The sequence below is a fragment of the Ambystoma mexicanum genome, chromosome 1q (assembly GCF_040938575.1).
Source record: "Ambystoma mexicanum isolate Mex_15411 chromosome 1q, UKY_AmexF1_1, whole genome shotgun sequence".
NCBI classification, from domain to species: Eukaryota; Metazoa; Chordata; class Amphibia; order Caudata; family Ambystomatidae; genus Ambystoma; species Ambystoma mexicanum.
Window position 1 is genome coordinate 1135574106 of NC_090922.1, and position 72089 is coordinate 1135646194.

Here is a 72089-nt window from a genome sequence, read left to right on the forward strand (position 1 = left end):
AGATGTACATGGAATGACACTACCCATGTGTGACCAAGGCACAACAAGACTGAATAGTTTAGAAAAAAATAATCTCAAACACAGCAGGCTTGGAAAAGAAATTAAAATTATCCTTAAATTGCAGAGTAATGCTGAAACGTAACCTTGACGTGGACCAAGGGCTAGTTAATTGAGCACTGGGTACAGTTGTTGGCTTTCAAACATACCCACGTGACAACAAAATTCAGTTTGTCAATATTCTCTTTGATAAACTTTCAGAAGTAAAAAGAATAGGACGCTCAACAGCTCAATTCCTTCTCTTCAATGACATGTATGTACGCAGAGAACAATTTTCTCTAACTCTTGCATACGCAGTCACCATTCATAAATCACAAGGCCTTACCCTAGACAAAGCAATGATAGACATTGGTAACACAGTCTTTAAAGAAGGCATGAGCTACATAGCACTATCACGCTTACGTACACTTGAGGGTCTATTTCTAATCAACTTTGATGCAAGTGAAATAAATGCTGATATTCCTTCCATTTTAGAATACAATAGACTTCGTTCACTATTCACTCCCCATCTAAACACATATTCTGTTCCACGAAAAGTAAAACATTATAAAAGAAAAATAAATCAAACAGAAAAGCAACAGGATGTCACTGCAAATCCTCCAAAGAGAGTAAAAGAAAGTAATACTTTATCAAGTGCCACAAGCAAAAAAGAATCAATTAGGGAAAGTAAACCAGGTACTTTTTCAAAGAAGGAAGACAAACTAAAAAAAAAACAGTCAGATACAGAACTTCCTGGTCCATTTAAACTCTCAAATATAGTTGGGGTAAGTTGTTACGCAAATGTAGCAATGAATATTCTATTTCAATTACCACCAATTGTTGACAACATGTACTTACACAGTACAGATCCATTGTGTTTGCAAATGTTAGTACTTCACAGAAATGCAGCAAACAATCCTGACAACACGTATAGTGTTTATGGAATAAGACAACAATTGGACTACTCTGCTGGAATGGTGAAATTCACTATAAACTCACAGGAAGATCCACAAGAATTTCTAATGTACTTACTACAATTTTTTTGCCTTACATTTTGGTCATTTAAAAAAAAAACTACTGCACGGATTTACACCAAATTTTCAAAAGCACACTTTTGGGACCAAGCCCCCACTCCTGCTGCAAATTTGGTGTAAATCCGTCCAGTGGTTTGGGCTGTAGGCGTGCGCAAAGTTTTTTCCCATTATGTCTATGGGAAAAAACAAATGTTTTGGGACCCCCCCTATAACTTTGCCCCCCATGGACCAAACCTCTCCAAACTTTGCAAAAAAATTCAGAGTGGGCCATATACTTGTTTTGTGAGGATTCGTCCAGGGGGAGCAAAGTTATAAGCCATATATATACATACATATATATATATATGTGGGCAGCAATGACCAATGTGGTGACAAAACAATTCAGAAATTAAGTAAAGCAATTGAATTCACTTATAGCCATACAGAATAGAAAACACAGGAAAAAGAACAGTTTTGGTTGGTGAAAAAATAGTGTTTAAGTTAGGATTCCCCCGCAAAGTTTTCAATTCACAAATGAGCAAATCTACACAGATGTAAGTAACCAGCAGGTATTTAGGAGTAAAGAACAGTGTATAGGGTTTGAATGCAATCTTCCCTCCCCCAACAAGAGAGAAAAGCGTTTTTGGGAAATTTTACACTTTTAAAATGACAGTTGAAAATTGCTTGTGAAACAATGAAAAGTGTGCAAAAATGCTTAAATTGATAGAAATTCCTATGGGAGCAACACTAAACAGGTTCTAACAAACATAAGCTACCAGATGAGCAACAGAACACACTTTAAATTGGAATGGGAGTGTGGAAATACTTTGAATGAGAAAAAGACATGTGTGGAACTTTTGCAAAAATGCAAAATCGCTCTTAATTTTCACTATGCGATTATTAAGAAAAACGGGTCAAATATACTGTTCCACAATGTTTTAGTTGTTGATGTAGCTACATGTCTTAGGTGTAAGTGATAGTTGATATTAGGTCTCCAGCTTTAAAATTGAATAAGTTATGCAAGTTTGAATAAGAGGCGTTTTTCAAAATCAAGACATCAAAATTAATAAAAGAAATCAGTTCTTACAATGACAATTATGCTCTAACCTAGGGTATTCAGGCTGGTTACCAGTTTGAAACACAGTAACACCCAGAGTGGTACGTGGAAACCAGCCCCAGCACCTCTGTGTCCACCTTGGAGGACTCAGTCGGATTACCCGTGGGATAATTTTAAGGGTTTGGGATTTTCACTTGACAAAAGGATTACCAAGAAATTATCACTAGCACAAGAAATCAAAACAAGGTTTCAGACTGATGTGACACTATTATAAGTTCTTAAGTTAAAGAGAGGATGGGTTGAGCTTGGGATAGGACAAGGCAATTATACTATGGGTTACTATGATTCCTGTTGATACTTACAGTCCACTGTAAATTAAGATCGGACCGTCAGGGTTCTAGTCATCACGGGTCGGGTCTACCGGCAGCAGGGCATCTCTGGCAGGATGGTCAGCTGGGTGGCTTCGGTCAATCGGACTGCACCTCAGATTGGATTGGATTGGATTGGATTGACCCTTCTGGTAACTGGACACTGTAGATTAGCGGGATTGAGTTCAGTAGGCAAGCTTGAATGGTAGCAAGCCAGACTGGATCAGAATTATTCTTTCCTGAAGTTTAGGATGGTTTAGCATTAGGGCCTAGCAGAAGAAGAGTTCAGCTGGGCCTTGGTTTTGCAAAGTAGCCTGGATCAGGACAAGATGAAAAGTTCTGGAACAGGACAAGATGTAGAATTCTGGAACAGGGTGTCACGTGGAAATCAGGATGGAGTCAAGAATCAGTCTGTGTATGTGGTGAAGTTCCTATACTTATCATGCCAAGTGACATCACAACGTTTATGGTAGGGGCAGAATTTCAAACCACACCCCCACGGCTGTGATAGGTCAAAGGCACTTGACTTTTTATGGTTGGAAGTCAGAAAGAGCTGTCATTTTTTTGTGATGTGATTTGGGAACTCCCACATTGATTTTAACCACAATTTAACTTTCCCACAAATGCACATTTCTATAAGTATGCCCTCAATAAAATTGGACACATACATTACATATTTTGTGGTTTATCCTGACATCTAAATCCCATCTCAGTGAGAGCTGTCTTTGTCATTCTGTAGAATTTTGTCAATTTTAATCATACAGATGTGGCCTAACAATTCCTAATTCAGTACATATCTGGGCACTTGAACACGGGTATACAATATTATATTTGCAGCATCAATAGTTTTGCCACAATTATTCTTTTCTGTGTAGCTTTGGTTCCTTATGTAGTACAGGGTTGACTCACGTCTTCACAGAAATAGCATAAAATTCGATCTACAACTACTAATTTTTAGATGTGTCCTCCTTCATGGGCAAAGTTAAAGGTTTTCAAAGCTTAATTACAAATAGGCATTTAAACACCAATAGTTCTTGGCAGTTTTTTTTTTTAACTTTCATTCAACTGGCACAGCTGTCGAATTCCTTTGATTAGGGTGGGGTCCTCTGCCCTGGAGAGGGAGGAAGTTTCCAGCCCCTCCTCTGTGGGAATCATTATGCATCCTGCCATTGTCCTTGGCTGGGCTACAGATGAAAGCCTGATGAGTTCTTTGTTGTAAATATGCAAGAACCTGCAGCATCAATTAAGCCTTAGAGTGTCAAGCTGAAATGTCATATTTCCCAGGCTGAGAACTGTCAGGCAGAATTGTAATTACTCAAGACTGTGTTTTAGCTTGAAGTTACCTACATCTTCATTAAAAGAAAGAAAATGAACACAGTTTATAAGGGATTTTGACATTTAAAGAATTAATCCTTTCCACAAAACATACTTTTAAACAGGTGATTTTGCACTTTCTCCAGGGAAAATGCACACTTAAACTGAGTCTTTTACATCAGCTTTTCCTTCAGTGCTGGGATTTGTTTTTCAGTTTGGAGATATGTATCCAGCCTTTTGTTTGTAATTTCTGCCTGCACAGTTGAAATTGTTACATGTTGCCATTTTTAGCCGCATTTCTCCCGTGGAAATGGAACCAAATGTTATTGAGCTGGTTTTTCATAAGACACATTTCTTAGTTGCTGACAGTCCATGAGGCCAGGCTCCTCTGGCCACACTGGATGAACTGCAACCCTTTTACTCTCAAGGATTCACTGGAAAATAAATGGGTCCAGTGCCAAAAACAGCACTTTGAAGGTTGCAAAGCTACCTTTTTAAAAGGCATTTTCGATTTTCAGGACAATTCTGCTGCCTTGCTCCATGTTAAACGTAACATCACCCACTGGCATTCTCCTCCAGTGAGTTCTGGTTTCCCCCCACTTTGACTGTGTGTGGCAGGGGTGTGCAGCCTTTTGTAATTGTGACTCTTGTGCAGTTTTGCAGATGTTTGCGGTCACAGGGGTTAGCACATCCTTTTTGGCTGTTTCTTTCCCCATTTGTAAATTGAGGCAGTGGGCACATTTGGATGGGATAAAATATCCCACAGTCTGCATGAATGATTCCTTTAGCTGGTCCATTCCAATGTCCTCTGAGGCACAGTGTTAGGTGGAGCTGGTGAGGGAATCACAGAAGAACAGCTCTGCCAGCAGGTGAGGTTGTGCACTGTCAATCATGCTCATGGTTGGTGATGTTTGCACCCCAATAGTCGCATGCAGTGGCACACGTGCATGGATGATGTGATTTGGCGATGGTGAAAATTACTAAAAATTATAGTTGTGTCACATGTCTGTGTGTGTGCTTGTCCCCTTGATCATCCATGCATGTGCTTTGGGTATCTGGTTGCAGTTCCACAAAGGACATCAGACTTAGAAGGCTGTGCTGTACTTATCCTCCTTGACCCATCGGCAGCCTGTTGGACTCCCAAGTGTGGATGCTGAAAAGGACATGGGTCATCTGGCCATGTGGGCAGAAAGGCTGACGCTGCCTCCCGACAAACTCTCCTGCACCAGCAGTTTCTGGCCAACATCTAGATGGATGAATTTTGTCTGTGACTCTTGTTGGGGGGCCAATCCGCTCATGTATCAATGAAGAATGCAGCTAGCTGCAATTTGAATGTGTGATTTGTAGGACACATTGGTCATCGTCACTTCAATCTCAACTCACAGCTCAGGGTTCCTCATGAGACTTTGCCAGACTGGGTCACTTTAACATCAGTTGCCCCAGGGCCCTGCCCAGGGTGCAACTGGGGCTATTGTTGGGTCCCCATTTTGTTTGTCCTCATAAACTCTGACACCAATCAACACTGTCAATGCATTCATGGATCTGGTGCAGTTACTTGTTTCTAGGACCTCATGGCCTCCCAGTTTCACACCTCGCGTGTTCAATTGCGGCACACCCACAACATGCGCCTAAAGGTGGTGGTGGGCTGCACCCCTCAACACACATTCCCCTACCTAAGGGCAGCTGGCTGTGCCTAATGTGACTGTCTGTGGTGTTCCACAGCTGACAGCATGCAACGGGATGGGGTGCATGCCTGGCAACCACGCCCATCAGGCAAGCACTCCCCAGATGGTGTTTGTTGCAGATCAGGAAAGCACACACCTGAGAAGGCAAGAGGTACCATTGTGGAGCAACACCTCAACAGGGCTCAAGTACAGCAACCAGAGTTTCTGCTCACCCAGTGTGGCCTCAGAACAGGGATGGGGAGATGCTGAATGTCACCATCTCACTAAGTGGTGATGAAGAAACTGACCAGGATTCCCTCAGTAACAACACACAGAGAGGGAAAGCGCAGCATTGCATACACGTCCAGCAGAGGATGCCGGAAATGTGGTGTGGAGAACATGATTCCCCAGCATCAATCAGGTGCCCGAGTCCTTCTTTTCTGGGCACACCACATGGATGGTGCTCTGCTGGTAGTGTCCACCGGCATGGTGGGATCAAGTTAACTGTGTCAGGTACTTGGGAATGCAACACAAAGAGGGGTATTATTGTGAGACCAATATCCAAGAAGTACTGTGACAGATTAAATGTACGTTGAAGAGTAAGTTGAAGAGGGCATCATCCCATCTTGAGATCAACATTTGGTCACTTGACAGAGCGCATCTCATTGCAGGACCACCAACCGAGTATATCCAGCCAACACAGAGCACATTAAGGCCCAGGGGGCAGGTGGCCAGCCACTCTGATGTAGGGTTTTATTGACCCTTGATTCAAGTTTTGACATGTCCACATGGCCAAGGGTGATTTACCACCAGCACACACTCCCATGACAACCCTCCCAGCATCTTTCACGGGTCACCAGGGCAGAGACAGAGAACGAGGAACCAGCTCCCAGTGCGATTGTCAACTGGGATTGACTGTCCTCGGTGTACCCCAATCACATAGCACCGCCAGGCGGCGAGGCCAACCATGGGTGCCACAGTTCTACAGTGATGTTGATTACCCAGCCTACTAATCTTGTGACAGAGACCAATGTGTACAAGTTGGTGAGCCAAACCAAAGCCTGTGGCACTCTGTAGGTGACGGCTACCATACACTAGCTGAAGTGTGATCCCATTGCACTGTGCATGCCACCTGTATCTCTCATCCACTCTCTTGTGGAGGTGTTGTATAAGCATGCGTGACAGGACCCGAGACATTGTGCGCTATGCTTTGCCAGGGTGATGGCAGAGGGTACTGTGGGGGTAGCCTGACATGCTAATCCTTTATCCAACATGGATATGGGGCCACATGAATATTCAGACCATTTTGTGTCTGGTTCCCTCTGATGTTTTACTCAGGATTGGCCTGATACACCTGTTTAAACTGGTGAGGCAAATGATTACAGTTGTTGCATGGCAGTTAGGGGGTCACACAGTGGTGCTGTTGTCGGTGGAGATGCTGGGTGGGGATGCTCTCATTGTATGGGGTGTTTTTCAGTGCGTTGGCCTGAGGTGAGCAGGACCAGCTGCATGGGTTCCGCAGGACACATAGGGATGCAAGGCTGATGATTCTCTAGTTGCAGTTGTTCCATGGCACTCAGGGGGCACAGAGTACAGTTTAATTGGGTGCAGGGATGTGTTACCTGCTCTGATCTTGTGTTTTCACTTCTTCTGAGGCATTCTGCTAGGCAAGATGGTTGTTGCTATGCAAGGACACAGGGCTATGGAATGCCTGCATGCCACAGCTTGGCAGTCTAGGCTGGTTTCCGGACCCACAGAGAAGTGCATTGCTACATGACTGAGGACAGCTGAAGCAGACTCTCAAGGGAAAAGCTGAGGTGAGATGGATATCTGTCTTGAACTGAACTTTCACTTTTTTCAGTCTGTATGACTATTTATATGGAGATGTGTTTTATGAGCTGTATTTTTGGCTGGGAATGGAATAGTCACATGTATATTAGGGTAAGACAATACGTGTTGTTTCCAGCTTACATTATATGCTGTGCTTTTTTACTTGGGTTCGTCAGTGTGTCCTTGGTGCCTCACTGCACAATTGTTGATGGTGAGCATGTGAAAGTGATAAGAGATGTCATTGGGTTGTGTGCTTTGGTGTGAGGATATTACTGTTTCCATTTGCTATGACTGTGTCAGTGGTTTGTGCACTTAATTTGATGGCTATGGACACACACACACAGTTTGCCTCTCTCAGACACACATTCTCAGTGTGTTGTTATGGGCAAGGTGGATTAGCCCCTGATTCATCATTGACGGGCACTAGGGATGTTGTTTCACTGTGTGTGCTCCACAGGGGCTGCTATTCAGGTGAAGTAGGTTTGCATGACCTGATGTTGTGCATCCTGTCTCTGTGCCCTTTGGGCTGCCAAGGGGATGGGTAGTGCCTGTGACTGAGGGAGATGTTCCTCCTGCAGCTCTACTGGTATGCCACGCCATGTAGTAGCATTGTGCAGGAAAAGAGATGCCACAATGATTTTGCATACTACTGGTGGGGCATATAGCAATATGCTGCCAGAGTGGTCAAGGGAGCAGAAGTATGGCTTGAGCACCGCAAATATGTGATCCAATATGCCTTAGTGGCTATATGTGTTGTATTATAAGTTACCTCACCTGGGGTCAGATGATTCCTGAATGGTGTGAGCAGGAATGGAGGGAACAGGAATGCACTGTCCCCTGCAAATGTGGAAATGTTTGTTGTTGGCATTGATTGTCATGGGCTGTTATTTTATTTTGTGAGTCATGTGACTGCTTGCATGTGTATGATAGTTGATACTCACTGATGAGTCCGGTGTTGTCAAAGGCTCCCGATGCCAGGGCATCTTATAGTGGAGAATGGCATTAAATGAAGTTATCATGTGTGCTTCGGGGAAAATGTGCATTCACATGCATGATAACTCTCTTAGCATTGCAGAGGACCTATGTATTTATTGAATGCCTATGCTTCCGGTGCGGTACATGTGCTCGTTCGCTGAGGGCTGTAGCGCAACATGCGTGAAAACTCCTAGCACACTCTCTGCATTGCCTTTAGTGTGCATGGTATATGTATGTACCTACACACACGTGATGTTATTCAGCACAATTCCCGGTGTAAGCATCGGGATTGAGTGCCCTATGATATGCCCCCAACAGTGGCAGAAGTGTGCTGGCATGAGTCCATAGCCAAAGAATGTAGGGTTGTCAGCACCTTCTCCAGTGGTGCCTGGGAGCAGATCGTGGATGATTAAAAGTCTTCCTCCCAGTCCATGACCAGTTCTAGAATAACATGAATAGTGAATCTGTACATTGCATACACATTGTCATCCGGCAAGCCCCAAAAGTGTTGTGCGAGGATGGAAAATCCTGTCCCTCACCAACCGTCTCCTCCTCCTTCTTCGATGAACATGTACGATCACTGTCACTACACTGGGATTCATCCTGGAACTCCAATCTAATAACACTATGCATTGCATGCTTATATATGTGGCTCTCGTTCTTTGTACATTGGGTCGCATGTTATGTGTCAGTGAGAGTACAGGGTTCGCATTTGTCTTTTCACTCCGCAAAGTTGCAGTTAGGAATCCATTCATTAGATTACATTTGCGCTTGACTGGGTGTGCATGTGTTTTACATGGCACATTCCTCAACACATCCACGTTATTCCTCGTTCTTCCTCATTTTGCGAAATTAATGGGGAATATGCATGTTCCACCCCTATTTGTTTCTTTTGGCAGGCTCTTCCCACACTTTTCACCTGCCAAAGTGAGTGCTAACCCACGCAATGTCTGATACATGAATTGGCAACATGAGTTTTGCTCGGTGCAAAGTGCAGATTTTCTGTGCAAAGTGCCTTGTTTCGTGCAAAACTTTCTACGAATAGGGCCCCATGACTCACCTAGAGTCCAAGTGCAGAAGAAAGCACAAGTATAGGTGGGATTTGAATGGTACGAATATTGAAGAAGTCAATGAGTATAAATATCTGGTGGTCATTTGTTACACGAAGTTAAACTGAACTGTTCACACAAGTCAGTTGAAAGAGAATTGCATCAACAACTGGGTGCACTTAACAACTTTGCGCAACAAAACTGTGGCTTCATGCTGCAGCAATAAGAACTGTTTATCACATGAAAATGTTGCCGAAACTGGTGTATGGAAAAGCATGGGGTTGGCAAAAGTAGAAAACCATTAAGAGGTTGTGGAGTCGCTGTATTAGATCATTACTCCACCTTCCTCATCCTACCCCCATTGCATTCTGCTGCATCGAGCTTAACATCGATTCCGCCTGTATTATACTGATAAATCAACAGGCAAATTTCTATAAATAGCTATCATCAGTACAAAATGACATACGGAGATAGGCTTTGATGACAGTAAAATGCTAGCTGCTAAACAAACTCTATGTGCATGTGCGAAAATGCAGGAGACGGGGTCAGTTGGAAAGACCACTGACCACTGACCACATGACCCTCTCAATGCCCAACTTTAAATGACTGTTGAAAAAGCAGGTGACAATAGTGGAAAGAGAACAGAATGGTGGATTTAGCAGCGAAAAAGCAGTCGTGTCGACTAGATCAATGTTCAACTTATTTGCCCCACCCTATCGGAATCTATGTGCTGGAGTTTCCCAATCTGAAAATATATTCGCAAGAACGAGAATCTCAAAAAAGAACCGTAATATGGAATGAAGGCAAAGGGCCCAGATGGCAGAAATTACTGAGGGCCCCAGGTGGGCGGGACATGGAGGCAGAGCCTAGAGTGGGCAGTGTTGTACAATGATAAACTTTAGGGACAAATGCTTCATTTTTAAAGTTTTTTACCGTTTTCTATGTATTGGGGTATGACTCTAGCTAGAAACAGCTCAGCCTCCTCACCAGGTTCTGCTGTCAATGGTGGTAATATTGAATGATCAAGCATAACGCTAATGTTGGAAGGTGGAAATGATAAGGTTCAAGGCAATAGTCAATGGGGAGGGACATTACAGGAGGTGATATCACAGGATAATTTTGTGCACGTGCCGTGTTTTCTCCTTCCCCACACACGTATACCAAGTTGGCAGCTAAACAAGCCATGGATCTATATATATATATATATATATATATATATATATATATATATATATATAAATAGAAAGGATCTATTTCCGATCTATGAGGTCTCGTCGCAACAGGTCCACCACTGTTCCTCCAAAACTATCAAGGACCACATCGACTCCCTAGCTCCTGCCCTGGCTGACTTCTGCAACCACACCTTCGCCTCTGGAGTCTTCCCATCCCCCCTTAATCACTCCCTTGTGCACCTTCTTCTTAAGAAACCCTCTTCCGACCCCTCCTGCCCGGCTAAATATCGCCCAATATCCATAACTCCCTTCCTGGGCAAGCTCCTGGAGAAACTGCCCATCTCCCAGCTTAATCTCCATGCTGAATCTGTTGGTAGTCTTCGTGACCATCAGTCTGGCTTCAGAACTGCTAGAAGCACGGAAACTGCTCTCCTGAACATACGTGAGGACCTCCTCTCGAACCTTGACTCTAACACTCTGTGTGTTCTCATTCTGCTCAATCTCTCTTCTGCCTTTGTTACTGTCAACCATGCCATCCTGCTCAACTGTCTCTGTGATAACCTGGGTATCACTGGTCAGGTTCTGGCGTGGTTGACCTCTTTCCTCTCCAATCGACCCTCCCAGGTCCAACTGGGGTCTTTCCTCTCTGACATCTTTTATTCTACCTGTGGTGTCCCCCAGGGATCTAACCTTTCTCCCTGGCTGTTCAACCAGTATCTGGCACTCCTTGCCCACCGCATCGCCGCTCTCTGCCCCAACTTTCAGTGCTATGCGGATGATACCCAGCTCATTTTCAGTCTTCCTCGTTCACACTTATCGTGTGTCAGTTAAAACGCAGAGAAGTATGTTGCCTTTCCCCATGCTTCCCCAGCATGCCCTGGTTCAGCCTTGTGTCAACTGCATTTTAATCAAATGATTAGAGGTTGATGACCCAGACACAGGGTTTCCCCCTTAGAAGGTGCAATTGGTGGGTGATAATACATGGGAGCGGAGTATAACGCTGCATGCTGTGTAAAATAATGGCTCAAGCATATTACCTTATAGTGAATTTTCTTTCAATTTGAATAGCTTTTTTAAAAACCAAATGACATTGGTTTTATGTCCACATTTCTTTGCAGGCTGCTACTGCAATTGTGCATTCAGAGTGGTGAAAATAGAGATATACATGCGTTGTGACTTTATTGTTCTGTGTATGTGTTCAGGAGTCTCAAGGAAGGGTGAGGGCTCAGCAGTCCCTATTTTTATGACTACATGGGACCTTTTTTCTTACTTCCATGGCATTTAATGTGAACGTTGTCTTGTGTGCATGTCCCAGGCTGTCCTTTGCTGGCTGATGTCACCTTAACTGAAGACTTTAAAAGTGCACATTTTGCAGGATGCTTACAGACTCTTTGCCTTTGACTGTGTTTTCATGGGAGTTAACACCTTGCTGGCAGAGCAATTACGAAGCTTTTCAGCGCAGTGTAGTGTTTCAGCTCCCCTCTGGGTGCCTGCCCCAGTGAGATTAAACAGCATTTGATCCATTCTTATTTAAGCAACCCAAGGACTGTATAAACTCCCCTAACTGTAGGCAAAGAGGAGGGGAGAGGGGTAATCGTATTGAAATGGACCCCCACCTTTAAGCGAGTGCTTAAACGGCACTTTGTTATTCCTCTATGCCTGACTGTCAGCAAGGAATGAGGGGCGTGTGTATTGTGGATGGTATGATGAGATTGGGAAGGTTTCAGACCAGGACATGACAGATACAACTTGTGATGTGTCCGTGATCGGAGTGCTAAATCTGCCTACTGTATGTGCTTTTCTGTCGGATTGGTACCATTGAGTCAACTAAACACCTACTCTGCTGCACAACCTTTTAGTTATACAGACAATGGGCACTGAGGGCAGTGGGCAGACACCTACAGGTCAATGAAGAAGTGCTAATGCTGCATCTACTAGAAGGCAATGGCATCCCCCTGATATATCATCTGATTTCCTGTGGAGAACAATTAAAGTGATCTTAGAATAATGGAATGGGAAGGCTAGTGATATCTACAAATGGAATCTGGGATTGTGACCTGCACTATTTTAAAATAGGACTGTAAGAAGCAGGGACGTCATTTGGTGGTTGCCAGGCATCACAAATGTGACCCCTAAGGTCTCCCTTGCTACCCCTAAAAATAAATGTTAAAAAAACAATGTTTTTAATTGAAGCTCCAGGGTTGTGGCCAACACCATGTGGCTCTATTTTTCTGGTGTGGCTGGACCAGGGGTTTCAAAAGTACAACACTTTGGGCAATGACCCTAAATAGAATGAATAGGAATAACAAATGATTTGTCTTTTTTGAATTCTATACAATAATTGCTAGACTCAAAGGTTTATTTCAGGCACTCTTCGGGAGGTGAGTCACTGATTTAGTCTGTTCTTAAACACCTCAAATTCACAATGCATACAAAAACTTCCAAAAAGCATTTACAGTAGAATAAGCTTCCAGTTCGGACTATGCATTTTGCTTTTCGAAAATTGCAGTTATAGCATGTTCTTTTTTTCTTTCTACCATTATCTCTGTTGTGACCATCACAAGATATTCCATCTCAGTGTCCTTGGACACTTGACAAACTCCTTGTGCATAAAAGCTTGTGCACAGTGTAGAAATGTTTGACCATAGCACCTAAAATGGCGCTCGATTTCATTGTGCAACCTTGAATGCTTTATTGTAATGTGTTGCCTATCTCCATAGCATGCAGTTCAGGATGTTTGTCTCCATGTATGATGTAACAAGTGCCCAGAGTATGGGATGCCGTGTGAGTGTGCTGCTTTCCCTGCGCTACTCTAAGGGGTCGATTCATGGAGCAAACGTGCGCCGAAAATCCCAGCGCAAGCAGGCGCAAGGTGGCGCAAGCGTGAGAAACCAAGCGCACGCGCATGTGTGCGATTCAAGGAAGACGCTGCGCGTGTTTCCCACTGTCCGTGCGCCAAATCCTTGCATGGCGCACGCGGGCACACCACCAAACGGCGTGTGCTACGCGCACAGCAAAAGTGCACATAGTGCGGCACACACAACCAAAGTGGGCGGAACAGTGGGCGTAACACGCGGAATGGGGAATAACACGTGAAAAAGAAGGCGTAGCTGGGGAAGTACTGCAGGGAACTACACGGAACGCCCACACGCACGCGAACAACCCGTATTCATGGATTCGAATACGGGAAACCCGCACACGGCAAAAGACGCACACAGGCGTCAATGCATCCGCCACACGAAGGCAGGTGGAAGCGTCCCCGCACACAGTATAAAAGTGCGCGCAAACAACAAACACATATATACAGCTACGATGAATGCCCCATTTGTCGCAGCACTGATCGTGGGACGCCGCAGGAGGAGGAGAATAGCCAGGGCATGCATTTTCGCACCACGGACAAGCCTTTTTGGGATGCCTGATGACCAGGTCTGCGGCAGGTATAGGTTTCCACCCCATATCATCCTAGACCTGGTCAGGGAGTAGGAAGATGACCTTACATCCCCCATCCTTTGCTCCCAAGCATTGAGCCCCTTGGAGAAGGTGCTCAATGTCCTGCATTTCTTGGCCACTGGGTCATTTCAGCAGACTACTGCCATAGTGGGGGGGGTCTCACATGCCACGCAGTCACGCTGCCTACACCAGGTACTGGCAATCATGACAGCGTGCCCCTCAGTCCGCAGGCACATATACATGCCCAGAACACCCGCAGAAAGGCAGGCCGTTGTCCTGGATTTTTACAGGGTGGCACACTTCCCCAAAGTGCTTGGTGCCATAGATTGCACCCATGTAGCCCTACGTCCACCTAGGGCCACTGAGCACATCTACCGAAACCGCAAGCACTGGCATTCCATCAATGTACAGGTGGTATGCGATGCAAAGGGAACCATCACCTCTGTCTATGCAAACTACCCTGGCTCCACCCATGACAGTTTCATATACAGAATGTCCACCCTGAGCCGGGCCCTGGAAGCTGGGCAGCATGGCAACACATGGCTCCTAGGTGAGTACAAATGCCCTTGCACATGCATGCATGTCTCACACACACACACACAAATACACAAACCCCAATAATCACAACCATTTACACCTCCCCAGGGGACAGTGCCTACCCTCTGAGCAACCACATGATGACGCCATTCCGGAACCCCACCACACCACCCCAGGTAAGATACAACGCCGCCAAATTTTGCAACCAGGGCCATAGTCGAGCGCACATTCAGAGTGCTCAAGTCATGTTTCCGCTCCCTTCACCACTCTGGCGGGCAGCTACTCTATGCACCCCCAGTAGTGTGCAGGATCATTGTGGCAGCATGTGTCCTGGATAATGTTGTAACACGGCAGGGCGTACCGGTGGACATGGTGGTACCCCCACATCCCCAACCACAGGCACAGGCGCTGCCCATGGGAGGGGACAGGGCACGTGGCGAGGAAGCCCGGACCCAGCTTGTGGCCACATTTTTTCACCTAAACTCCCACCCCTGCAGAGTGCACACAGGCCTGGCACATACCAGGTGACAATCGATGATGACAAAGAGACAGTCAACTGTCACAACCTTACCACCCTGAGATTGTTGCCATGGAAGTGCCACATTGTCTGCATCCCTAGCTACTTAAACACAAGCTATCCTGTGTGACCAAAAGGCACACATATGACATATGACATGACATGATATGGCATTTGTAACGTGCCTATACACAAGTGTTTCAAGGTGCAACGAGGCTGGGAGGGGGGAACAAGGGAAGACAGACAACGATCCTACTAGGCCAGGTGTCATTTAGATTGCGCAAGTGCAGGGGTAGGGGGAAGGGAAAAGTGTGAGGGGAAGGGAGGGGGGGAGTGCAGTACAGGGTAAGTAGAATAAAAAACAAATAAATAGGCCAGCTGGTGGCAACTGCAAAGGTAAGTGCAGACAATGCTGGGAAGGGGGGGCTGTAGGGATAGAAAGACAGTCCCTCAGTGCAGGGGTTGCCAGGGAGGCAGTGCAAGTGGAGAGTGGCTGAGCCAGGGACCGAGGTTGGTGAGAATGGCCCAGTTGAAGATTCAGTGAAGAATTTAGCAAGGGAGAGGGAGAGAGAAAGCAGAAGCAAAGAGGACGGTTTTGAGGTGCTTCCGGAACCGGAGATGGTTCTCCTCAAGTTCCAGGGAGGCAGGAAGGCTGTTCCAGAGGGAGGCCCCTGCCGCGGAGAGAGATCTACCCCCAGCTTGTTGCTTTGAGAAGTGGCTGACCCTGACATGCAAGGTGTGAATCACACACACCTGCAAAACAGGCCATGACCATCACTGTTATGTCACTCAAACCCTCCCAAACCACAACATGACATGGCAAGCAATAGCCATGCACCAACACAGTACCAATAAGGTACACAGTGCCATGTTAAAAATGTACATTGTCATCAGACAATGATGCCTGACACGGAATCAGATGAAATGACTGACCAACAACCTCCCACCCAAAATAAGTAATTCCCAAATGCATTACAAAAGTTGTAGCCGTAACATAACAATGAATGCCTGTCTACATGCACATTGTGCATTGGAAAATCAACACTGCAGCTTCTGTGTGCTGTGTCCAACTCCTGCAACACACTGCTCAGCGCACAGCACAGTGAACAGCTATTGTGTGTGATGCACACCCTGAGCATCACATCTAAGCGTCAAACCACATCAAAAAGCAAATTAGGCATGTACAGGATCCATAATTGGTCACAGAACATGTGCTGCATGGACACAGTGGGCACCAGAAGGCAAACAGAGTGTACACGTGGATATACAAGGGTGGTTGTACATGTAGTGCATCATAGTGCGAGTGTGTGGGTCAGTAAAGACATGCATTCAACATATGCATGTGCAATCAAGTGACCGTCAGTGTCCTCTACACATCACATGTGAACATTCACCATGTGTACACCCCAGCATTCAAACCACAACTATCCCCTCACACCTGAAAGTTAAACACAATACATGAACAGGCATTGATCAGCAGAACACAACATGTACATAGGATACCACAATTACAATGTCAGTGTTCCCATCACACTGCAGGGCAAGGCAACTATCAACAACAAAACACCCCGCCTCCCTCACAAATCATCATGACCCACTGAACAACTGCACCTGGGTCATGGAGCCTTCAACCCTCAATTTCACCTGGCCACAGGATCACCCTTCCTCTTCGTCACCATCTCCCACCTTGTGTGTAAAAAGGGGCCTGCACCCTCAGAGTCCACCTTCATTTGCAAAAACACAAAATCCAAGGCAGAAAAACGAACCAGAACAGCCTCCAGTAGATGACTTGAAGTAGCAGTACCTCACAAAGGCCAAGTCCTACCATAATGATGTAACAACCAAGGTAGCACAGTAAAACAATGTCACAACAGGATGTGAACCATGTGTGGTATATAACATAGAATGATGCACCACGAGCGGATGTGTACTGTCACAGCTCCCGTGTACAGGCGCAGGAGTGGCACGAACCAACCACCCCCACCGTGGCCCGGGTGCCTGCAAGGTCAAACTCACACAGGCCTCTGAGACCCTGGTGGGGAAGGAGGGTCAGGGATATGCAGTCGGGACAGGCGTTGGCACACTGGATAACTGGAATGAGTGGCAGGATAGGGGAGGAGGAATGACACGTGAAAGTAGGGAATGCACGAAAATGTACTACTTGCATGAACACATACACAATCCGAACAAACTTGTACATCAATTTCAGGGCCTTCCGGAGTCCAGGCTTAGGAGTGGCACGAACCAACCACCCCCTCTAGGGTTTCGGCGCCTGCAAGCTTGGGGCTTACACAGGCATCCGCAACCCCAGCGGGGAAAGAAGGTTAGGGAACGTTGGTTGGATAGGTACGGGAAGCAGGAACACCGGGTAGAGGGTACAGGGTTTAGAATTGGATAGGGCTCCGGGTGATTAGGGGAAAAAAACATACCAAATTGAATTACACATTCATCCATGCATTAGTGCACCCCCCAGCAAGCCTATGCAGAGCAGTTTGAAAGAAAAACAACAAGACACTTAGCTCTGGTTTTGAGTGCTGGCCTCCTGCCTGCATACTCTCAGGTCCGGTTACAGGAGCACTTCAATGCTGCAAAGAGAGCCACAGTTAATAATCTGTGCGTGCCCATAACACAAAAACACACCATCAAATATGCCCCATAGCAACAAACTACTCTACAAACAGACAATCTGGTGTGGATGCTTCGTACCCATATGTAACATTACCCCTGTGATGGGTCATACACAGTCAATGCAGTAAATCAGCTGCCGGTGGGTGCGTGGCAAATGGAACACCAATGTGTCACAATTCACACAACATGCAATGTTCCCTGGGTAAGCAGACAGACCCATATAGCAAGGCATGACTTCAGAACAAGTCGTGTTCCACCATGACCGAAACAAAGTAGGCAGGGCATGTTTCAAAATGTACATGGAAATGAAATGCACTGCACCCGAGTATGTCCCTTGCTGTATGTCCCTGTGAGCTGCTCCTTTCCATGTCTCAGAAGGCTACATGGGTGATACAAGTGCCTCAATGGACCTTGGTGTACCAGAGGGTATGTGCTACTGCCCCTGCAGGTGCCCCAGACAACCTTACAATCAACTAGCCATCAGTCCACCAACACATCTGAACTGTATTGTGTGCTTCAACACCAATATTCGTCCAAGCTCACCCTCAGTGCTGCTAATAAGCCTGCATGTGCACCTGGCCTGGTGGAAGCTTTGCTGTGTTGTGGCCCCCCTGTGCTGCTCACCTTGCCTGGAGTTCCTTGGAACACGTCAGCAGTTCTAGGATGTATGTCTGCAATCCCTGTGCCTCTGCTTGCGCACACATGTGCATGTGGGCACCAACAAACGTGTCCAGAATCCAGACGTCCAATGGGCCATGTCTGCTGGCAAAGGTGGTCTGGAGGCTCATCCCCCTGCAGAAAGGGCATGAAACACATGATTAATGCTTTAAAGTCATCTGTGTGTGTCTCTTCAGGCATCTCATTACTGGACCATGTCAGAGACGTACATCAGAAATCACACCATCAGTCCGTCTTTCACATCCAAAGTGTGGAACACACTATCTACGGCATGATGTGCAACAAGCATGTGTACAGTAAAGATAAGAAACATACTACACAATGCATAGCGATGAATGTACACATTAATCATGAAACACCCCATCTAGCAAAAGCAGAACAGTGGTCAATAACACTACAATCATCCCCACTAGGGGTGTTAACACAAGTTACACAGCATCAGACATGCCACAGATATGACAGTCCAAAGCCCTTGTGTAATAGGCTGTCACACCGAACCATCCTTGCGAGCCCATGGATAAGGGAGGCAGGAGTGGCATATGTGAGTCAAGGACCCCGAGCAGCAAACACATACACAAGACAAGTCTGAAGGGCCCAGCTGGAACAGACAGTGGATGCTTTAAAAAGCCACAAAGCACCGCACCGTCACATGAAAGCACAATAGGCAAGCAATTTTAAACTATATTAACTAATTACACTAACTATGAAAAACCTACATTACCTAATTAAACTATCAAACAGAAACTTAAGTAACTAAACAAAAAGAAAAATCAAAAATGGCCACATATGACCCGGGGGGAGGGGAGGCACCCAGGACGGGGGAGGTACAGGGTGCTGCTCAACACCCACATGCGATGATGCTGAGCCAAAAACAAAACCTCCATGGGCTCAACGCCTACACAGCCCGACCTATGTGGGAGATAGATGGTCGTCCGAGTCTGGCTCATCCTGGAAAGGAGGACGTGGCACAGTAGCCTAGCCACGCCTAGCTGCAGCTTGCCCCTCAACGGCAGCAAGTCTGCCGGATGGGTGAGCCTGGTTCTGTGTGGTGATGTGACGTAGGTCTGCATGCAGAACCTCACGTGATACATGTGCTTCCTCTTGCAAGGTAGCACGTGTAACATGGAGTTCCTCCTGCAAGGCCTGGATGGACCACCGCTGCACCTCCCGGCAAGCCTGTAGCTCAGCCGAGATGGTACGCTCAAGCTGTGCAAACCTCTCCTCTGCCCGCTGCCTCTGGGACATCATAAGGACACCTAGAGTGGATTTGAGGGAAGCATACGCCTCCCTCAGGTCATCCATGTGCGCCTCTGTGTGAGCAGCAATTGCTTTACGCAGAGACGACATTTCAGCCTGGCGTGCCCTGTCTGAGGCCGCCTTGCCCAGCCTGAGCGAGTGGGCCGTGGACCGTGCCACCTGCTGCTGGAGAAGCACCTGCCTGGCAGGGGGGAGCACAGATCGGGCCACACACTCCATGCTCTCAGCGATGTTCTCCATTGCTGCCCCCTGCCGTTCTGAATTGGCAGTCATGTCTTGCTCCCTCTCAGTATACTGCGGTTGCGTGCGGTGACCGCGTTGCTGGGCTTGACCCCTGCGGGACCCAAGGACTGGGTGTCCTCGCTGTGTTGACACCGCCCGCAGCTGCACGACTACATGCCCCCGTCGACGTTATGTCCCAGGCACATCAGTGACTGGTGTGGAGGGTGACCCTGCGTCCCGATCGACCACAGGCGGAGGAACCAAGACTGTCTGATCCCTCAGTGCAGGTGTCGCGGACAGAGGAGTGTCCACATCAGAATCACTCACCCCTGACACATGGACTTGATGCTCATCCAACTCAACATGGACGTCAGAGTCGTCATCAGGGCTGGACTCATAGGCAGCCAGAGACAAGATGGACTGTAGCACTTGTGGGATTTCGTGGCCTACCACCCCACGGCCCCCACTTGTGCCGGGTTGATGTAGAGGTAACAACCCTGTGTCTGGCATGACAACACCATCCTCTACCTCCATTGCGTCATCACCTGAAAAATAGAGAGAAAAAAGGTCACTACACATGTCAGAAGCACACAACACACACACACACACCGACAACAAACACATCAGGCAGACATGTGACACACAACATAGAACCTGGCATGCATGCTGGGTCAACTTTGAAATGCTTCTGTGATCAGACCTGTTGAAAGGAGGCAGTTTGCATGGAAGTGGGTCTATGCAGTGCAGAAAATGTCTATGTCACTCACTACCTACATGTACAAGGACTCCATGGTGTGTGTCAGGAAATGTGAAGGCAGTGCAAGGTCAAATTCAGGCATCACGTGCACTGTGCATTCAATGGGTAGCATATCTGCAAGCAAAGCACCCCTCCACCCAAGTACAAAAGCAGGGATGCCTAGCATGGTATCAAAAGGCTGACAATAGACCTGTGTATTGACAGGCAGTGTTGACTGGCATCAACAGCTTAATGTGATTCAAGTGACAACACTGCAAATGATGATGGGACAGTAAGCAGGACACATGATGAAAACTCTGTAGGCCGCCCACGTGTGAAGAAGACACTACAACAGTCGGCCAGAGTCATTGGCCATTAAACAGGCTGAGGCCTGTGACCCACACAGATTGTCAGACCCTAAACATGTGTGCAACGCAGTACTGAGCCACAGTTGACATGGGAAGGCTGATGAGATGCCATGCAATGTATGTCACCCAGGACTTGTATTACAGTGATCATCCAGTGAAGGACACATAGGGGCATGTGTGCAATGCACATGGAGCATGAATGGGCACTCATGTCCCTGCGGGACATCTGACCTATGCACAGTACAAGTGAGATACCCTGCATCAAGTACTAAGGCTGTACCACACAGCATATGTCTGGCAGAATGTACGCTGGAAGTTAACATGTACACAGGACGCATGAACAGGAAAGTACACAATGCCAAGATTGAAGCAGACCAGTGGAAAGGTGGAACTGGGGTGCAGAGTGGCGGAGGAGGGGCAAGGGAGCATGCCTACATGGAGTACCTGCATGCAGGCAGAGGACACATGCACGTCAGCAATGCAATGAAATTGTGCCTGGGCTGAGAGGAAGGTCACCCCACGCCACATGGAGACATGGAGAAGGGCCAGTGAGCTGGAACATGGACCGGAGGGGCATACTTGTAACCAGCATGTGAGTAGGGTGCAATAGTGGTGATGCGGACAGTCCCCGTCTGCTCCACATGTCCAGCATCCAGCAGAGCAGACATGCATCACGGAAGCATTGCATTACTTACACATCAGAACCATGTACACGTCACATGTAGTGGCAATCATGCACAACACATCACACAAGTAAAACGCACACGTCCTCAACAAACACGCATAAACACTCACTGGATTGGGCATCAAAGTCCAGCATCTCTCCCACTCCTTCGACCAATTCAGGTGGTACGAACTCCGCAACAAGTGACTCATGCGGAGTGAGCTCTTCCTCCTCTGGTGCAGGCCCACCGCCAGTCACCAGAGTCAAGTTGTAATTTCAGGCACGCTTAGCCATAGCGCTGCGTTTGAGGTCATTCCAACGCTTTTTGCACTCTTGCGAAGTGCGCACCTCATGGCCGAATGAACTGACATGTTCCGCAACATGCTTCCAGTGGGTGTCAGGGTGGGCAGCCCTAGTCTGACTATTGGCACCCACTACCATGTCACGGCTGTGGCCCCGCATGTAGTCCACGAGGAAGTCCAGTTCCTGCTTGCAGAAAGGCTTCTTCCTCGACGTGCAGGAGGTTGTGGCTGTGTGTGGGGTCCCAGCCTGTGCTGCAGGTGCAACCTTCCTCCTCTTGGACTGTGGCGCAGACCCTGGCTGGCTAATGCCGCCCTGACCAGTATGGCCAGTGGGTTTGGTGGATTGAGCCAAGGGAGAGGCAGGTGGAGGGACGACCAAAGGCCTGACTTGTGTCAGTGGCATCTGGGTGCCCTCTAATGAACCCTGCGCAGCAACATCCGCTGTAGCAGGGTCATTGACCGCAACGGTCCTGGTTGGCAGACTCACAACCGGGGTGTTGTTGGGTGCATCTGCCCCTGCACTTGCCAACACCCGGCTGTTCGGGGCAGCAGATGACATAACTGCCCCAGGGACACTTGTCTTGGTCAGAGCAGCCCTGCGTGCCCCTATGGTTTCCCTCCTGGCCTGTTGGAAATCTACCAAGGACTCCTCAAGTGCCAACGCAGCCTGCGCTGGCAGACCTTGAGCCTGGGTGGAGGTGTCCACAGCTGCACCTGCAGCTACCACTACGCTTGGGCCTGTGGCAGTCGATGGAACGGACTGCCGGGTCACACGGGCGCCAGTGCCAGATGCAGAAGCTGCATCCCCGGAACCACAGGGGGTGGTGGCATGACTGCACCAACACATGGCACAACATTGTGCTCAAGTGGCGCACCCCTGTCTCTTCCCCACTGTGGCCGCCCTGGACACCCTGGAGTCCCCCTACTCCCAGGTCACCACGGCCACGTCCCCGACCACGCCCGCCACGAGGAGTACGCCCAGCTGAGGCACCCCTCACATTTGGTGTCCTCCCAACCATGGCACAGATGTAGTAGTGCCGGCAGAGATGGAGTAGTGCCAATGGGAGGTGTACACCACAATTGACCTGGGCAATTGGGGTGAAGGGGGTGGGAAGCAAGATGTTAACAGCCCCCCTCCACCTGCAAGGCTGTATGTGACCCCGGTGATGTAGTGACGGGTCACGCAACGCCTAGGCACCCCAAAACTGCAGTAAAACCGGGCACGCAACCCTGCAGCCTACGTGCGTGGAATCAACCTCCCGCAGTACGCGGTGGCACCCAGTAACACGAATAACGCATACGCGTGGGACACGCAGGCTACTATGACCTCGAAAATGGGTGCGATACACAGGGGCACCCGCAGTGGGAAAAATAGCGTGTGCGACTCACCGTCTGACTAGCGCGATACAGAAAAACATGTGTAGCCAATACCCCCGCCAAAAGAAGAGATACGTCCTTGATAGCTGTGAAGTTGTGATGGCGCGCGAAACAACAGGAAGCAGCAACACACGTCGGTCTCCACAAAAGGCACGTACAGCGAACTGCTGCCCCCGCTCACCTTTAACCCGTGCTGACGGAAACACCCGCGCACGTCACGTCACTTACACGCATGGGCCCTTTCCTTGGATTACACGAATTCCCACGCGGACGTGCAGTTTTTCATGCGCGCTGAAACGCCAATGCCCGCCCGCGCGCGTCATGTCACAGAGGCGCTTACGCTTGAAGGGCCTTCGATCCAATGAAATCACGTATGCGTGCATACGCGCTTACGCGCTAAGGGCCTTTTCTCGAATAACACGCTGACGTGCAATTTTTTCACGTGCCAAATCACTCCGTATCAAGCTGGCCACGCGAAAACACACGGAAGACCACGCTCCTGCCCAAAAGGCCGAATCACTGCCCCCAGAGCCCCGAGCACGCTCCCACCTGCCATCTGCTGCTGCCTGACTGCCTGTTGCCCTCGTGCTCTGCCATTTGGTGCCTGCACATCAGCCATCTGCAGGGGTCCAGTTGCTGTGTCCACCCCTGCTGGAACAGAAGACTCCCGACTGGGATACCATCGCTCCACAGCCCAGCCCCAGGACCCTATTGCCCACCCACACCTGCCTCGGGGGTCGCCATGTCGGGGCAAACACCATCTGAGACCACTGGTGACCCCCAGCCAGAGGTGCAGAGGACCACCAGCTTCAGTCAGAAGGAAGTTGGTGTCCTGGTGGAGCTTGTCCTGGGGCATTATGATGCCCTCTTCAGATCATCACGCGCCGACAAGGAAGGATGGGACAGGATCTGGGACAACTTTGTGGTTGCCATCAACGCGGAGGGGGTGGAAACCCGCAACATCAAGCAAGTCAAGAAGCGCTGAGAGTACTTGAGGTCCAGGACCCTCATAAAGGCCCGGCGCCTCGTGGAGGGGGGCCGGGGCAGCATGAGTACAATCCAGCTGAGGGTCCTGGAACGCGTACGCCCAGCGCTCCATGCCCAGATCCTTGAGAGGCAGACCTGTCTGGAGTCGAGCGGTAAGTGGCCAAGCATTGCTGTGTGAGACAGGGCATGTTGCAATGTGCTGGTTGTCTGATACTTGCCTGTATGTGTGACATAGGCCATATACGCGTGTGTGTGTGCAGGGACATCATGGTCATGCATGTGAGACCAGTAATGTGTGAAGCACACAGTTGGTGTATGTGTTTAAATGCAACATGAGGAGACCTATGCGGAATGGACACATGAGAGCATGGCAGTCTCTGTTCCTGGACATGGGTGGTGGTGAGGGATGGGTGCTGATGCCATGTACATGTATGGTGTCCATGTCTGTGTGTCTGACCTGCGTGTCTGTGACTTGTGAATGCCATGGATGCATGACACATGTCTGTGACAATGTTCAGAATCACTGATGCAGCCTAGTTATCCTTGCATCCACTGTGTCTGGGGTGTACGAGTCCAGATGGATGAAAGTACGGTGAAGTGTGTGCATGTAATAGGCATGACCCATGATGCATGTGAGTTCAAAAACAACATTGTATGTTTCAAGAGTCCCTTGGACATGTTTGCTAATGTCCATAGCATGCACCACGCCTGTTACTGCAATCGTTTTGCCTGCACTGACCCATGTGTTGTGGAGGGACATGATGGAAGTGATCTTTGACAGTGCCACTCATCTGCTATTGCTTCCTGTCTAGGGGACCATTGTACAGTACCCTGATGCTTGTGTTCTATGTCTCCCTCTACACAGCGCAAAGTGAAGAAGAGGGCGGAGATGGCCCTGTGGAGCAAAGTGGCGGGAATGCCCCCACGGCTGCAGCGGAAGGGGTGGGTGAGCCCCCACAGGGGCTTGCAACGGCGGAAGATGGGGTGGAGCCATCCAGGTTGGTGATTTCCACAGAGGAGGAGGAGGCTGCTACTGAGCCGCACATGGGGCCTGGTGGGGGCATCCCTGCCGGTGCAAGTGGTGCAGTCCAGGGGCAGGGGCAGGAGGCAGCACAGGTCGCCGTGGAGGTGCCTGTGCATGTCACTGTCCCTGACACTGTGACTGCACCACCATGCACCAGCAGGGATGCCCCATCCCAGGCCCGTCCGCAGGTAGGGTGAATGTCCATGTCATCTGACTTCCCTCCACCTGCGGACGAGGGGACCCCTGGCCGTATGGAGAAGGTCCTGATTGGTGTCGCGTTGCGCACGGGTGTCATTCGTGATGACGTGCGTGCTTCCCAGGGGGAGCATGCACGTCATCATGAAGAGCACCGTGCCAACGTGGCCCAGTTGGGAGCGCCCGTGGTCGGTAGTTTCGTACATGTGTCGGACACTCTGGCGACCCTCTCCTCCTCTGTGGAGGCTATGCGCCAGTCGTTCTCCATGCCGTCTTCCGGCCCAGATGCCACCAGGGCCCCCCGTGGATCTGCCCCGACCAACGCAGCCAACTTGGTAGGGATCCCATCCCTGCCACAGTCGGGAGTCGGAGGTCCAGCAGGGGTGGACACACCAGCAACTGGACCCCATCAGATGGAGGGTGTGACGGCATCCTCGGGCAGGGCACGTGCATGACGGCGTCGGTGGATTCCATCAGCCTGGATGCCGTCGTGCTGGCACAAGCAGTTGTGTCAGAGGCAGCGGCAGGCTCGACGTGGGAGGCATCATGGCTCGAGGCCATCAACATCAGGGGGGCAGGCATCGGCCAGAGGGCAGGAGAACCCTGGAATGGGAGTGTCTTCCGTGTGGGAGTGGTTGGGCCAGCAGATAGGTGCAGAGCGGCAGCAGGCAGAGGAGGAACAGCTCACAATGGTCAGGGTGGAGAACTCCATGCGGAGGGCGCTGAGGCGGGCTGAGTGCCTCGAGGGTATTCGCAGGGAGTTGGAGCTGCACACTGCTTTATCCCTGCGAGACCTCTGGGCCAGGGAATATGCCCGCCTTCAAGCCATTGAACAAGAGTTCGATGATGCCCTGGCCCATGACAACAACCAGTGAGCCGTCGGACTAGCCCGCTGCCCTTGTAAATAGTTATGTAGTTAGTGTTAGGTTTCCTTTGCTTTTTTATTTATTTTGGACCTTTTGGACAATGGACCACCTTTTTGTATATAGTTTTTTTATTCGGTAGTATTTTTAGATAGGTTTCATTTCTTCAGTTGGGATCATGGACCCTGGATTGTTTATCTGTATATAGTTGATTGTTGGATTATTTTTTTTTTTTGGATTTACCCATGGAGCAATGGTTATAGGTTTTGTTTTTCCCTTGGATTTACTTTTTTGAACTGTGACTTTGGACACCTTTCCTTTGGATTATGATTTGTGGTTTTCCATTAATTTACGGACATGCTGCTTTTGGTTTTTATTTCCCATTGTCGTTTGTTTATTTTGAACTCCATTTATGTTGCTTTTAATACATTTTTTTCATCAAACTTCAATGTGTAGTATCATCTCATTGGTTTCATGCATATCATGATATGGGTTTTGACATTCACTTACACCCATTGTGTGTATGTGAGGGACATGTGTTCATTTACATACTTGCCATTGGGGTTGTATCATGTAATTGGAATTTCTAAGTGGGTGGATGCAATACTTGGGTGGGTGTTTGGCATGTGGAGGCTGCCCATAAGGCCCAGGGATCTAGATTGTGATGACGTGTTGGCTGCGGGACATGTGTCAGGGCCTGCTGGCAGGTGCCCCACAATGCTGAGGGGTGGGGGTGCAGGGGGACATGAGTGTGGGCCTGCGGGCAGGTGCCCCGCAATGCTGGGGGGTGGGAGTGCAGGGGGACATGAGTGGGACCTGAATGGGGGCCTGCTGGCAGGTGCCCCGCAATGCTGGGGGGTGGGGATGCAGGGAGACATGAGTGGGACATGAATGGGGGCCTGCTGGCAGGTGCCCCGCAATGCTGGGGGGGTGGGGGTGTATGGGGACATGAGTGGGACATGAGTGGGGGCCTGCTGGCAGGTGCCCCGCGATGCTGGGGGGTGGGGGTGCAGGGGGACATGAGTGGGACATGAGTGGGGGTCTGCGGGCAGGTGCCCCGCAATGCTGGGGGGTGGAGGTGCAGGGGCACATGAGTGGGGGCCTGCTGGCAGGTGCCCCACAATGCTGGGGGGTGGGGGTGCAGGGGGACATGAGTGGGGGCCTGCTGGCAGGTGCCCCGCAATGCTGGGGGGTGGGGGTGCAGGGGGACATGAGTGGGACATGAGTAGGGGCCTACGGGCAGATGCCCCGCAATGCTGGGGGGTTGGGGTGCAGGGGGACATGAGTGGGACATGAGTGGGGGCCTGCTGGCAGGAGCCCCACAATGCTGGGGGGTGGGGGAGCAGGGGGACATGAGTGGGACATGAGTGGGGGCCTGCTGGCAGGTGCCCCGCAATGCTAGGGGGTGGGGGCGCAGGGGGACATGAGTGGGACATGAGTGGGGGCCTGCGGGCAGGTGCCCCGCAATGCTGGGGGGTGGGAATGCAGGGGGACATGAGTGTGACATGAGTGGGGGCCAGCTGGCAGGTGCCCCACAATGCTGGGGGGTGGGGGTGCAAGGGTACATGAGTTGGTGATCAGTAGTGCAAGGAGACATGTGCCTTTGCTGGGGGGCATGCCCATGTTGGGTGGGCTGCCTGCGGGACATGACCAGGGATGCAGGGTAGTCCCCTGTGGTGTGGGCTGCCTGCAGGGGCCGTGGAGGTTGTACAGGGAACACCTGGGAGGACCCACACTGCCAAATCACGTGTAGGACTCCCCGGCACCCCCGAGATACACGTACCCTGCTGAAATTGCGTGTGAAACCTCCCGTGCACCCCAGTAATACACGTACCCCACTCGAACAGGGCCAATCGCATGTGACACTTCCCGCACACCCCAGTAATACACGTACCCTGCTGAAATCGCGTGTGAAACTTCCCGCGCACCACAATAATACACGTACCCCGCTCGCACAGGGCCAATCGCGTGTGAAACTTCCCGCGCACCCCAGTAATACACGTACCCTGCTGAAATTGCGTGTGAAACTTCCCGCGCACCCCAGTAATCCACGTACCCTGCTGAAATCGCATGTGAAACTTCCCGCGCACCCCAGTAATACACGTACCCCGCTCGCACAGGGCCAATCACATGTGAAACTTCCTGCGCACCCCAGTAATACACGTACCCTGCTGAAATCGCGTGTTAAACTTCCCGCGCACCCAGTAATCCACGTACCCTGCTGAAATCGCATGTGAAACTTCCTGCACACCCCAGTAATACACGTACCCCGCTCGCACAGGGCCAATCGCATGTGAAACTTCCCGCGCACCCCAGTAATACACGTACCCTGCTGAAATCGCGTGTGAAACTTCCCGCGCACCCCAGTAATACACGTACCCTGCTGAAATCGCGTGTGAAACTTCCCGCGCACCCCAGTAATACACGTACCCCGCTCGCACAGGGCCAATCGCATGTGACACTTCCTGCACACCCCAGTAATACACATACCCTGCTGAAATCGCGTGTGGAACTTCCCGCGCACCTCAGTAATACATGTACCCTGCTGAAATCGCGTGTGAAACTTCCCGCGCACCCCAATAATACACCTACCCCGCTCGCACAGGGCCAATCGTGTGTGAAACTTCCCACGCACCCCAGTAATACACGTACCCTGCTGAAATCGCATGTGAAACTTCAAACACACCCCAGTAATACACGTACCCTGCTGAAATCGCGTGTGAAACTTCAAACACACCCCAGTAATACACGTACCCTGCTGAAATCGCGTGTGAAACTTCCCGCACACCCCAGTAATACACGTGACCTGCTGAAATCGCGTGTGAAACTTCCCGCGCACCCCAGTAATACACGTACCCCGCTCGCACAGGGCCAATCGCATGTGACACTTCCTGCGCACCCCAGTAATACACGTACCCTGCTGAAATCGCGTGTGGAACTTCCCGCGCACCTCAGTAATACATGTACCCTGCTGAAATCGCGTGTGAAACTTCCCGCGCACCCCAATAATACACATACCCCGCTCGCACAGGGCCAATCGTGTGTGAAACTTCCCGCGCACCCCAGTAATACACGTACCCTGCTGAAATCGCATGTGAAACTTCAAACACACCCCAGTAATACACGTACCCTGCTGAAATCGCGTGTGAAACTTCCCACGCTCCCCAGTAATACACGTACCCTGCTGAAATCACGTGTGAAACTTCCCGCACACCCCAGTAATACACGTACCCCGCATGCACAGGGCCAATTGCGTGTGAAACTTTCCACGCACCCCAGTAATACACGTACCCTGCTGAAATTGCGTGTGAAACTTCCCACGCACCCCAGTAATCCACATACCCTGCTGAAATCGTGTGTGAAACTTCCCGCGCACCCCAGTAATACACGTACCCCGCTCGCACAGGGCCAATCGCATGTGAAACTTCCCGCGCACCCCAGTAATACACGTACCCTGCTGAAATTGCATGTGAAACTTCCCACGCACCCCAGTAATCCACGTACCCTGCTGAAATCGCGTGTGAAACTTCCCACGCACCCCAGTAATACACGTACCCCGCTCGCACAGGGCCAATCGCATGTGAAACTTCCTGCGCACCCCAGTAATACACATACCCTGCTGAAATCACGTGTGAAACTTCCCGCGCACCCCAGTAATACACGTACCCCGCTCGCACAGGGCCAATCGCGTGTGACACTTCCCGCGCACCCCAGTAATACACGTACCCTGCTGAACTCACGTGTGGAACTTCCCGCGCACCCCAGTAATATACATACCCTGCTGAAATTGCGTTTGAAACTTCCTGTGCACCCCAGTAATACATGTACCCTGCTGAAATTGCGTGTGAAACTTCCCGCGCACCCCAGCAATACACGTACCCCGCTCGCACAGGGCCAGTCGCATGTGAAACTTCCCGCGATCCCCAGTGATACACGTTCCCCGCTTGCCGTGCTGGTACAGGGTTAGCGCAGCCCTTTGTGCTGGATTGGGGATTTTGATGGCTTTTCCCTGCGCGAGGGGTGTTCTTGGGGGCGTAACTGGCACTGCTGCAGGGTCGCTGCACCACTGTGCGCCACAGCTGGTTTTGGTAGCTGGAATCCATGAATACGATGTGCCAGCCGCGTGCGCCACTTGTGCGCTAAATTCTATGAATTACCCCCTAAATATTTTAATACACAGTTATGAACAGTGGCGTAACACAAAATGTGGGCCCCCCCCTGCAAGACATGCAGATGCCCCCCCCAACTCAGCAACAAATCACGAGTCGCGCCACACTCTGGGCCGGCCATAGATTATCACGCTTGCGCAATATACACACATGTGCTGTTAAAGGGGTATGCTCCACACTGCACTAGGAGAAATATATATATATATATATATATATATATATATATATATATATATATATATATATATATATATATATATATATATATATATATGTGTGTTTTAATGCAATGTACAGCACACTTTCCAATTAAAAAGCCTGAGTGTTTGCCATGGTTTGGTAGGGTAACACCAATCCAATACATGCAAGTCACCAACAGTGCATAGGAACATTAATGCTTTGCTATTAAAAATGCCATACCACAATGAAAACATGTCCAACTGGCTGCCCAATGTAGACCAGTGTAATAACATTACAGTAAAGCATTCCAGGCCACATTTAGACATACCTAGACTGGTTGCACCAAAATGCCAGTTGAAGCAATAACACTCATCAAGAAGAGAACACACATTTAAGCCTGCGTCTCTGTGGCCTCTAAAAACACGACCAAACTCTTTAAAATCTCTAAGTAACTGGTCAATCCTGTTGCAGTCTTTACCTCTCCTGTTCCTTCCCAGGCCCTTTCTATGGCTCTGTTCTCTCACTTCTCCACTAAAAATCAGGACATCCAGTCCCCCATCTCCTCTTCCTCTCCCTCTTCCTCTCTTGGCCCCCCATTGACCATCTCTACTTCTCTTCCTCCTTTCTCCTCTTTCTCTCTGACAATACCTGATGAGGTTTCTAGACAAGTCCGATCTATGAAAGTGTTGTCCAAACAGGTGCTCCCCTGCTCCTCTAGAGCCATCAAGGACCATATTGACACCCTCTTTCCAGCCTCGGTCGATTTCTGTAATCACTCTTTCACCACTGGAATGTTCCCCTCTCCTCTTAAGCACGCCCTTGTGCACCCACTCCTCAAGAAGCTGTCTGCCTTTCCTGCCTGCCTGGCAAACTGTCACCCAATATCCATCACCCCTTTTCTGGGCAAATTGTTGGAAATAACTGGCCATCTTCCAGCTTACCCTCCACACTGAATCTGTTGGTTGTCTCCATGACCATCAGTCTGTCTTCAGAGCTGCCAGAGGAGTGAAAACTGTTCTCCTGAGCACCTGTGAAGATCTGCTCTCTAACTTTGATTACACTTTCCTTACGATTTCCTTCTGTCCTCATCCTCAAGTTCAGGACACTTTGCATTGTCCACAAAGCTTTCTGGGCCTGGGCCCATACTACATCTATCGCTCTCTTCCAAAATACCTTCCTTCTCAAGCCCTTCGCTCAGCTACCTCCAACTCGCTAAGGGTTAGATGCTTACCCAGACAGAGAGTGAGGGGTGAGGGGGTAGCTCTCTCTCATATGCAGGTGGTTCCCTCTGAGAAGGCCTCCTTGCCCCTCTCAGACTTGAGCCGGACCACTTGAAGATCTGGAAACAGCTCAAAACTTTCCTCTTATCCTCTGCTTTCTCTCTTTCCCTCCCCTCTTGCCTACCTGACCTACCTGTCTGCTGTACCGACTGGTTGCTGGGCTACCCTCAGAGATTCTTTCTTGATCAGTCACCCCTGCACTGCCTCTGGCCTACCACGCACTTAAGAGCTGTAACTATAACCCTACAGTCCCTTGTTCTCCTTGCACTACCCAGAGGTGCACTGCCCTGGTTGCACTTACTCAGAGAATTGCTGCCCTGTTTTTCCTTCCCCTCTCCCTTGCACTTCCCCCCTCCCTTTCCCCTTGCAATTCTCGTTCTCACATCTGCACGATCTGAATGACACAAGGCCTCGTAAGATTGTTTGTCTTGTCCTCCCTCTATCTTCCCTCCCGTGTCTTGTCGCACCTAGAAACACTTGTCTACAGGTGCTTTATAAATACTTATATCATATTATTTGATCACAGATACCCAGAAAAATATACAATGCCCCCGTAAGAAACAACTAGTCTGGCAGCACCCAAATGCCAGTCTTGCCAGGTAATTACACTTAGCAGGACTGCTATATCAGAAATGCCCAGTTATAAAAAAAAAGTCATACCAAACTGAGGAATGAGTAGACTGTCTGCACCAAAATGCCTCAGTAGCCACTAATGCCACATATCATGCCTGCTTAGACTGGACACAGACAACCATTATAATTTGTCACACAATCCCACTGCCCCTCAAACATCCCCTCTCCCTCCCACCACTTCCCCAACCTCCAAAATCAGCTCATTGGCCCAGAATTACCTCCATGTCCCTCTTCCTTGTCCCAGAGCTTACACATGAGGCTCGTTCACTCATAGGTAAGTATTGGGATGAGGAAGAGTGGGACTATGACTAATGAAGATTACAGGTAGCTAAGTGAGGCATTACCTCCATGTACCTTTACCTCATCCCAGTACTTGTGTATGAGGCAGAGTGCTTCATACACAAGTAGTGGGACGAGGAAGAAAAGGGCTAGGAGTAATGAAGACGACCAATTAGTAATCAAGGCATTAAACACAAGTAGTGGTGCAACACCATTGAGTTGACTGGGATTAAGCACTCCCCCGCCCCCTGAAATGTATGCTATGTTGACTCGACCTGGCAGACCTTCAGAGCAGTTGCCAGACAGAACAGGACAAATATGTTAAACGGCACCTGGGTTTTGCTGTTAACAAGAACCTAGCAATTACTAACATGGTCAGACCTGGCGGGCTGATCGTCACCCGCTTGCAGAACTCGGAGTTTGCTGATCCGGAAACAACAGTACCGGCAAGCTTACTGGTACCGTTGTTTCCGAACCGGCAAACTCCTAATGAGGCCCACTGTTTCTTTTTGAAGTCATAGGGCTTTCCCACCCCATAACATGGAGGCCTCCAGCCTACGGTCTTCCATTGCATGGGGTGGGGATATCCCTCGGACTTCAAAAAGAAAGTTTATTTTTGTAGCCACTCTAGCCGGTCAAGTGGCGCAGCGAGTAGAGCGTGGCATCCGTGCAGAGCCTGCTAACGCAGCTTCGAATCCCGGCGGGGCCAAACTCAGCCTTTCATCCTTCCGAGGTCGATAAATGAGCACCACACACCGTGGGTAATAATAATAATAAGCAGCGCTCAGATACCTGAGGGTTCGTAGCGGTATATAAATGCAAATGCAAATGCCTTCATAAAGACATTGGGGGTCATTACGACCTTGGCGCTAAGGGGTTAACGGCTCTGGTAATGGGGCCAGTGTCGTTAACCGCTTACCACCGCATTACAAGGTCCTTTAGCGGGTCCCGCTAAGAGTGGCTGGTTTTACCAGGCACCCTTAGTGGGAGCCGCTAAAGGACCAGCATGCTAACAACGGGCCTGTTATTGATGGGCCCGTTGTTAGCATGGTCCCCATTCCCATTGAGCCCTATGGGATGTGTTCCCTGAATGGGGAAATACCGGTCCTCCAAGGTTGGAATGGCCCGGTAATTCCCCATTCAGGGAACCCGGACCCGGTATGCGGTAAAGGGGTAGCCATGGCGCTGTTACAGAAATAATGGGCCTCAATGCAGTGATTCTGCGGCTACGGTAATAAAGTTTCTGCGTCCGCAAGGTTGCGGAAAGATCGGCCGATTACGTGCAGTTGTTGCATGCACCACATGGACGCGGAAACAGTGTCACCATCACCACATAAACACCCACGGAAATGGACATAGCGGCACCACAAGCAGTGTAAAAACTGTGTCCGCCGTCGTCGTAACGGAAACGGAAGCGGAAATACCATGTCTGCGAAAACCGCAAACAGAGAGGCTGCCATCATGCCATCATATAAAGCACAATCCACTGCCACCCAGAGTCAGCACAAGCTAAATCTACACAGTGAGAAGGCAAAAAGGACCACCAGCTTGTCTGCCCGGATTCCTGCACAGAGGCAATGCAAACAGCGCTTTATTGCAGGGGAGCTCACTGCATTGGTTGACTATATAGTGCAGCATGCCGAGATGCTGTTTAGTGGAGACCAACAGCGTGCAACACAGCAGCACAGGAAGGAAGTGTGGGCGGAAGCTGCACGCAAGTGCACTGCTGTGGGCGTGACTACGAGGAGCGTCAAGGACTGCCACAAGAGGTGGGACGACCTCAGACTGAGGGTGCAGAACCTGATCTCAACACACTGGCAACGCAGCAGTGGGACAGGTGGAGGGCCCCCTTCCCCACTGAGGCTGCAAACATGGGAGAAGCGCTGCAGCAGTGTCCTCCACCTTGAGGCCATCCTAGGGATGCCATATGGGTACATGTTGAGGCCAGGAGTGCCCCAAAGGACCCATTAACACCCCCCCAGCCAGTGCATGACTGCCCCAAAGGATCCATTAACACCCCCCAGCCAGTGCATGAGTGCCCCAAAGGACCCATTAACACCCCCCGGCCAGTGAATGAGTGCCCCAAAGGACCCATTAACACCCCCCACCCCCAGCCAGTGCATGAGTGCCCCAAAGGACCCATCAACACCGCCAAACCCCCAGCCAGCGCATGAGTGCCCCAAAAGACACAATCACAATCCAGATGACGATCCACATCACTACAATACATGACCGTCGACAAGCATATGCGTGTAAATGCAATTGTTCACTGATCAACCTGTCTGATGCATGTGATGCACCCATCAGGCACCACCACACAACTAATTGCATGCCCTCCGTGTCCCCACAGCCATATCAAGTGACAGTGACACCACACAACAGCCCAGGCAATCGGCTCCTGCAAGCCAGCGCCCCTGCCCAGGAGGATGCTGCTAGCAGTTTGGCTACTCTGCCCCCGGTAGCATCTGGTACACATGTGCCGGTCACCAGCACCACCATCTCCACCATCTCCATGCTGCCTGCTGCAACACAGGTGCCATGGGCACCCATCATGCCTACACAAGCCACCCCAGAAAGAATCTGCACTGCAGAGGGGGCAGCAGGTAGCGACAACAGTGCCCCAGCATTGCAGTCTGATTTAAGGCCAAAGGGGGAGGTGCCCAACCTGGATGACTTGTCATCGTTCCATGACCTGGAGTTCAGCCCAACATCACTCCGCAGTCCAATGAGGTCACCTACCCCCTCAATGGCTGAGTTCAATGCCCGCATGCAGCGGATGGAGGAGCAGCAGGCAACCCTCACCCAGCTGGTGGAAAGGTAGCTTGAGGAATCCAGGCTGCAGAGGGAGAGCTACAGCACATCTGTGAGTCGGCTCTCAAGGTCAATTGGATGCTTCACCACCACAATAGTGACCCTGGCACGCCATCTGCGCGAGGGCAAAAACAACACTTCCAGTATTGCCGAGTCCATGTTGCTTGCCCACCAGGGATATTTTGGACATTTGCCAACAATGCCAGCAACAGTGCCATCCACTAGCACCACCCCATCCAGCTCTACCTCTGACCTTCCACGGAGGCACTCAAGTCGCTTAACAGGGCTCTCGGACAAGGATGCACAAGCGCCAAAGCACACATGCAAAATATTTATTTTTATTTATTTATTTATTTTATTTATTTGCATTTGTTAAGCGCACTTGCAGCCCATGAGGCATCGAGGCGCTGTTACAGAGGATACACAGATTTAAGATTACATTCGGGTGCAGGAGGCTCTTAGTTACAGGTTAGCAGGCATATAGGCAGAAACAGGTTGAAGTCATACAAAGAGTCTGGTTTTGATAGCCTTGCGTGTTTTGGCATGTGTGTTTGGCACTGCAGGACACATGGGGACTAGAAGGGTCTAAGGGGGTGGATATGTTTGGGTGGTGGGGAGGTCCATTAGGGGGTTAGTGTATCAGGGCCTGGTTGGGGGTAGGTACGCTTGGGTGGTGGGTAGGCACGGGTGTACAGCTTCCCTAACCATTGCACCTCCTTCCCTGTTGTAATGTTATAAATATATCATCATTGAAAAAAAACATTCATGAGTGGACATCCATCATTTCATTTGGAGTACATCAATTTATTTACTGGCATTGTCATATCCATGCAATGCTGTTAATGTGCAGTCTCTCAAAAGTAAATTCAAATCAGTGCATCCTGTGTTCGTTGTCCATCTAGTGCACCCCCAGGAGGAGGTGGAGCCATATCATCCCCATCCCCATCTCCATCCCCATCTCCATCCCCATCCCCATCTTCATCCTCTATGTCTGGGGGCATCAGACTGTTCCTGCACAGGCACAGATTGAGCAGCATGGCACAAATGAGCGTAATTTTACCCGTCTTCACTGGGCTGTACAGCAGTGATCCGCCAGATCGGCTCAAACAGCGGAACCGGGCCTTCAGTAGTCCAAATGTCCTCTCAATCATGCCACGTGTGCGGACGTGTGCCATGTTGTACGCCTCCTCATGCCTGTTCCTTGGCCTCCATACAGGCGTCATCAGCCATTGCGTGAGTGCATATCCAGCATCACCTACATGGGATGTAGATGTGGGGGACATGTCAGTGTTTGTTGTATCATGTCTTCATCAGATGCAGTGCAATCTGGTGTAATTGTTCATTCATGCAAATGTGGCATGCAGTGGTTGATTACCATTCCTTGGTCATTGTAGTGGGCGTTGGCATCTGAACATTGACCAACGCATTGGTGTGCATGTGTACTTTGCCCTGCGGGTGACATTGGTTGGTAAGTATGGCATTGTTCAGTGATGTACTCACATGGCAGAGTCAATCAGTCGACTGTGATGAGGTTGTCTATGCAGGATGTCTCATGTGCAGGCATCATGTGCATTGGGAGGGCAGTGCTGCATATTGTGGCTGGATGTATGCAGTGGCTCCAGGTGTATGGGCCAGTGGTAGTATAGGCTGTGTGTGTCATGTGGCAGGGTGTGTACGGGCACACTGTGGCAACCTGTTATCTGTTGCTTTGTGAATTTGGGTTGTGCTGTCTATTCAGTGAATGGCGGGGGTGATGCATGTGCAGTCACAGCAGCCCACTCACATTGGTCATTGCCCTGGACACACACCCCCCTTCCACAGGGCCGGGGCATTGGCAGCTGCACTCACCCAATAGCCATGTGCTTTGTCCAGCATAGCATTCCATGTACCGTGGCAATGTCGAATTCTGCAGAACCATTGAGTCATGTGTTGAGCCTGGGAAATGTGCGCAGCAATGTGTTATCACTTGTGCGGCATCACATACCATCTGTACATTCAGTGAGTGGTACAGTTTCTTATTGTGGAACACCATATCGATAGCACGTGGTACTGTCAGCTCGATGTGGGTGCAGTCGACTGCACCTATGCAATTTGGCATGCCTGCAATGGCATGGAAGGCCAACTTGGTGGCAATGACCTCAGGAAGGGTACGGGGTAGGGCGATCTGTTCAGACACATGGTGCAACATGGCATCTAGTACCTGTACCAAGATTTTAGAGAAGCAGGGTTGTGATAGCCCGTGTAGCTCACCAACTGTGTGTTGATAGGTTCCGGTGCCAAGATAATGCAGTACCGACACCACCTTTAGGAGGGGGGGATGGCAGTGGGGATGTCAGTGTGGCTGCTGATGTCGTCCTCTATCATGGTGGTGATATACAGGATTGGTGGACGGTCCAGCCGGTATAATGTGTGGATCGGTCCTGGGGTAAGGTTCCAGGGTGAGGCCCTGATGCGTGGTATTGCAGGCTGCCTGCGGGGTGGTGACGCCTGGACAATAGGGTTTGCCATGGGTACAGGGTAAGCTAGTTGCCACCTGCGCCTCCTACACCTCCGCCTCCTCCTCTGCACCATTACTGCCATCATGTGCAGTGCTGCCTGTTGGTTGAGTAGCCCCAGTCCCAATGCTACTAGAGCTGTTACCTGCATAGTTCTGTTTGGAGTTGGCCTGGGTGTGGCCCTTTTGTAGGCTCCCAGTGGCCTGCTGGGTCCAGCTGGGCTTATTTGGTGCACCTGTGGCCTGATTCAGGTCACCAGGCACTGTTTAATGTCATGTTCGTGGTGGCGGTGATACTGCCACCGTGGTCACGGTTTTAGCACCATTTTTGTGGCAGTGTTTCCATGTCCATGCTACTTGTGATGCTCGCGATGTTTAGTATTGCCGGTAACGGAGAAGTTTCCGTGGAGGCGAAGTTTACGGGTGCTTTGACTCTGCGGTGGCAGTTTATGGTGGTGCTATTTCCGGGTCCATAGGTCATAATTCAGCGATTGTGGAAACGGTGCCGTTATGGTTATACCGGCAGCGTTAAGTCCGGACCGGAGTACTTGTAATGAGGCCCAATGTCTTTATGAATGCAAAGTGAAATCAAAAAGAAAAAAAAAGTTTTTTTTAACAAAAAAATATATATGTATATATATTTTTTCTCCAAGTGGGGCCCCCTCCCAGAACATGTTGGTGGGGGCTGCGGGGACCCCAGTTACGCCAGTGGTTATGAACCCTCCCGATGGTATGTATTTTGACAACCTCTGAGGTCTGAAAAGTAGATCCATGCAGGCTTGACATGTGGCCAACTTTGCAACAGACCTGCAGATGAACTGACCTGCCATTAAATCTTAGTTACCAGTTTATTTTATTAGTATCCACTACAGCGTCTAATATGCTTTCTGACTTTGAGAACATTCACACATGTAATTGCTCATTTTACTATAGGCGATAAAATAGCTATAGGTGGTGAGATAGCTCAGTGAGATGAGCGCTTACTGCTGTGATGTGTGTGTGATCTGCAGTTTGCAGGTTCAAATCCTGGCAATGTCAACTCAGCCTTTCATCCTTCTGAGGTTGATAAATGAATACCAACACAGGTTGGGTGATATTACATGTACGCGGTACCGTCCATGTAGTTATGGTTAAGTTGGTGTTTCCATAGGAAGAGCATTTTTTGGGTGGTTTATAACTTTGCTCCCTCTGGACGAATCCTCACCAAACTTTGCAAAAAAAGTATATGGCCCACTCTGAAGTTTGGAGAGGTTTGGTCCAGGGGGTGCAAAGTTATAGGGGGGGGTCCCAAAACTTTTGTTTTTTCCCATAGACATAATGGGAAAAAACTTTGCGCACGAATACAGCCCAAAACCGCTGGACGGATTTACACCAAATTTGCGGCAGGAGTGGGGGCTTTGTCCCAAAAGCATGCTTTTGCAAATTTGGTTTAAATCCGTCCACTAGTTTTTTTTTTAAAATGACCAAAATGTAAGGCAAAAAAAATAGTGATATCTCCGTTCGCTTCGCGGACGGACTTCCCTGTTCGCTCCGCGGACAGCGCCCGATTGGCCAAGCGGCTTGCGTGATGTCCGTGGACATGCAACGTGTTTGCTGATTGGATGGCGTGGTGCGTGAAGCGCGTCAGATTTTTTGTGGTGCCCGCCATCTTGCATTCGCCGACGACCGCGGACAGCGCGGTGGTACTTGGATTAAAAATTGGATTTAGATGAGTGTGTTGTGTGTAAGAGTGTTTGGGGAGGGTGTGGGAGTATGAGATAGGTTCAATGTTCTGTTTTTTTATGTGCTAGACGCTTTTGTTGTGTTTGATTTGTCTGCGGACAACACGGCTGTTCTCAAATTTTCTATATAAACTAAATGGTGGGGTGTACGGAGGACGGAGTATGTGTCCGTTTTGTTCGTAAGCAAGCTAAAATTGAGCTAAGAACACTTGCGGTGTCCTTAAATGTTGGTACATAAACAAAATGAGGGTGTCCTGAGGACGCTGTCCGTATTGTACTCTGGCAAGTTGAAAGTGTTCTAAGAGCACTCGCGGTGCTGAAATGTTTGCAATTAAACAAAATGGGGGTGTTCTGAGAACGGTGTTTGTATTGTTCGTTGTCAGGTTGAAAGTGTTCTAAGAACCCTCCTTATATCCGCTGACATTACAATTTCCTCTGGGCCTTACCTGACTTTTTGTCCACTAAACAAACGATAAATCAGGCTGCTGTGCGCCGACATTATGTGATAATCCTATCACTTACCCCATCGACCTGGCTGACCTGTTTTTGCGACACTAAATCATATCTCCCGCCCCTAAGCCTGACATTATCAAAGAATTCATATTCCACGTCTCTCTCCGTGACGTTACAGGATCCGTAGCCAAACGCACCCAGTCGTCTCCAGTCCTACACGACTTTACATAGAACCCGGAAAAAAACACACATCATCTCACAACACTGCGTGCCACAATTCAGAATATGAAACTGTGATTTAAAAGCAAACAGCAAGATTGTACATCTCGTAAAGTATATTTATTTGACATCCAATGTTTAGAGAATATTCAGCGATTTGCATTTGTCTTTGCTGTCGATCCGCAAAAGTTCATCTTGACTCACGCGCTGTTCCTTTGCGCTACACAGGGTGTTGGTTTATGATAAAAGAAGCACTATGGTCGCACTGATAATCGGAAGGCTGTTCCAACAACGAGGCATTATGGATTATAAAATACTAGCATATTAAAAATGGCAGTACACGTTTAAGAAGCGACAACAGAACAACCTAATCATTGTGGGGTTTATTTAAATACTAGTACATTTGCATGTGAATGTATGCATATGGATGTAATGAGTTTGCATCTGTGCATTCACGACTTTCATTACAAAAAAGGGGTGAGCTCAATGAGAGGCTATAACAACCATGCCCTCGGCAATCACCCATCATGCACCTGGTGAATTATGCAAATTAGGTTATGATGTCATTTAGCTACTTCTAGCTACTTTTATGACAGCCAATAGCTACTTTTCTTACTAAGGAGTTGCCAACACTGCTCTTACGCGACTTCATACAGAATCCGGAAAACAACACAGATCATCTCACAACACAGCGCGCCACAATTCGGAATACGAAACTGTGATTTAAAAGCAAACAGCAAGATTGTACATTTTGTAAAGTACATTTATTTGACATCAAATGTTTAGAGAATATTCAGCAATTTGCATTTGTCTTTGCTATCGATCTGCAAAAGTTCATCTTGAGTCACGCGCTGTTCCTTTGCGTTACACAGGGTGTTGGTTTATGATAAAAGAAGGACTGTGGTCGCACTGATAATCGGAAGGCTGTTCCAACAACAAGGCATTAGACCACCATAATGGTTGGTATGTTGCTTCTAGCCGGTAGTACCGCGTAAGGGCATATTGGTCCTTGGCGATTGTCCCATAAAAGGGTGAGGGTCATGAAGTTGTTTACTAGGAGCTGCACCTGGCAGTTAAAAAATGTGTCGGCCGGGGTCTGAAAATCGTGGCTTTGACAGTAGGGAAGGATGTACCTGTTTTAAAAACATAAATTAGTCTCACGAGCCGATCTTCATTCAAAATATTCATTTTATTTATTAGGGCGTGAAACTATTTGCTAGCGAGGATAGTGCAACAGAGTATGTTAACTTATTCCCACTAACCCACCCTGTCTCCTCTGCCTTTTTCAGAGCCGTCTGAGTGCCAGCGGACCACTTCGGCGGTGATAGTGCGCGGTACAAAACAATATGCCACATTGAACTAACAAGTACAACTTAACCGGGCTTTAACGCCACGCTATTGTAATTATATTCCGGTATAAAATAATTTAAAGGGTTACTTACATTATATTGGCATTTTCCACTGCCTACGCGTACTGCAGTCCCTAAATACGACTCTGTCTGTGCCAACGATCTTTCTCATAGTGATATAATATATAAAAGCGGTTGCGTTTCAGAAATTTCATCCTTATCGTCTCTTACGTTTTTGCACCCCTCCTTCAAAAGAAGTCTTTTGGCACGATCCCTGTCTGTCAAGGTCAAAAAACAATAGAATCTTATAGTGCGAGTCGTGGGCCACTCCAGCCCGTGAGCAAAAAATGGAAGCAGCTGACCTTCACTGTGAACGAGCATAAATTCTTACTTTGCAACATTCTGTGTAAAGCCATGCCTGAGAAATTGCTTTTTACACTCCATCTTTCTATATTGTCTAATGAAAAAAGTTTGTTAAAGGGAGTTTATGGTTAACTTGCGCTACTAAAAACCTATGAAATTCAGTAAAAAAACGTTGTTAACGGGACATTATGGTTAAGTTGCGCTAATAAAAACCTATGAAATTCAGTAAAAAAACTTTGTTAAAGGGACGTTATGGTTAAGTTGCGCTAATAAAAACCTATGAAATTCAATGAAAAAACTTTATTAAAAGGGACGTTATGGTTAAGTTGCGCTACTAAAAACCTATAAAATTCAGTTAAAAAACTTTGTTAAAGGGACGTTATGGTTCAAAGTAAAAGCGAAAAACCCCTGAAATTCGCCAGTTATGGTAACATAAGCAACCATAACTTGCGCCACCGTGCACTACTAACACTAACACCCAGGACATCAAAGATGACATCACAAATGTCATTGATGACATCACTGATGACATCACATGTGCATTTACTTTTCATGAAAACTCTGTAGGAGGGATTTTTTTAATGTTGACCAAAAAGTGTCAAGGATCATTTGAATAAATATCATGAGCCAATTAGTGCATTAAGCAATGCATTGATATAAATAGCATTCTATTATGAAGTTCTATCCAGGATACTAAGCAACTCATGCAGAAACTTAGGCAGTGTGTGCAGTATATATGATGAAGGTGCAATATTCATAATCTTGCCATGTAGAATAATGAAATGATAACTGCTTTCTTATTAGAGTTTTGCGTACTGTGAAACATGTAATAAGTAGCTAATAAAACCCACTCAATACATAATTACACTTAATACAGACAAAACACAAAGAGACAACAACACATACAAATATGAGTATATACAGGGACAGAGAAGTAAGCAAAAAAGCAGAAATAGTAGCAGAAGGATAAGAAGGGAGTGATTGAGACTGTATAGAATAGAAGTTCATCTAACATCGGGCCTCATTACAAGTTTGCTGGCATCCTGGCAAACTGTAATACCCTTTCCGCCACTTGGTCTGCCAGAATTATTGGCTGATTCCAAGTGGTGGAAATGCCAGTAAATCCCCATTCCATGGGGGGATTTTCTGGTACTACCAGCACTGGTATTACTGAGCCAGTAATACAGGCAGTTTTTTGCTGGTAGGGTGGCAGATATACCTCCAGCCCGGTAAATCCTCCACCCTACCGGTAAACTTGGAGTGTGCCGTTAGGTGTTAACCGGCTCATTATTAGCACACCGACACACTCATAATGAGGCCCATTGTGATTTGTATGGCTTTATTTGTTTAAAAAGGCTGTATTATAATTTAAAAACATAATAATAATAACTTGCAAAATGTTTCTTTTATTTTTTATTGTGTTTGCCATAGTTAGGAGAATTCTGATTTCAGTCTCTCAACAAATTTGCTTAGCGTTATCCTGATGATAGTTGTACATTATGTTTCCATAAATGAATAAAGAGAATAATAAAACCCAGCAATGCAATGGTGAAAGAAATATAAGAAGGTCACAACTAGATTGAGAGATAAAATGATATATGGCACAGCAAATGGGTCGTGGGTGTTTTCTAATTCTAATTGGAGCAACATTATTCATGGATCACCGTTCAGTGCTTCATCTCCAGCTGTCTGTGTGTTAGCCCTCAGCATCGACTGTGCAACCACTGCTGCCATGCTCAGCAAATTACCTCCAATTGTAATGCACGGTTCTGCTTCAAGGTGTCGGAATCAGAAGAGAAACTTCAACTTAAAGAACAGAAGCAGTATTTGGGCTTGACTTTTATGGAACATGATTGAATATACCCTAGAACTTGAAAGGCATGCTAAACAATACTATTTATTTATATTCGATTCACACCAAACCATGCTGATGACAATTGGAGTTAACGAATTAACATAATCGTTTCAACTTCAGATGATACTTTGATTATATCTTGAAGAAGTTGGAGGATTAGGAAATAGAAATTAACCTCGACCTTACAGATAGGAGACTAGCGGGTAGGAATAATAGAACAATGAATACCGTATTATTGTTAAAAAAGAATCACAAAACAATCTGAGTGTTAGATTTCTTTCAACCACAAACCACTATTGTGAAATGCTAGCATTCTGACAATGTGAGAAATTGCTGTAACAAATGCTAAGTAGGTAAATGGGCGGCTGATGGATGGCCTTATGTACCTTGCAGGGCAGCAGCTGCACGATATTAATGGGTTTTGTGGAACTGATTTTAGTCAATACATTCACTTGAGAGATTTTTTGAGGTGGACATCTTTAAATAATGTAACGCTGTGAGTGACAGAACACTTGCTACAGAGGAGGCCACCAACAGCTCTATCCCGCCCATCGGAGACCCCATCTGCTTTTGAAAACACCAATTTCTGTGAATCTTAAATATGTATCTGTGCTGCTGTACTCGAATAACTCACATGCTTTAGACAGAAGCCTTTGACTTTGCAGGTAAGCTCTCGATTTTGAAAGTTTGAAACTCCTAATTTTATTATTAGTCCCTTGCATCCTGACTATATTTAAATGATTTTTAAACAATGCAATTTGTTTGTTTTGTAAAATTGCATTAATGGAAAGTATTACTATTGTTTATGTTTCAGTGCCAAGCTGTTCCGTCCCATTAATGCGAATGTTTGCTAGGCACGTGTTGTATGTGCAGTGCAATGCCCTTAACCGAGTTTCTAATTATGCATCTCCCATTATGCATATTTATATTTCCCACTCTGTTTATTCCAGCGCAACACAGAAATCACCTGAATGTAATAGAAGTACTGGGAATAATCTGGAATGCACCATTGGCCCATCTCTGTTTAACATTTACGCTAAGCCCCTATGCGTTGAGCTAGAGAATTCGGAGGTTTTCTTTGCAAATTATGCTGGTGATTTTCAAGTGTCCATGGAATTTAGCCAAAACCATGAAGGAAAATCTGAATAAAATCTACCAGTTCATCAAAGACTGGATGACCTCGAATGCAGCCAAAACCGAATTAATGGTTTACTGGTCAAAGTGAGCCAGAGAAAGACTGAGTCCGTCATATAAGAGTTTTAGTATAGATGGAGGTCATATCTATGTGGTCAGTAAAGTTAAAAACCTTTGAGTTTATATGGAAGCATGACTTAATGCAGATCCCCATGTAAACTATGAGGTTAAAATCTTTCATTACTACCTGAGGGGTTTGAGACAAATCGGCCCTCTGGGTAATCAATTAAACTGTGAGTAGCTAGTGAGTAGCTAGTTTGAGCCATTGTTTTGCCAGACTTGATTACTGTAATTCCTTGATTGGTGGTGCCAGCAAGGAATGTCTGGGCAAGTTACAAAAGATTCAAAACGATGCAGTGCGAGTTGTTTGTAATATTACTTGAAAATAACTGGTTTCAGAGGCTTGCAGGTAACTCCACTGGCTTCCTGTTGCTGACAGGGTTCAATTAAAGATACTCACGTTAGGTCATAAATGCCTGTTTCGAAGTGTGCCTTATTTGAGGGAGAAACTGGTTACCCATTAACCTGTCCACCATTTACGGTCTTCGGATATACATGGTTTACTCAATCCTTGCTTCAAGAGAATCAGGGGAAATGGTCGCTCCTTTTCGGTTTTGATGGCTCAAGCCGGAAACAAGCTGCCAGATTACTTGCGAACAGAGAAAAATCATCTTGTCTTCAGAAAAAGGCCTGAAAACTCGACTATTTACCTAGAGGAGCTCTTCCAGTTTGTGTTCTTTTGTTTGTCCAGGTTTTTATTTGTCTGTCTTTGTTTTTCCGTCTCAATGTAGCTCCTGGATGCCCATGGGCTTTGGTGCTTAGCAAGCAAATAGAAATAGAAATAGAAATAGAGATAGAAATAGAAATAAAATTAAGGATCTGACTTTGATCGGATTGTAACACAATAACACATACTTGCCAATGTTCAATGGAACACATGTCTGAAGACCCACTGTAGTACAGGAGGTTTCGCTATGATATTTGCCCAAAGAGATTGCTGGATAAAGTATCTATTGACATCATCATGAAAATATATTTCTCCCATTGCATGCATTATTTTAAGTTCAATGTTTATTTTTGAGATTTATAATACAACAAAAAATACCCACAAAAACGGTAAAAAGACCAAGGACGATCAAATAAAAAAAAAACGGATATTCTGCAGAAGAAAAGGCTGGTATTTAATTGCCTAGAATAAACACAATAAATCTATACATAAACACTTTTTTTCAGGTTTTCAGACACATAAATTAATTCATACTATAAACATAACATTAAATACATTAAAAATAATACTAAGATAACACACACAAATAATGTTTAATACAACTATCTATAGTAGAGGCATTATAAATACAAGAGATTCTGGAAAAATGGCAATAGATAGATATTTTATTTGACCCAGATAGTCCCAGATATGGATCCAGAAGCCAACATGAGATTTCATTTTGATTGATGTATATGTAAGGTAAACTGCAGTGTCTCTCTTTTTAAATTCAGCTCAATCCAACCAGGTATTTACTGATAGCAATTTGGAAACTTTCCAATTAGACAATGGCTTTCAACCATGGCATGACTGGGATTAACTGTCTCAATACAGCATGTTGGTATTGCAGCAGTGATGGCTTGGAGCATGAAGAGTCTGGTAGTTTGTAAAGATTTCTAGAGGACATGTGTTTCTCTTCTATGGAACTCTTGTTCAGCTCCAGGTCCAGGTTCCAGTGAATCATTCTTCAAGCAGTGCCTAAAGATGAATCAAGTAATGGCAGGGTATCCTCCCTTAAGTAGGCAAAATGCAACAACATATTGGTCAACAGCAAGCATATTGCTTAGAGTTGAAACCTATCTGCAATAAGTGCCCCTCGCCTTCTGATGCCATACTCAGAGTGTTTTGTTCGTAGGATGTGAGTGGGTATGGGGACAGGATATTTGACACGAGAAGCGTATCAGAAGCGGCTTTGGAGTAGCCGTGGTGCGGCTTGATATGCTGGTCGTCAGACGCTTTTAGGTGCTTTACTCTAGCTCTCTCCTGCCGGTGCCAGAAGCATTGGAAGCGCCCGGAGTGTCGCGAAGGGGGCATATGGGAGCAGGAGCTCACTGAGAGCATACTTGCGAGGAGATCTCAAGTAAGGAGAGGGGCAATTGAGTGGATTTAAGGGCCGGTCTCACTCGTGTGGCTAGTGATGACCAACTATATATAACTTCGAACATAGCACTGAACGCTCACTGAGCTGAAGACGTGGCCATAGTTGCAGCCACAGCTGTATCTGATCCGGGCCTGACCGGAGCAGTTTGTGCATTCCACACCCTGCAGAAGGAAGGGTAATGAGCCGGTCGGCGTCTGGGTCAGTGGGAGTGTGATTGTAGTCCTCTGGGCTGGGGGCCACAGCATAGCCCCCTGCCCGCATTGTAAGTCAACTTTTGCCTAGGTGTTGTGTGGAGGTGTGGGTTGGTGAGGTGGACAGGCTGAGTAGGAGCTACACCTCCTTCTATCCCCATTTCCCTTTTACCCCTTTCCGACACTCCTTTGGTTAAAGGTTGAGGGTGTGATTGGAAGGATAATACAGCATCAATATGCCCTCTGTGGTGGACATACGGCCATTATGGGCCAATTTCATGGCCTAGGAATGAGAAAAGGCCTCAGGGGGGCTGGTTAAGACATTCTGCTCTCAAAAAGGGAAAAAGGGAAGTGATGACTAGTACCATAAATCCAGCAATGCAAACAAAAATTACAGGGTTTCTTTTGCCTTGGGGTCCTCGTCACGCGACTGATAAAAATGATCCCACAATACTTAAAACTGTGGATATGCACAGCATTCCTGATCATAATGACACACATCATGCTTTTTCAATTGACAATGATGGCTCACTTCTAAACTTGGTTATGGATTTTAAGCGGTAGTCTTTGGGCCATAGTTTGTTCCAGCTGGCTGAAATTCAGGATCAAAATTATGAGGACACTCTGGAGACTAACTTCGGTACTACCCTGGATTTGGAAGCGGTGTGTCAAGCTCTGAGATCTCGGATAAAGGTACAACCATCACCAAAGAAAGAGCAGATTCAACAGCAGAGGTCCCTGAAATGGAAGCCTGTGTTACCCTGAGTGAGCACACTATTGACATGATCCTTGTAAAAACTGAGGTTCTACGTACACTATGCTAAGGATTTGCAGCTAATCAACAAGAGTTGAAGGTCTTCGCGGCTAAGATAGTGGATGTAATTCTAGACAATAGTGCACAACTAATGGTGAATCCCGAGAGATCCTCCCCAGGGGTTGCTGTACCAACGCGGCCCTTGATAGGGATGGGGGAACAGACACAGGGACCAATTAATGGGCTTGCATGTGTGGATGCAGATGGCGACCAGGGGAATCCCCTGGCAAAGTTGGTTCTAACCTCCGCCATAAAGAATTGCTCACTTACCATCACAACATAGCAAGATGCTATCGATGTTTTATGCTGAGAGACCTAGAGGCTTCAAATAAATGAAGGAGATGCCTGCCAGCTAGGGATACTGCTCACTGGTTGAAAGGATTAGAATTTGCAAATGGAAAAACTGCAGATTTGGAGCCTGGTTGCCCTGGGCCAGTGGCCTTGACACCTAAAGGTAGAATAGCAGTGGTAACCCGAGATATGGGTAATGGTGCCTCCAGACAAGCAGAACTAAGGGCCCTCTTGGACAATTGGATCACTTCTGTTAGAGGACAAGAACAAGGGAGGTTGGATGTATCCAAAAGCCAGGTGGGCCAAAAGGAGACAATTTACGTGGACCATTTCATAAACCAACGCACATATATTAGCCCAAAAACTAAAAGTGGTAGCTCCTCGATAGGCTATGAGGCAAATTACATCCCCATAGGACCTGAAATGGGTGAACCTGCACCCTCTACCAAGGTCTATTCAGAATGTTGGGCTGATAGTCCATTCTTGAATCGTACCAATTTACTATTCCTTTTGAAGGAAGTTCCTGGGTTGTCAGCGATTAGTAGCAGAGTTTTTCCTAAAGGTCGAGATCCCCAAGTGGCATAGTGCCTTGAATTTTGCACTTATTGAATTAAGCTCCCCAGCAATCGCTTCTCTTTTGTGTGCTTGGGGAGGAGTGTTACAAAAGTTAGGATTTAAGCTGTTTGCTACTTCCCTACTCTGGATCTGTGTGGGGCTCAGTTAGAGCCTCAAGATAGGTCCCTTCCATACAGACCTCGAATGTTATTTTTGTAAGTTTGAATTCCCGGGGCTTTAATGGCTTTATGGGGAACACAGATAGACAAAAACTCTTTTTGGAAAACCAAATAATTTTCTTCCAAGAAACATAGCTATGTATTCCGATGGTGGTGGATGGGTTTAGAGCTTTTCAACAAAGGGCGATAAAAGGCTCTACAGGAAGACCGTCTGGGTGTCTGCCCATATTGATCCAAAACTCTATGTTGATAGAAGCAGAACTCCTTAGTGAAGATACCTATGGTCTACTGGTAGTTTAAGTAAAACCAAACAGCCTATACCTTTGTCAGCCAATATTGCTAGTTAATATATATAGTAATTCAGCTTGCATAGAAGTGGATGTCCTGGATGAAAAATATGGAGAAGTATTTGAAATGTTTTTGTGTGTTCGAAAGGGGTCCCATAATATTATTGATGGTGATTTCAATACTGTTCCTCATGGGGCGTAAAGCAATGAGGGAGAGTGTGTACCAAAGAGAAACTAAGGAGGGGAGGGTAAAGTATCAATTTGGTTGGATTTATTAATCAAATGGAATTTGAGAATCTTGAATGGGGCCATATAGGGGGACATTCCCCTAAGTTCAACTTGGAATCTACGGGATAAAACAGCATACCTAGATTATATGGCAGTAACATTAGATCCGTTCAAGATATGTGAGTCTGAAGGTCCCCTTTGCTGTGCATTGTGGACGCATGATGAATGGGTTGACAGTTAATCAGGCAGGAAATAGAGTCTCGAGATAGGTGGGGAACCTGGCTGGTTATATTAATCCTGACCAGAATGTTCTGTCAGGATTTTCCAATGGCCAAAGAAATGTATGGATTACTCCAAACCGTTTTGAGGCATTTTTGCAAAGTTTTAAAAAGGCCTCACAGGGATACCCAAAGGAGGGGAATCAGAGATCTCATAATTATGATGAAGTGGTCCAAGAGAAAAAGTGAAAGCTTAGAAGAGAGATTCGCTCGGTGAGGGAATCTGTTCAGTTTTGAGGTACAGGGTTGGTGCCCAATAAAAGTATGAAGCAAAGGTTTACAAATTGGAGGAAGAGCTACAGATTCATATTGATGCAGATCAATGGAATTAAAATGTTGGAGACCCTAGTAAAAAAGATACAAGTAACTTTTGGAAAATAATTAACTTTATGCAAAATACACGACGCTACCTGCAAAGTAATGTGATTGCAGAGGACGAGTAGATAAAGCACTTTCAGCGTGTCTATGGGAAAGCAGACCTTTTGGTTGCTTGCTCATTAGCTAAATCGGAATAGGACTTGAATATGTCAGCAGGTGTAACAGAGATGAGGAGAAAAAGAGCATCAAACTCGAGGGCAGCTGGCCCAAATGGCCTTTTCGTATTCCCTGTTAATGTCTGATCCGGCGCGATGATCAAGGGTATTATTTATTTTGTTTTGATCCATCTTGCAAGAGGGAGTGGTGCTGACTTCTTGGTGCATGGCAATTATAGTGCCCATATATAAGAAAGGAGACAGGGCAAATCCGGGGAGCTATCACCCGATCTCCCTTCTTGATGCTGAGATCAAGATTTTCTCAGGCCTAGTCCTGAGGGATATTGAGTGCTGGATACATAAAAGGGACATCTTAGGAAAGTACCAGACTGGGTTTCGCAAGTGGATGGGAACCGGCCTGAATGGTTTGGTGGTTGGTTGTTTTGGAGAGAAATATCTTAGAGCTGGCAATTTACCGTTATTTTGGCAGTTGTGGACTTCTCACAGGCTTTTGACTGTGTGAATCGAAATCTGCTCTGGCTCAAATTGAGAAATTGGCAGATTCCGGGACCCCTGTTGGAAATTCTGATGCATATACACAATCACGATCTGTTGTGAGTGAGGCTGAATGAACAGGGAGTATTGTCGGAAGCCTTCTTTGCTCAGAAGGGACTTCGTCAGGGTTGCGGATTAGCACCCTGTTTAGTCAACCTCTATGTAGCCAACATGATAAACTCATTGATGAAGTCCTCTTTCGCACCCCCAAGGATGCTGTCATTGAGCATACCTCTTCTAGTGTATGCGTATGACGTAATGTTGATGGATAGGAGCCAGCGGGGGCTTCAAATTTTTTGGGATGCTGTTAAAGTATATGCTGTGGGTAATGAGCTGGTGATAAATAAAAATAAAACAAGTATAATTAGATTCACGACAAATACAATATAAAACGGGTACTTATCTGGCACATGGACACGCAGCCAATATATCTATCAGCCTCTATCACTTATTTGGGGTTCAAGCTGGATGCAAAAGACAATAAAGATGTTGTCCTGATGCGTATGCTTGCCATGCCACTCAGGCCAGAGGCCAGATGAGGAAAATTAGATCTAGGTACTGTAGATTCTCTATTTGTCATTTTTTGGTAGTATACTACAGGATGAAGGTGGTGCCAGCTATGCTATGTGGAACAGTGATTACCCACACATTATGCTCTTCACATTATGAGATTATTGAGGCTAGAATCTGGAAAAAGGGGGTTGGGTCTACCGGACATGTGGAACAGTGATTACCCACACATTATGCTCTTCACATTATGAGAGGATTGAGGCTAGAATCTGGAAAAAGGGGGTTGGGTCTACCGGACTGCATACCCATGTACTCCTTACGATTCCAGTTGGGTCTCATAGCACTGAGCACAGTATTAGAATTGAAGATTCTGTCATTACACAGAAACATTCTGCTTCCTCAGAAGGACTCCCTATACAAGGATTTGACAGATACCCTACAGTCTGGGCATCGGGTGGTGAGTAATTTAAGAATTTTAAACGGAATCTTAACAAGGTTGGAAGTATCAGTGGAAGAGCTGCAGGTTTATTCGAATGTGGCAAAAAGGGTCTTATTAAGGGGGGAATGGATAGCTACAATTGCAAGTACAAGGCAATCTAAAATGTACTATACCTTATCTTATTTGGATAGACCACTGGGGAGCATTGGAAAATACCTGGATCGATTTCCAAATGCAAATTGGGCTCCACAATTCCTGAAATACAGGCTGAACCTGCTCCCTAGAGAAGACATTATACAAACAGGATCTCGAAATAGAGAGGAGGGGGTTGATTGTGTCCTATGTGGCGGATTGAGTGTGCTTCAGAATACAGAACACGTGGTTCTGATTTTTTATTTATTTATTTCATTTATTTCTAAGGCCCTGAGGCATGGGAGAGCTGAGACTGACAAACAACAAACAACATATCAAATCAGAAGAGGGATCAGCACAGCAGGAAAAGCTCTATTTCATTCAAAGAGGAATGTTTTCAGTTTGCGTTTAAAGCTAGGAAGATTAGGACACAACCTCAGGTCAGGTGGAAGGGCGTAGCAAAGTCGTGATGTAGCATTTGGGAAGGATCCATTTTTTACCTGTAAGAGTTTTTCCTCAGGGATTTGTAATAGACTTGTGTTGTTGAATCTGAGGTTGCGTTGGCCGGTAGCCATTTGTGCTGTGCTACTAGATAAGACAGACTATTTCCCTGAAGGCATGAATGTGAAATTCATAGGGTATGACCCTTTTTGCTATAGGCAACCAGTGTAGTGATTTTCGTGCTGCTGACACACGTTCAGTTTTCCGCAGACCTACCACAACCCTCACTGCGTTGTTCTGAGCAATTTGTAGGTGGTTGATTTCTCCTTTCCCAACACCTAGTAGGATATTGGCACAATAGTTCAGGTGGCTTCCTATGATAGCCCTAGTCAAAGTGCTACAGATGGACACTTCAAGATACAGCCTGATTAGTGCCAGGAGCTTAATGTGATATGATGAATTTGCCACTAAATAGCTAATGTGAGCCCATCTTGATCAATAGTAACTCCCATAGTCTTCATATTCTTGAGCATGGGCAGAAGGCAGTCTGCAATTTGAAAGGAAGAGTAGGCTTGATGTAGGTTGTGCAGTTTAGAGGCAGTGCCCAAGATTATGATCTCTGTTTTAAATTTGTTTAGGGCTAGGCCAGTATGCAGCATCCAGAGATGAATTTGGTTGTACGTGGCGTTAATGACCTCAGTGTCTTTGATGTGATTGACTGAGAGTGGAAAGAGACACTGAGTATTGTCCGTATAGTTGGCATAAAAGTAACTTCAGCATATAATTGATCAAACAATGAAAGCATAAAGATAATTAAAGAGGGTAGGTGACAGACATGATCATTGTGTTGTGTCTGTGTTCTGCACTGCCAGACTCTTCCAACCTTCAGATCCTTAGTTCTGGAAGATTTGGTTTATAACTATGAAGTGCTAGATGCTATAGCTTTTTTTGTCTGTGCATCCAGTGGCAAGGAAATGAAAGCCACAATAGCAGTTATAAAAATATTGAATAGAGCTGGCTGCCCTGATAAAAACTGAAATTGTAAATGCATTGCTGTAATTGGTATCTAGTTATCTCCTTTGTGGTTGATGTGGTTTACCTCTTTCATCTGATTTGTATTCTTCTGCGAATGTATGATAGTTGATTTTATTTTTCGTTTATGGATTGTTCTGATGAACTATTTTAATATGTATAATGACATTGCTTGGGTGTATGTATCAATGTAGTCATACATCTATATGTATCTTTCTATTTTAAGTTTGGTCTAAGGTTGACTCGGAGCAACCAGAACCACAATAATAATAAAAAAACAATAATAATTTGGGAGTCCAAGCGAAATCTTATATGGTGAGACCCATCTGTGGACTGAAGATCAGTGCTGGGCTACTATAACACCCTTATAAATAAAAAGAGATGTCTCGAGGAAGCTAACACATGAGTTCTCGCCTATTCAAAATTCATCAATCAACTAACAAGTTCAAGCTTTTAAGCGCAACACTGATTAACACTGATTGATTGTCAGCAGAAGATAATCAATTAACTCATTTTAATAAGCACTGTACACAATTACACAATTCCATGCCAAGACAATATTTCATATAGTTACAGAGTAATGTGACCACCACACAATAATACATTCCATACAGTGATTTCCAACCCCTTTAATACACTCATCACACTTTATATGTCAACACACATCAATGTCCTGATCCAACATTAAAACTAACAGCCATACATGTTTTGTTCTACCATATTCCACTCTTGGAACTTCTTCAAGAGAAGCATACAGGATCCGATTTGTTTTTTACCCACAATCTATCAATCCAAATATTACAATTCATTTTCAGCTATATAAAAACATATGCAATACTATAAACACATGAATTAATACAGTGTATATTATTGTCTTTAGTGACAATACCTGTTGACCCTGGCCGTACTGTACTTTGCCTGGCGGGAGACATTCCCGGACAGCACCATAGAGTAGTGGAAAGGGTCAGCAGCCAGACCAAGTTGCTTAGAATCTGGAGGCTCATGGAGTGACCAGAAGTCAGCAGATGATACTGTTTTGAAGGAGCAACGGTCACAACCTGCATATGATTTTGATGATGTGGCTGATGTTCTTCGGGAATGTCATTCATATGAAAGAGACAGACTTTTGTGTGTCCACACGAGAACCCAGCACATGTGTAGTTGCCCAAGTTCCTTTTGTCATCATTTTTATTTTTATTTTCTATAGTGAGAATCTATCGAGGATGAACAGAGTTTTATAAATTACATTGAGGATCAAATACAAGGTAAGAAGGTGGGATTACAATATGTCACAGAGGATGTTCGGCCATGGGGATGGGATTCAATGTGGAACACAAAGAGACTACCTTGCACTAAGGTATTTACTGAAGAGTAGGTTCTTCTGTTCCTTCCTGAACTGCAAGAGACTAGTTGCGGTCCAGATTGGCAGAGAGATGGTGTCGAGTAAGAACGGGTGCAGAAGGAGAAGGCCTGTTTCATGTTAATGGAAGTGGAAGATGGAGCGAGATGCAAAGATGATGTAATGATCAGAGGGAGAAGGATCAGTGTAGATATTAGAGGTGGAGAGTTGAGAGGAGATGAGAATGGCCTATTGGAATCCCTGTGCTATGCCTGGATGTTTACCAAACTGGTTCAGCATGGCACCTACCAATTTGTGTGCATCAAGGAGGGGCACCAGTGGAATACCACGTGCAAGACCGATTTAAACCATTGTTAATACAGGGTAACACCCTTTGGTCTTTTTAATGCCCCAGCTGTATTCCTGCGCTTTATGGATTCCATCATCATTGATCTTCTTGGAATCTCAGTGTGGGTGTTTCTGGACGATATCCTGAGCTTTCATCTGGTAAGGAAGATGATATTATCCATGTACAGTAGGTGCTACAGCACTTGATGCACCATCATTTGAATGCCAAATTGGAGGAGGGCAAGTTCCACTCACCATGCATTGAATTCCTAGGATGCATCATCAGTCTGGACGGCATAGATATGGATCCTAAAAGGTGCAAGCTCTACAGAACTGGAAGTCTCCCGTGACCTGAAGTCTGATCAACATTTCATGGGGTTTGCTAATTATAACAGACACTTTATAACCAACAGTATTCATCCCAGGAATTAACCCATCTCCTCAGTGCCAAGATACAGTTCTAATAGGATGACTCAGCAGAATCAGCTTTTCAAGATCTGGGAAAAGCCTTGAGTTCCATTAAAGGAAACTGTATGTAGCCACCCTGGCTTTACATGCACTGGTGTTGTCAAACTTCCATGATTCACAACTTGCAGGCCATTGTGAGATCACTGCTACCACTGAATTGATTCAAAGGCATTTCTGGTGGGCGGAAATGACCTGTACCATCAGGGATTACGTACAATCTTGCCCTGTGTGGGCCCAGAATACGATTGAGCGGAGAAGGCCTGTCGAATTGCTACAACCATTGAATAAATGTCCACCGTTATGACGCACAATTGTGACTGAGTTTATTGTGGACTTTCCCTTGTCACACAGGTTCACTTGTGTAATGTTGCTGATCAATTGCTAGTCTACAATGTATGATTTCATAACACTAGCAGGTCTACACACAGCCCAGAAAATGGCTGATGTCATCTTTAGCCAAGTGTTCCGGCTCCAGACAGCGGTACCCAGTAGGCATCACATTTTTGAACCTTATTATGTTGTCACCTTGTAACCTGCAGCGACTTCCGTTTTATCTACCATCTGAGAGAAAGAAACAATCAGTTTTTGGAGCAATACTTGAGATGGTTCACCAACATCCTACAAACTTGAGCTCTTCCCTGATTACTGCCGAAGTGGCATACAATAACATGGTGCATTCGGCCACCAGACACAGCCCGTACTTCTGTTCATATGGATATGATTGATTGATTTGTTATTTATTATGAACCTATACACAAGTGTTTCAAGACGCAACAAGGCAAGGGAGAGGGAACAAGGGTAGGACAAGACAACGATCTTACTAGGCCATGTGCCATTGAGATCGTGCAAATGAGCAACAAGAAGTGCTGGGGAGGGTACAAGGAGAGATGCACCCAGAGCAGCAGGGCCCTGAGTTAAGTGCAAGGAAGGCTGGGATTTAAGGGGCAATCCCAGCCCAGTAATGAAAGGTGAGCCAGGTGGCAGTGCAAGTTGGGACAGGCGGTGCAGGTGGACTAATCGGGGGGGGGGGTTGGTGTCTTCTAAGACTCAGAGGACATAGAGCAGCCAGTCATAAAATGGAGCAGGAGCAGGGGACATTTAGCATGGGAGAGGGGAGCGAGAAAGAAGAGGTGAAAAGGGAGGTCTTGAGGAGTTTCCGGAACTTAAGGAGATCCAGCTCAAGGTGGAGAGAGGCAGGGAGGCCATTCCAGCGCGAGGCACTTGCAGAGGAGAAGATCTACCCCCAGTCTCTGCTTGGAGAAGCGAATCACCAGTTAGAAGTAGATGAGCGAAGAAATCTAAAACAAAGGTACTTAGGAAGAGACAGTTGAAGATTGTGAGGGCCATAGCCCCAGAAAACCTTGTGGACAATGCATAGGGCCTTAAACTGGATTCATGCAGCCAATGAGAGCCAGTGGAGGGATTTCAGGGCCGGAGAGATGCAGTCTGTGAGGAAGTCGACCATCTGCCCGGTGAGGTATTTTGAAGTGTGCTAGAACTGTTGTAATAATAATAAACTAGGTATTTTTAGACAACCTTGACTGGAAGGTCCCTTTGGTAATTCTGGAATAATTGTATTTTCGCTGTTTTGCAGCTAAACAATCATCCACGACTATCCACAATAACAAAATTGGACAAACTTGTGTTTCCAATCTGTTTGGATCCCTTCTAGTGTACTAGAGGTGTGGGCTGATAGGTTGTTTAGAATCCAATATTCATCCCAGGACCACTGGTGCCCCGGAAGTTGATTCATCAGACGATTCTTGGACTTAATGCCAAGGATAAGTCTTGTGGTCCTGTTCTGGAAGAGGGTGAAGAGTAGAGATAGGCAGATTGAGAAAGAGGCTGTTGCAGTAGTCCAGCCTAGAGAGAACCATGGCTCTGGAGACAGTGAGCTTCTGGGGGAAGTTGAGAAAAGGGAGAATACCTTTGAGGAGGAACAGCTGGAAATGGGACTTCTTAGCAAGGTCTGTGATGTGTGGCGAGAAGGAGAGAGTGGAGTCGAAGATGACTCCAAGGTGTTTTGCCTCACAAAAGGGTGAGGACAGAGGGCCCAAGCAGGGCTGCCCGAGTGAGAGAGGAAAAGCAAGAACAGGGGTCCCAATGAGAAGGATCTCAGTCTTACTGGTATTAAGGCAGAGATTGTTAGATGCGTACCATGCCTGAATAGTGGATAGACAGTAAGGGATGAGCAAGGAGGAGGAGGAGGAGGCCCAGGGTAGCCTGAAAGAGAGCTGCATGTCTTCTACATAACACTGAACGTTAGAGGAAAAGGTAGAGATCAGGAGGGCCAAAGGGGCCAGATAGACATTTAAGAGCCAAGGGGAGAAGATAGAGCCCTGGGAACACAATATGTGGAGAGAGGTGGTGAAGAGAAATGACCCAAGCTGAACTGGGTAAGGACTGCCCAGGAGGAAGGAGGTCAGCCACGCCAGAACCTGATCAGTGATGACAAGGGTCTTGCGGAGAGAAGTTATCAGGATGTTGTGGTCGACTGTGTGAAATACAGAGGAAAGGTTGAGGAGAATGAGGAGTGAGGGAGAGTCAAGATTAGAAAGCAGATCTTTATGGGTATTCAGGAGTGCAGTGTCCATGCCTCTGGCTGCTCTGAAGCCAGACAATAACTCACTTTGTGCTCAGAAAATCCACAATGGCAAATATATACAGTTCTAAAGTGGTACCACAATTATTATCAGATCTCATTAAAGTGCATATACTCTACTCTGGTCAAATGTCACACAGATCAAGGAATAAAAGTAATCAACAATAGATATAGGAGGAAAGCAGTTGGTTAGAACAATGGGCAAAAAATTGACCTCTACCAACTAGGCACAATTCTGTGTGGAGATCCCCCCACCCTGGCAACCTGTAAATTAAAGATATATCACAAGCCAAGTCCATATATTGTTCTATAAGTCTTGTTTCCTTCTATAAGGTTTCTAGCCCCCCAATGTACCTGGTAGAGCAGAGTTTTCGATGAGGCGTCGATGGATCCTTCTTGAGTGACTCCCTTTATAGCAGGAGACACGGATCGTCAAGAGGCGTCGAAGAAGGTGAACTTGGCGTCAACGGAGTCGATGAAAAGTTTGATAGTGTCGAGACCACGGCGTCGATCCAGGCAGTGCTCGTCGGCGACGTCCTGCGAGGATGAGGTTGCGAGGCACCTCAGTGTTTGATAGTTTAGGACCTCAAAGAGTTTTTGAAGAACTGTGGTGCAACAAGGGCATCGAGTCGTTGAAGTCTTTGTGGTCTTCGGGTGGTGGGAAACCCACTTGCGGATGCTCCTCGGCGTGTCGACAGCCTGGCCTTCTCCACTGGGATAAGGCGGGCGGTGGTGCGGACGAGCGCGTCCGTGAATCAAAAGTCTTAGGCAAAGGAGCGTGCGGCTCCGGACTTCAGGAGCACTGCATCAAGCGGTCCCCTCTTCTGGGCAACCCGGCTTCGATGGGCCTCCAGTGGTTACGGCTATACTCGGAACCCTGGTCGACGGCAATGGACTTCGACGGTGTGGGATGTTCTGACCCACTAGTCTCTGCCCTGCAACATCACTGGGTGCTGCTTTCATCTGAAGCAACAGGATGGCCGCCAAAAAGCTCTATGCTCTAAAAATCTCTGAGAAATGCTGAGGGAAACCTGAAAAATAGGCCGCCAATCCATTTTGCCTGTGTCAGTGGTGGAACCGGAGACCACACTACCAAAACCTGTCATTGGGCTGCCCACAGAGTGAAATGGAAATACCTAAAAATGCAGGGCTGCATTGCCAGAAAATCCCAGAAGTGCTTTAAAATCTGTTTTTCCTTTGCTGTTGAAAGTGCAAAATCATGGTTCCCAAACATCAGAAAATATCCAATATCCTTGTTGGGTGTTAACCATCACCTTATTTAAGGAATCCCCATAAGCACAATGTCAGGAGAAGCACATTTCATCACAAGAAAATCCACATTCAAAATGGCGCTTGCCTGGAAAAATCTGTCAGATATGGGCGCAGTACCGTCTCTCGCCTGTGTCAGAGCTGTCATTTACTTATACTATTTGTTTAAAACTTGTGTTTTAAAGTCAAATTGTGGAAAAGAAGAGACTTGCCATCAAAAAAAAAATAGGTTGCTACAATTCAAACTCTATGTTTGAAAAAGACTGGAAATCTGAGATCTGTGGGTATATTTGTTGAAAATATAAGTTTATTTAGAAAATTCAATTTTAAACAAGTGGTTTTAAAAGTGAACTAATGTTAGCCACAGTACTTCAAAGGCACATTCCACAGTTTGCCCCAAACAAAGGCATCTTCCCCCTGCTCTCTGCTCAGGAATGGTCATTGAGTTGTTAATGGAGGTGGGAGGAGATTTTGGCCTGTTGCTCTGAGTAGAGACAAAATACTCCCTTGATTGAAAAGCTATGCAGATTCAACTGATGACAGATTCAACTGTCAACAGAAAACAACTGCCAGCAGGAAGGGAGCCTGGGAGTGCTCTGGACCCAGCAAACCATGGAGGGGGGGGCAACAGATTTGTGTATCATAGATTACAAGAAAATATCTTATGAAAAAGACTCATAGAAAACTGTAAAAATGTGTACACATCTGTAAATTAGAGGTTCTTAATATCAAAATGCTGCTCACCGTTTGAAACTACTCTGAGCTCTGTGCGATGTTCAGAGATAGCGCTACTGAAATTTGGATGTTGTAGCAATTGTGAAAATGCTACAAATATGAAACTTCACATGATTATGCCCAGATGTCATGCACATGTATGGAGAAAAATGTGGACAGATCTGACACTGGGTACCCCAAAAAAAGCGCGAAAAACTGTCAATTTACGTGCTCTACTAAATCTGTGATGTGAATATGTATTGTTAGCAAGTTGGTGACATTGTAAATATGATTTATGTGAAAAATAGATTTACTGTACTGAAACAAAGGGGAGGTACTCCCTGGATTGTAAAATGCAGCATCACTATGACACTAGATTTCCTTCTCAAATCAGGAGAGGAGCAATACTCTGACCAATCGGATTCCCAGAGGGTGGGCTTAGTATAATTCAGCCTAGCCACCCCTTTGAGAAATACATAAATAGAGACTGCTTAGGACCTAGGGACACACACAGATTCACCCATCAACTGACTTACTGGTGAAGCACTCTGCAGGAGGAACCAGATCCAAGACTCCAGAACTCTGAAAGCAGAAGGCCCAATTCCAAAGCTGAACCCTTCTCAGCTTGGTCTTTAAAATCTTGAAACCTGATTTTAACCCCAGACTACCAAGGGGCACACAAAAAATTTAACAGCCTGGCTGTGCTGTTTCTGCTTTTTGCCACAAACTCTTGCTGGAACCCAGAGATCCAAACCAGAAGAGCAGAGCTGTAACCAGATAGCTGTAACCCAGAACCAACCCATCATATCCAGTCCAGAGGGCCGTGCAGAAACCAGAGTGCCATGCTGAGTGCAGAACCGGGTGCATGAATCTTGTCCGGTGGGCTAGCAGAATTCCAGTCCAAAACCTTTCACCAGATCTTTGATGGGCCTAGTCCAAAACCGTAGTTGTGAGTATCTATAGCATAGAATTGTCCATAGCCAATCTTTTATCTTTAAGTATTCCTATCTAAGCCATTCTATCATATCCAGAACTGCATTGTAGAATCTCTTTCTTGTTTCTGAATCTTTCCCTCATCCATATAGTCCTTTGTTAATTGTAGTGATAAATTAATCTTTGCACTAATATAGTTGCTGAGGAAAGACAAGTGTCTTGGCGGGCAAAAGTTAGAGCAGAGGCGCCGATGTTCTGGTGGCTGTCCGTTGGGAATCTTGCATCTTCATAGACTCCTTAGTTTAAAGACAATCTGTTTGTTATTTCAAATGTGCATCTTTCATTTGAAAATCTTGACTCTTTTTGAGAAAACCTGTACTAAATCCTTCATTACTTCTGAACCGTACATGCTTTTCCGGCGCGCTGAAAGGTTTGCCGTGAATTTGCATTTGGCTCAATTTCATCACGTGTAAAACAGCTATTCTTTGCATCCAACCTCAGAATTCAGTTTTCAATCTGGTAGTTATTCTATTATCATTGCTAGTGTTCACCTGAAACCATCCAAAGCGGCTCCCACTAGATTTGAATCCAATTTAGAGAATTACATTCATTTTTCAGTGTTTTTCCCATTCATTCAAAACCACATTCAAAAGCATTTGATCTGTTTTGAAATCATTCCTGTTTCTCTCTTCTTGCTAGGGGGGAATTGGGATTGAAACTGTATTGGTTGAGATTGTATAATCCTGAAACCCGTTATCTCTCCTTCCATCTCTATATTGCATATTAGGGGGGATTGAGTAGTGTCAGGGGGAAAGAGTGACATTGCAATTGATTGAAGCCATATCAAGTATTATTTCTGCTGCATTAAATCCCATCCTTGCATTTGACTGAACCCACACAAAGTTTTATTCTGTGCTACATGATTTTTCTTATCCATACTCATTCTGATTAAAGAGATTGTTGATTGTTGTGATATCACACAATGCTGATCATTATATAAATAGTAATAGTGTGATATCTAGATATTGTTCAAATTCATGAAAGTGTGACATATATCTTGTTCAAATCCATAAAATAAATCTTTTAACTTTGCAAAACAACCTGCTTCTTGGTTCAGTGAGACTGGTGGGGATTCAAAGATAGGGGCGTGATATAAGGGTACATCATTCAGAAATAAAAGAACTTATAGACAAAAATATATAATTAAGGGTTCCAACTGTGAATCACACGCTAGGCATTGACTTAGGTGGAGTGCCGGGTTGAAATCACTTACAACTGTGACAATGTTCGGGTGCTTTTTACTTCATTCTCCTCGGCTGTACCCGTCTCCGGTCTGCAGCCTTTCAAGGGTCTGACTTCCAGGGAGCTTCGGCGAAGGTTAGCGGTGCTCGATGGTCCCTCAGAGCACGGGAAGAGGGCGCCTAACCAGGTCCTCTCAACAGATCAGTCCTTGATGAACTTGACAGCTTTCGGATCAGGTCGAGACAAATGCAGCAGCAGTTCTTCTTCTTCCAGCTGGGCATCAAGGATAAGCAGTACCAGTTACTCTTCAAGTGTCAACTGAGCTTCTGAACAATTTCCAGTGGTGAGAGGTCCCCAGATATACTATTCTGTCTCTCACCCACACTCCTGGGTCACACTCAGCAGCCAATCATACAGAAGGGCATTCATGCAGTCTGTCAGCCAAGCAGACATACAGTTAATTCAGGCCATACTCTTCCCTCTCAGACACTCACAACAAGGAATGTGTATTGGGATTAAATGATTTGGAAACACCACTATAAAATGAGTATTTATTTACATTTCTTAAAGTAGAATACTTAAATCGAGATTTAAGTATTCTACTTTAAGAAATGTAAATGATTTGGAAACACCACTATAAAATAAGTAATTATATGTTTTTCTGTAAACTTCCCTTAGATGTGATTGAGTGAAAAATTGAATATGCCCCTGAAGCAGAGATGTTTTTCTCGAAAAGGCGTTGGGCCCTTTGCAAAATAAAACTACATTTGAAGAAAAATTATTTTCTCAAGAAAAATTATTTTCTATAAATTATGTCTTGATGTTTACCATTTATGATCATAAATTGTTTGTTTGAACAAAAGGAACACATACCTAGAGGATGTACAAAAGTTAACCTTAACTGTTTGGCTCATTCATTGAGCTTGTGAAAGTGTGCAGGGGACGGGAGTTCCTCTATTTAGGAACTTATTTCGTTTTGCATACACCAGAAACCAGACACCCACAACAAGAAGTGCATATTGGTCACACACTCCATTCACCCAGGTCCCACCCACAGGGTGTATCCACAACATACAGTCACTGGGAAGGCTCCAGCCAGTCTGGCGGACTTCACAACAACACCATATATGGAACTTCCACCCAACAGCCAATCAGGGGTAAGGGACAGAGTCAGGGCTTCCCAGGACTTTGGGAAAACAAGGTAACATGCAATAGAAAGCAAGAGGCCACAGGGGCCATCTTGCTTCCTATCAGGAATCAACTGATTCCAATGGCAGGGCCTGGATATGACAAAATGGAGGATACTCAGAACACCCGTCAAATTCAGCATGGAGCTGCCACCAGCCCATACCCTGCTCTGTGGGCCACACACAGGTGCCCAAAAACATACACTAGGGGCACAGGGGCGCACCTCCACCCATGGGTGCCATATGGGTATCCCATGGGTCTGCACACCAAAACAAAAACAGGAAGAGCTGAACTGCCAGGAGTCCCATATGGACTCCTGGGCAGAAAATAATACAGACCACAAATGAAAACGGACATGGACAGGGAGGCTCTGTCCCTCCAATGCATTTCCAGCATCACATAGAGTTCTTGTGATAGTTTGCCAGAATGGAGGGGTCGGCAGAAGGCTTTTTTTAGTAGGGAGTGCTTGAGAAGAGAATGGGAAATATTCAGTGGTAAAGGAGTGCTTACAGAAATCAGCCAAGGCTGGAACGATAGAACCAATGTTGTCCTCAAAAGTTCTGGAGGAGCAGGGTGGTACCTGATTGGATGAGACTTTCATAGACTGGGTTTTTCTAAAAAAACATCTTCAGGTGTTACAGGAGAGAGGCAGGAGAGAAGGAGAAGAGTGGGGGCAGCCTAGGAGGGCCTACGAGAGGTGGAGGGAGAGAGAAGAGAAGAAGAGGAGAGTGTGGATAGGATGTCCTGGGTTTTAGTGGTGAAATGAGAAGCCAGAGCTGTGCAGAGGGCCTGGGTAGGTGTAGAAGATGTAGATAGAGTGGTAGTAGTTAGTAGTGGGATTGGCCAGATCCTTGCAGATTTCGAAAAGTTTGGGACTGTTGTTAGAGGCCACAGAGATGCAGGCTTGAATATGGACCCTCTTCTAGAGAAGATGGAGAGTCTGTATTGCCTTCGGAGAAGGCGACAGTCCTGTTTGTTGGAGGGTGCTCCTGAAGCTTCCCAGTTCTGTTTAGCTACTCATCACTTGTGTATTAGAGATGGAGAGGTGAAGGTTGGAGAGAGCTTCGGAAAGTCACAGGAGTAGGCGGGGAGAGAAAGCAGAGGCAAAAGCGGTCACTGACATTCACTTCATACGTTGAAGGAGACAAGTAGTGTGAGTATTAGAGAGGGGGATGTTGTAACGCTCACCTGGTATCCACAGGGACGCCACCCAGCCAGGTTCTGCCTGAAAATACAGGAGGACTGTGTTCAAGACTGACCGACTGGGGTAAGTATCCTCCCTCCACCCATGTATGATTTCAGTCCCTCTGGTGCCCTCTCCTCACCTTGTGGTAGAATTAGGCATGCTCTCCGTCATGCCTTCTTTGCAGGGGCGCGTTGTCTTTCATGGGCGAGTGCGGTCCAGTTACTTCACCGACGCCGGCCCGTTTGATATTGTTCAGGTAGGTCTTATTGCTGTTCTTTAGTTTTGTTGCTATCCTGCATGCCTTTCTTTGTTTAAAATGTCTTTTTTTTCTCCCTTGGGTATGCGGAGCTTTAGCACGGTGAACTGGCTTGGTTGAGCCCCGCTGGTAAAGGATGGCGCATTAAGAGCGCTATGATGCGGTAAGTAAGCGCTATGCGCAGCGCTGCAAAGTCTTGACTTTGCTAACCTCTGTTTTCCTTTCTTGTAGGTCGTGGTGTTCTTCAGTGCGAGTGGAATGTCCGGAGTGGTGCCAGCTGAGAGGCGACCAGCCAGGTACGCCTTTTGAGCAGTTCGTAATTTGTAAATGTCTCTACTGCTTTCTTTAATGTTGCCTCTATCTTCCTCTTTCAGGGCATTCTGTCCGGGAGGCGTGCAGATTCGAGGAAGCTGTTCTCAGTAGCTGCGAGTGTTTAAAGATGAAGACTGCAGGTAAGATGCTGCTGCTAATGGTGTTCCTTTTGTCTCCTTGTAGGTTCTGCTTCGCCGAGGTTCGAGGGAATTGCTGGACACGGTGAGCGTCACGTTGCAAGCTGCAAAGTAACACGAAGCGTGTTGTCTTGTTCGGGTGTGGTTTAAATAGCCCCAACAAAATAGTCCAGGTAAAGTAGTCCCTAGGCTACCACACCCAAAACACTAGACCGCATAGCTTGGTTCTTAGGAATCAAGCTATGTGGATGCCTCCATGTTGGCTGACAATACAATAAAGTAGTTCCCAAGCACATTGTTTTTCATGGTGTATGAGCCTGGCCCCATAAGGGCTTTTGAAAAGGATGCCAGGCTCTAGAGGCCCGAGTCCTGACTCCACCTGGCCAATGGGTTTGCCAGAGGGGCTTTTGGGCGAGGGTTGTGACAGCACTCCCCGCTAAGGTCCTTCCCATGGTGCTCCTTCTGTCTGGCCCAGTTTGGTTGGGAAGTTCCGATGGAATTTCCTGATTAGACGTGGTGCATGGATATTCTCACTGGGCTCCCAGGATCTATCTTGTGGTCCAAATCCTTTCCAATCGATGAGATTATATAGCTTGGTCCTAGAGTATTTAGAGTCCAAGATAGCTTTGACTTCGATTTCTGGTTCTCCGTCAACAAGTATGGGCTTAGGTGGTATCCCAATCCGTGTGCCGGGTTGCATTGGTTTCAGGAGGGACACATGGAATACTGGGTGGAAGTGTAGATTAGGTGGCAAATACAGTTTCACGGCTACTGGGTTGATAATTGCCTTAATGGTATAGGGTCCTAAGAATCTGGGATGAAAGGTTCGGGTTCCCTTGATGGGTACAAGTTTAGCGGCTAACCAAACTTTGTCTCCTACTTGATAATCAGGGGCCTTTTTCCGATGTTGGTCGGCGAATCTCTTTTGTTTTTCTTTGGCATGAATAAGGTGTTCCTTTGCCCTTTTGAAAGCCTGAGTAATGGTTGTGTGTAGAGTCTTTACCGCTGACATTTCCAAGCTGGCTGGAAGGTCTAGTTCAGAGGTACGTGGATGTCTGCCATAAAGGGTATAGAAGGGCGTTTGTCCCATGCTTGAATGCAAAGAATTGTTATATGCATATTCGGCTATCCATAGTAGGTCTTTCCAATTCCTTTGTTCGTGGTGCAGCATGCACCGCAAATATTGCTCGAGTGTCTGATTGGTTCTCTCGGTTTGGCCGTCTGTTTGGGGATGGTGACTGGTAGATAGCCGAACGTCGATCTGCGCCATTGCACAACATTTTTTCCAGAAGTTTGAAACAAACTGGCTGCCTCGATCAGAGACCAGAAGCGAAGGGAAGCCATGTAGCTTACCCACGCCCTCCAGGAACACTTTTGCTAAAGTGACTGCGTCTGGGAGGCCTTTGAGAGGAATAAAATGGGCCATTTTCGAGAATAAGTCCACAACTACAAGGATGGTGTTGAACCCTTGGCTTGGAGGTAGATCAGTGATGAAGTCAAGGGAAAGAGTGTGCCATGGAAATGGAGGAATGTCCAATGGTTGTAGGAGACCAGATGTTTTTTGTTTCTGTGATTTATTTTGTGCGCAGACACCGCAGGACTGAATATACTGAATGATGTCCTTACGCCAGGTAGGCCACCAAAAGTTCTCTTTCACCTTCGCTAGGGGTTTGGCGATCCCAGGATGCCCTTCGATCAGTGAATCGTGATAGTTTGAAATAATATGCTGTTGTAATTCCTTCTTGGGTACATGTAGGCAATCCCTAAAAAAGGGTAGATGGTACTTGATGGTATATTGTTCTCCTTGAATTTGCCATGCGAGGTAGGCATCAGGATTCATTGTCCGTTAGATTTCTTTTCGTAGTTCTGCTTGTGCTAAGGCTGTCATGATACCCAGGAGTTTGTCTTCAGGTATAATAGGTACTGGGTCTGGAGTTGTATATACTATTTCATCTATGCCCATGTGAGATAAGGCATCCGTCTTTCCGTTTCTGACTCCTGGTCGAAATGTGATTGCATAATCATATTCGGCGAAGAAAAGGGTCCACCGTAATTGGCGTGAGGTCTGGGCCTTGGCTGTTTTGAGATATTGCAGGTTTCAGTGGTCTGTGATGACTGTAATGGTGTGTCTGGCCCCAAGAAGGTAGTGCCTCCAGGCTTTAAAGGCGGATTTGATAGCCAGGAGTTCCTTGTCCGTGAAGGCATAATTAATCTCTGGAGGTGAGAACCTTTTCGACCAGAAGGCCACATGATGTAGCTGGCCGGTTTCCGGGTCTCTCTGTGAAAGCACAGCCCCCATTGCGAGACTGGACGCATCAGTTTCAACGACATAAAGGAGGTCAGGACGAGGATGTCGCAGGATTGGAGCAGAGGTAAACCTTTGTTTAAGTTCCTGAAAGGCTTCTTCTGCTTCTTCGGTTGAAGCAAACTTTTTATAGTTTTTTCGTAATAGTACTGTGATTGGGTGCACAACCTGAGAGAAGTCTGGGATGAACCGGCGGTAGAAGTTTGCAAAGCCCAGCATGCTTTGTACCCCTTTCAGAGACGTCGGTGAAGGCCATTTCAGAATGGCATCTACCTTGTGCACATCCATTCTGATGCCTCCTGGAGTAAGGCTGAAACCAAGAAATTCTTCTTCGGTGACGTGAAAAAAGCATTATTCAAGCTTTGCAAACAAGCGATGTTGACGGAGCTTGGTGAGGACTGAACGAACATGCCTGGCATGATCTTGTTCCGAGGCTGAGTACACTAAGATGTCGTTTATGTACACTAAGGCACACACATCAATTAACTCCCTTAAGACGTCATTCATGAAATACTGGAATGCCACAGGAGCATTGCATAACCCGAAGGGCATGACTTGATATTCAAACAAGCCATACGTAGTACGGAAGGCGGTTTTCCATTCATCTCCTTTTCTGACTCGGACCAGGTGGTACACTCCTCAAAGATCCAATTTGGTATAAATCTAGGCATCTTTAACTTGGTCTAGCATCTCAGGGATAAGTGGCAAGGGGTAGCGGTTCTTCACAGTGATCTGGTTCAATGCACAGTAGTCAATACAGGTTCTCAAGTCTCCTTCCTTTTTCGGTACGAAGAACAAAGGACTGGCTGCGGGGGACTTCGAAGGACGGATAAATCCGTTTGCAAGGTACTGGTCTAAATAGGATTTCAAATGAAGGTTTTCTGGTTCTGTGAGAGCGTAGATACTGCCGCAAGGGTTTTGTGCACCAGGAACAAGGTCGATCTGACAGTCATAGGACCTGTGCTGCGGCAATGTATTGGCTTGGTCCTTTCGGAAAACATCTGGAAATCATGGTATTCACTTGGCAAGGTATTAGTTGCTCCCAGGGTTGATACTGTCGCTCCGGGAGTCATGGGGATACAGACGTCGGGTTTCTCCTCTTGGTAATAGCAGGCAGGGGAGCAGTCACCGGGGAAGGTTAATTTTCATGCCCGCCAGTCTATCAAAGGGTTGGAAGCAACCAACCATGGCATCCCTAGTATTAGCCTGAACTGAGGTGCCTTGATGAGATCGAATGAAATAGACTCCCGATGTCTGTCCTGGCACAGCAAGGTTACCCTGGCTGTGCACTGGGTTACTGGTCCGGAAGCGATTTCTGTCCCATACACAGTGGTTACCTTGTCCATAGTTGGCTTAGAACACAAAGGAAGCCCCATCTCTGCTGCCAGTTCTTGATCAATATAATTTCCACTGCGCCGCTATCGATGTATGCTTCAACGGCATGCATTCTTGACGACTGTTGGTGGTTAATTAAGATCACTGGTATTGCAAAGTGCGAGGCAGCAACTCTTTCTTCTCACTCGACAAACTGACCTCTACGTTTGTCGAGCTTGGTAGGTTTCTGATTCCTTAGCTTCATCCTTCTCTGTGGCCCGACTGTTCTCCTTGGGGGTTTTACTGGACAGTCCTTCAGGAAATGTCCAGGTTTCCCAATATACAAACAGAGCTGTTGTTGTCTTCTTTTGTCCCGCTCTTGTTTTGTTAATGGAGGCCGTATCCCTCCAGTCTGCATGGGTTCTACAGCATTTTCAGGTACACGGGGTGTGTTTTCCGTTGGTTGAACATACACGGTCCAAGGGTCTGCCTTAGACCGGTCTGCCTTTCGGGCCTGCAACCGGTGGTCTAGCTGCACGACCAGATTTATGAATTCTGCACAGTCTCTGAGTGGATCAACCACCTGGGCTAAGACGTCCTATAATTCGCCTCCTAAGCCTCGATGGAATAACGTGGTTCTTTTGTTTTCTGGCCACCTAGCCTCGGCAACCAGTCTGTTGAAGGTCGCAGCATACGTTAACAAGTCCTGATTCCCCTGTCGGAGGGACAAGGGTTCATTGTCTACTGCTTGTTCCTGGGTATGGCGAGCAAACAGTTTTTCCATTTCTCTCTGGAATCCCCCAAAGTCATGTAATAGAGGATCGTCATCGGTTACCAACGGCACCGACCAATCTGCTGCACTACCACTCAGGTATGATAAGACAAACGCTACCCGAGCTTGGTCGTTTGGAAATGCTCCAGGCCTACAAAGAAATTGATGGTGGCATTGATTGATGAATGTCGCATACTTCTGTGGGTCACCTGAGAACCTTTCTGGTGGTGCTAGGGGCACTGTTCCAGGTAATGTGATCTGTACCGAAGTGGGTGGTATTGCGGGGTTTTGCATCATTTGATTGCTTCCAGGTAGAGGCGTCTGTCCTGCCTGTGATTGCAAGTATTGCCTGCTAACCTCTTCAGTGCGTTCTTTGGTCACTATTAGGTCTCTCCAGAGGGCATTAATCTCTTGTCGGGCAGAATGAACCATAGCACAAAGCTCTCCTAGTAATTGGGCCAATTGGTCCATTTCTGATGTCTCCATGGTGCCCAGGTGGATTTGTTATGGTAGGCTTCGCGTTCTGTTATGCTCACCTGGTATCCACAGGGACGCCACCCAGTCGGGTTACTCGCTGGTATGCTTCTCAGCTTTGCCCTGATGTGGTCTGCGGGGAAGGTTCTGCCTGAAAATACAGGAGGACTGTGTTGAAGACTGACCGACTGGGGTAAGTATCCTCCCTCCACCCCCGTACGATTTCAGTCCCTCTGGCGCTCTCTCCTCACCTTGTGCTAGAATTAGGCATGCTCTCCGTCCTGCCTTCTTTGCAACGGCGCGTTGTCTTTCATGGGCGAGTGCGGTCCAGTTACTTCACTGACGCCGGCCGTTTGTTATCGTTCAGGTAGGTCTGATTGTTGTTCTTTAGTTTTGTTGCTATCCTGCATGCCTTTCTTTGTTTAAAATGTCTCTTTTTTCCCCCTTAGGAATGCAGAGCTTCAGCGTGGCGAACTGGCTTAGTTGAGCCCCGCTGGTAAAAACTTTCTTTTGATTTACATAGTGACACTGAATATATGAGATAGCCAAATTCTTCCCATCTTTATAATCTATTTAATTATAGATACATATGGGATTCTTCGTATCTTGACCACAAGCATTTTTGCTTCGAATTGAAAATTGCACCAGCCTTTTACCACTGATATGAAATAAGGGATGCTATCCCCTTAACATCTTGCACATAAGGATAACGAAGAAGAAGTGCAAGTGAATCTCATTTACTCAAAAAATTGTACATTATAATGTTTATAAAAACGGACTCCATATGCTGTATAAATTATTGCTTTGCATTTCATAGGCAAGAAGAAATGAATTAGTGTGCATATTGGCATCATCAGTGATGAGAAAGAAAGACAAATAGACTTTTTACCCCCCAAAATTGGATAAGGGACTACGGATTACTCAGGTTAGCACTCATTATATTTCCATTGTGAATTGAAAGGGTACTTGATAAAAAATACACAACAATGGTGCAAAGAGATGAGCACAACCATGATGTTCAGATTGAGAAAGAATTACAAACTTTTTAATTTAAGCACCTTAACCAAGAAAATGAGAATAGTACACTACAGGAAATAATAAGTACTTACATCAGATATGGAAATGAAATATTATGAGAAACATTGGTGTGAACAACAATGGTCATTAAATTCACAATGTGTGTGCAGACACTGGAGTTTTACTCAAAATGATTAAATGAATAAGTTAACACAATGTGATCAACAAAGGTTATATGATTTACATTAAGAATGTATTAATTCTGATTATGATTACTGTTTTGAGAATATATTTTTTCAGAAAAAATAACCCCTGAAGAAGAGATATTTTTCTCGAAATGCGCTGGGTATATTAAAAAGTGAAATTGAACAAAATCAT